Consider the following 71,676-nt stretch of genomic DNA (forward strand, 5'->3'; position numbering starts at 1 on the left):
ATGAGCGGAAATTGACACGTGTTGCTGGCTTCTGTAGGAAAACACGAAACAATGAGGAGTAACTTTTCGTAAGATATCACACGAGGACACGTCGCTGTGGGTCACGAACAGAAGTCCTGTGTTTGTTCGCCTCCTCCTCTCCCTCCACCATCAGCAGTCTCTCACTTTTCTATACTACTTTTGCACTGCGGTCAATGCAGCGTAAATAACATGTAACATGACATAACAAAAAAGCAAGAATGGCGTTGTTATTGCACGTTAAATGACTTACAAATTGTCGTGTCCTCTGCACTCCATTTGGTGAGACCGGACTGGAATGATGACCCAAAGGTCCAGTAGTCTGACTCTGGCTTTAGCTGTGTAGAAGTGGACTAACACATCTGTAGAGCCACTTGTATCCTCAGTGAAAAAAGAAAAGAGAGCGGAAAATAAGATGAGGCAAATTTCATGTTAACACTCAAAGTGTTGGAGACAAAGTCATTAGCGTTCATTCATGTGGAAGAGTTTTTTAAATGTCAATCAGTCAAGATATCACCAAATGAAAGACTAAATCCCTCCAGAGGCCTTTCCTTAATGCGTATTGTCAGAGAATCACTTGAGATCGAGTAGAAGTCGTCTCCTCCAGTAAAAACACGGCCGCTGTCCAAGCAGCCTGGCGTCAGTGCTGTTGATTTTGAATCCAGTCGACCTCTCAGATCCCGACGCCATAAAATGCAGAGTTATAGGTCGGTGGGCGAAAGATGGCATCAGAAACAATAATACGGAGTGCCGGGGGAAAACTGGCAACGCTGCAATAATCAAACACAAAGAATCCACTCGTGTGTTTGAGAGAAACCACATCACTGTTTAACATAACTGCAGACAGGAGGCTGAGCTCCAGTTCCAGTCAAAAGGTTAGAGAGACAGAAAAAGATGATGAAGAGATCAGAGGTATAATGAAGTCGTTTTAAACAGGAAATGAGGATTCTGATTTTCCATAAACTTCGTTACATCTCTGCAGACGAGATATCTTCTAATGTGACCGGCTGAGAGGCTTCTCACCACCAACAAACCCGTCGGTGTCATCGGGACAAGTCGTGCAACTGAACATCATTTTGTTAGTTCTGCCCTCCCGAACAACAAATCAGAGTTTTGTTGATCTAACGCTCCAAAATCGAAGAGATGATATCACCTCTAGAGTGAAAGTTTGATTTTGAACAAGTCACAGAAACTGAACTCAAAAGCTGAAATCACACTTTTCACATTTCTCTTTGTATTTCCCCTCCATCTGGAAAACTAAAGATGTACTAAATTAAGGTTTAAGAGCAATGATTTAGACCCTAAACTAAGTCACTTGATGCGTCTTGGGCAGATCTAAAATAAATAAAGTGTAACTGCATCCAGGAAGTGTTCCAGACAGACTGAAATCCTGTCGCCTCTAAAGGTGGTTTCTGACGATTATTTAGCAAGATGTCTAAAAAGGTGAGCATGCATTCGTCTCTCCAAGACTCTCACGTAATCTCAGCCCCGTTTCACTCCCAAAGAGTCAAACACTCGTCTTCTTAAAGTCCTCGTCATCTGAGACGCGTTGGAGTTATTGTAACTCCAACGTAAACCCATCTGTGGCATTATTAGACGCTCAGAGGACGGCTCCTCAGGTCAGTCGAACAAACACACGAAGGTTCACCGAGTAGACCGCTGATCCGGTCCCGTGTGATACCAAAAGTTTACTCTTTTTAAAGTTACGTGAGTACGTAAAGTAAACTTACGTCATCAAACTTCACCACTAACTGATGGACTGGAATAGACCACCCAGATTTGCATTTAACCAGAAAAAGGTTGAATGAGGTGGAAAAAAATTATTTCACCAAAAAAGGAAATCAGGTTAATTAACCAAACGCTGGCTGTGACCGATCATTCATCAGCTGAACATTTGAAGTCTCTGCACGCTCATAGAAAACCAACCTTTCATCAAGAAACCTGAAAACCTAAAAACCTTGGATTTGGAAAATGATCAGCAGCAGTTTAAAGATATATGTGTGTATTGGTTTAAACAAGCAAAACATGTTTGATTCTCTAAAACTGAAGGAGAGTTCAAACAGTCGATATGAGGAAGAGACGGTGACCTTCGTCTGCAGCAACCATAGAAACCTGTTTCCAGTTTCCGGCCTTTTAAGAACAAATTGAATTTCTGTCGACCACCATCTCTCTGCAGCAGATGAAAATCTGCTCATTTGCTCCCGAAAAGCGCTCCGTATGATACGGCATCTATCGAACGGGCAACTCGATGCCTCATTACAGCCTACAGGCCATTACAGCTGAGCCCAGACGCTTTCATAACACAGTCCATGTGTGCGTGAGGAGGCTCTGATGGAGACGCTGAGGTTTCCGTGCAGGAGGGGGGGGGGGGGGGCTTTCATCCAGGGAGGTGGTGGAAACGGATCTGCAGTCAGGATTGCAACACCGGGCCAGAGGAATCCAAATACACCACCACCCACTGTGGGAATGTGGCTTTTTACACACACACACACACACACACACACACACACACACACACACACACACACACACACACACACGGCTGTTTTCCTGTGAGTTTGCAGTTATTTGAATAGTTAAACAGCATACTTTGTTTTAGTTTTTATGAATCGTTCTTTTGGGGGGGGGGGGGGTGTTATTAGGTTATATAAATTGAATTGACTTGACATCATAGACTGTATTTGGTTTGTGGACTGACGTTTTGAAGCCTTGAGTTTGACGATTTCGGCGTCGCCATCTTGGATTACGACCGTCGCCATGTTGGTTTTTTTGCAGCCGATGAACGGAAGTGACCTTATTTGGAATGAGGAGGAGTGAAGTAGAGACGTCAATCACTGTGTAGCCCCGCCCCCAAAGCATGCCCTGCTTTATGGTCTGTGTGACTCTAAATGGACCATCATTTACTAAATGAACATCATGCTGTATTGAAGAAGACTTGAAACTAGAGATTGAGACCATAAACTCATGTTTACAATGTTTACTGAGGTAATAAATCAAGAGAGAAGTAGAGTCATTTTCTCATAGACTTCTATACAACCAGAGGAGTCGCCCCCTGGTGGCCATTAGAGAGAATGCAGACTTGAAGCATCGGCTTCACTCGGCAGAACCGGAGGTTGCCGCCTGGTTGACTCCTTTGGAAAGTGAACAAAGATGTAGCTGCTGTGGGATTTCTTGAGAAAGCAATCAAGCGCTGCAGGAATGAGTCCTAAAACCAAGAAATGAGTCAACAATGTTTTTGCACTTTCTGTTCCCTCGTCTTGAAGTCAATAGTTTTTGTTTTTTTTTGGTTGGATGTTAATAAGATCTGTGCTTATTAAGAGAACGTTTTTGTTCTATAAAATACGTCAGCAAATACCCGTCGGGAATGTGGGAAAGTGAGGTTATTTTTCACTTCTCCAATATTAGTGGGCTTTTGTTTTGGTCATTAATCAAAGTATTAATGAGTAAACCCGACGGTCTAATCGCTGTGATGTTTCATGACCGCAAACTAAATTATTCATTACATAAGGGAAAAATAAAATAATCACATTCAGGAATTGAAACTCTAATGCTCATTTATCATCATTAATGTGATGTTTGGATCATTAGTTTATGTTCACCTCTCTGCATCAATCACATTATGACGTTCATCAATGCAACAAAACAACAGCTCCATGTATGCTGTGATGTTGTTGTTTTCTCAAACCAAACTTATTTGCTTCCTCCTCATTAGTCGGATTTAACTCTTTTGATGGAAAACAGCCTCTAGTTATTTAGAGAACGTTAGCTGAAGGCTAATTTTCCTTGAATTTAAAAAAAACAACAAGAAGTGCGTTTTCCCAAACTAGAGACACAAAGCTCTGTTTAGAGTCACACAACTACTGAAGAGTGAAACTCGAGCATCGCGATCAAACACAGATCACTTCACCAGACAATGTTTCCTCAGTCACCCTCAACAAACTGCTCTCTCATGTTCCGCCCACGCAGAAATACAGTCCATCACGACCGACGGAGCGTCCCATTGGCTGCAGATTCCACCTTCGCCCGGCCTGACAATGAAACAAACACTATGTGTGTGTGTGTGTATGTGTGTGTGCTAGCGTTTTTTTTTTAAAGAATAAAATTAGGCGCTAATCAGGGAAAATTGCAGCTGATGAGTTGAGAGAGAGGATCTGAGGGATCACTGATTATCAAGGAGAGAGGAAAAATGAAGGAAACAAACACTCACACAGAAGTGTGTTAAAGCTGCATTCTCTCTAGTGTCCACCAGGGGGCGACTCCTCTGGTTGTATAGAAGTCTATGAGAAAATGACACTACTTCTCTCTTGATTTATTACCTCAGTAAACATTGTAAACATGAGTTTATGGTCTCAATCTCTAGTTTCAAGTCTTCTTCAATACAGCATGATGTTCATTTAGTAAATGATGGTCCATTTAGAGTCACACAGACCATAAAGCAGGGGATGCTTTAGGGGCGGGGCTTACTGTGATTGACAGGTCGTTGCCTCTACCAGAGTTCTATACGGCGTCTCTACGTCACTCCTCCTCAGTCCAAATATGGTCACTTCCGTTTATCGGTTGCAATAAACTGACAATAAAGCCGAACACTAAAAACTAGATAATAGAAAAATGACCTCAGTAATGCATCCGTCCAGGTGTTTATGTGTCTGCCTGTTGCAGACATGGCGGCCTGTTTTTGACCCTCGTTAAAAACACGAACGGCCTCATAAGACGACCTGACGAGAACAGTTTCGTCCCGTTAGTTCCTCTGAACTTTAACAGAAATGAGACTAAAAGAAAATAGAAAGACGAGAGTTTTCAAAAGTCAGAACTCAAAGAGAAAACTAAACGCTTCCATCTTTAGATCCACGAGAAGCTTCTCTGAGTGAAAACACAAAGCTCACAATGAATAAACACAGATGATCCAAGATGTTAATATTTTAATTATAAGTAAAAGCCAGAATCAGGTTTCCCCATAATAGTATAGTCTGACATGATCGTGTACAATTAGAAAACACAAGCTATGTTGTATTTCCTCCCACAGATCGCTGTGAAAGCTGTTTAGCTGGATGAGATATTTACTCAGAATGAAAACACAAAGAAAATCCGTGTGTATATTTAACAGAGGGACTCGAATTCCATAAGACTTTTGTCTTCTGGTTGTAAATATGTGTGGTGAACCACAGGAATCTGAGCCGGGGCCGGCTCACGGTGCTGGTCCACATGTCATTCAATCAGAGACTCTGCTGCGCCACATTAACAAAGACACTCGTTAAAACCTCCGCATGTCTATTCTGGCAGGAAGATAAATAAAGTAGAGACAAGTTGAGACCCTGATGGCTTTTTGAGTTATTTTTTTGTGGTTTCACATATTGAACTGGTTTTGGAAGGACTCGTCTGCACCGTTTAGGATTTACTGTTCAAACAGTTCAGCAAAAGGAGGAAGAAAACCTAACGTACAAAGAAATCAAGTAAAACATTTGCAGCATGTAACATAAGCACACATAATAAGAAAACCACAATAAAACCAAAACATCAGCTGACTGCTGGATTGCTTAATTCATAACAATCTATCCTAATTTATTGGTTGATTTATATTTTGTATCAATAATGCAAACAGATGAACGCAGCGGAGTCAAAAATGAAACATGCACCACCTGATACGTGGTGGAGTAGAAGTATAAAAGAGCATTAAATGGAAATACTACTACTACTACTACTACTACTACTACTACTACTACTACTACTACTACTACTCCAGATTGTACTTAAAAGGTGCAGTACTTGAGACACACACACACACACACACTTGTTGTTGACATCCGTGTGTTTCCGTCTTTCCTCTCTGATGCTGATTGAAGTGGATTAGTTGAGACTTTTTTCTTGCAGAGAGGATCAGACCTCAGAAGAGCTCAGGGGTTTAAAATCTCTCTCTCTCTCTTTACAGTGTCTCTCTCTCTCTCTCTCCCTTTCTTTACAGTGTGCCTCTCCGTCTCTCCCTCCCTCCCTCCCTCTGCTCTCTGATCGCTGTGTTGTGGTGGTTTCTCCTCCCTCTCCTCGGCGTATATAAGTGCGGATGGCTGGCTTGTGTCTCAGACGCCACACAGGGAACCAACGCGAGCGTGTCGGAGGACGTACGGCGCAGAGGGCCACCATGACCCCTGCGGTGACCCCGGAGACGAGACCTCCACCCCCCCACCGGACTGCTAATAATCGGGCGTGTGCCGCGTCTACAGGTGAGCAGCTCAAGTTGTCAGCTTTTGTTTTTGCTGCACGAAAAGAGGACAGCAAAGTGTATTTTTAAACCCGGAGGGAGGCGGGGAGCTCTGGGTGCTACAGCGTGGCTTGAGCGTCTGTTTTGGGTGATGCAGGAAGGGGAAGGGGGGGAGGAGGGGGGAGAGCGCCCTGCCATGCCAGGAATGTTGGCTCACCCTTACCAATGGTCTGGCAGTGGAGAAAGTTTCTCTGATGTAGAAATCAGCACATTTTTGACGTGGTGATTTTCTTCTTTTCTTTTACCCAGCATGCATTCATGTCGCTGCTCAAAAGCTGTAACGGGGACATTAAAGGTCTCAGTTAGGTGGAGTTTCAGTCATTTGGGAGACGCTCTGACTCATAAAAGACTTTCTGTAAATAGTAAAAAAACAAAACGCTGACAACACGGGAGGAATGCCCGCGACAGCAGCTGGAATAAAGTTCATCAGGCGGCTGTAAAAGCTCGTTGTTGTTGTTGAGGTTAAAGATCAGAAGCTGAAGCAGAGTCTTAATGAGCCGACAGGAGTTCAGGATTGAGCTCCGCATGAAACTAAGTCGAGTAAAGACGAGTTCATCGGAGGGATGATTTGGCTTCAGGTGTTTGAAGATCAATAAAACATCTTATGATATATATTGATATATAGATATGGAGATATGGTTGCATTGTATTGATGCCCAGAGGGGTAAACGTCACATGTTACAGATGTACAAGAAACAATAGTATAAAATATTACACACATTTCTTTTGTGAATGTTATTGCAGTATACGTTTATGTAAAAAAAAAAAAGAAAAAAAATATTAAATCCGCATTAAATAAGCAGTATTGCTCTAGCTCTAATTCACATTGTATGTCGTTATTACCAACTGTGGCCATGTGGCAAAATTAATATTAACTCTATCTTGAGATGTACTAATCTTAAATGTAAATCTTATAAAAAAAGAAATAAAATAAAAACAAGCTTGAAAATATTCACTTGAAAGCATCATGGATATATATATATATATATATATATATATATATATATATATATATATATATATATTGTTGTTGTTTTTGTTCATAGAATAATATATCTTTAGCTACGGAAGCCCTGAGAGGCCAAGTGAGAAATAATAATTCTGTTTTCTAAGTCTGATCTAAATAGTTTTCTCTTCTGTGTTTATGGATGAAAAACATTTGAAAAACGTTTTGCCAACATATCTGAGTTTCTTTTAAAGAAAATATCTGTGAAAAAAGGTTTTGGTGGACGATTAGTTTTTCTTTGTCAGGATCATTTTCAGTATTTGTTGTTGTAATAATCTTGTTGGCCACAAGAGGCTGCAGTGCATCACGACCTCATGATCTTAATCAGACTAAAGGTATTCATGTTTTCTTCCAGGTGAATGTTAAGATAGAGCTCCGTTATAGACGACAACAAAGGGATGTCTTGGAAAAAGCAAAGACCATCAGAATAAATAAAGATCCATTTTCACCTCCATTAGTTTTGCTTTCTTGCTTCCTCTGAGGTCCTCCATCTGTTTTCTCCATCAGACAAATCCTCCCCAAAACCCAAAGTCACCAATCTGGTATCTCGGCGCTCACCAGGCGCCGTGATAAACGCTTTGGCTCAGCGGAGTGGAAAGACTCCCCCCCGTCCTCCAGCTTTTGTTTTCAGGCTCTCGCGTGAGAAACATGAATCATGAATATTTGTTGAAATGCTCTCTCTTTGCTCTGGTTAGCGCGGTTCGACCAGCTTCTTGTCTGTGTGGGATTAGTGGAAAGTCCTGATGCAGAGTCGTGTGACGGAGGACTCGAGTCCAGTTTGGAGGGTTTTCAAGGTTCAGATTCAGTTGAAGCGTCACAGCGACTCCTCTGCTCTTGTGTCTGTTGTATAAGTGTTCCGCCATGTAACGGGCTTCTCTATTGTTTTATTGTGTCTCGCGGTGCTGAAAGAAACAATTTTAATATAAATCACAAACAGTTTATTTAGCAAATCTTGGCATCACTGTGTTCTCTGTTGCTTATTCTTACTGTTGAGTGAACACTCTCACCGATTGGGGCATGATTAACACGAACATTTGTAAATCATTTTGCGTAATCTTCTAGTCGCGATGAACGTTAAGTGACCGTATTTGAAATGCGGTGGAGTGACGTAGTGACGCCATATATGTCTCTGGTAGCGGCAGGGACCTGTCAATCACAGAACCTCCCATAGACTTCTATACAACCAGAGGAGTCGCCCCCTGATGGACATTAGAGAGAATGCAGCTTTAAGACACTTCCACATCGGCTTCACTCAGCAGAGCTGCCCCCTGGTGACAAAGTATAAAACGTGAGACCCTTTCAGAGTCTTATACTTCCATGACATGCACATTTCCTCTTAAATCGACAAACATATATATAGTTCATGACACAATTCAAACGTTATCAAAATAATATATTTTTTTTACGTTTGCAAACACTGACACTACTTTTAAAAGTAACCTTGGAAGAAGATGTAACAGGGTTGAACTTGGACTAACTTTGAATGTTTTGTTGTAAATTAAAATAGTTTTCAAGGAATACTCCAAAGAATCTTAATGTTTGACTGAAAAAAAAATGGGACGACAAGTTTCAACACCGCTGAGCGTTTGCAAATCATACCTTCAGTTTTCAGGTTGAGGACCCTCCTCCCTGGAGACCTGTCCGGTTCATGTCTATAGACATCGACTTGCAGAGACTAGAACAACATGCAGGTATCTTCGTGTGTTTAGAGAACCGGACAGCAGCGTGAAACGCCCAAATCCTCCATGGACTTTAAAGCGTCCATGCAGCCAGAATCAGCCTGAGTGAGTAGTAATGCAACTTGGTGTTGGAACATATCTACGGGACAGATGGTGCATGTCAGGGAACTTGTTATTTTTGGATCCCCCCCCCCCCCCCCTCCCCCTCCTCGGCCCTCCATCATGGGTGGTTCGGCTCGATTCCCAAAATCATCAAACCTCGAGGACATGCTTCTCCCTCTCCTGGCATCTCTGAAGGCACTCATCTTTCCATCCTCGTAGAAGATGGCTCCATCAAACTGTCGGCTCCTTTTCCTCCCCAGTTGAAAATGCTTTCTTTGGGCTTGAAAACTCACCGGCGCTCCAGGAGTTTCTGGTGAGACTTGAGCTCCTTAGAGGCTGCGAAGGTTTTGCAAAAGATAGAAAACTGGCTTCAGTCCTTTGATAAAAGATCCTGAAGTGATCTGTTATCAGATGCTCTGAGTTACAGAGAACTGCAAGGTGTTGTGCCGACATCGTATCTTCATCTTGACCTTTGCCCGGCGTCGTCATCTGGTTCGTAGACGCTGCCTAGAGAACCGTCTTCACTACAGATGCTGGCAACTGTGGCTCAAATTCACCACAGTTATCCAAGAGAGACACTGAATATGTTCATTTTGTTGAATGAATGCAGCCATTCCACAAGAACCACAGACGTCAACAAACTCTTATCTTAATCGATGCCAGACCGACCCGGCGGCTCCGAGTTCTTCTGGATAAATAATTTACTTTGACACAGAGCCAGACTTTAAAACACAAACTCCAAGGCGTTAGATCTGAGGCGGCTCCCTCCGTCTTTAAGCGTGATAAGAACCATCGACGGGAGCGTAGAGACGCCGTATCAGTTAACCATCAGCCAGCTGTCAGTGAACGCCAGCTAGCTTGGTTTGCAAGGTGCATCCGTAATTCACGTCAACTGTGATATTAATTGGAATGCAGGCTTTAATCAAACTTACTACTTAATGGATAATTTAGACAAACTCATTTAAAATAGTTTATTTTTATATTTTATTTGTCTCAAGTCAAACAATAGTATTCCACATTCTGTTTAAAGTCGGTATTTGTGCACGTAGTCAGATACAAATCTGTATTTTTTAATGTGTAGAATTGGCTGCGTAGGATTGTTACCGACTCGTGTGATCCAAAAGTAAAATCTGTCACGACGTCATCGTTTTATTTATGTTGACGAAACTGAGGAGTTATGTTCATTAAAGAAAGTTGATTTAATAAAAACAGATCATCTTGCTCCCTGAATGGAGCCGTGCATATGTGTGTGATGATCTTTATGTTTTTCATTCTAAAAAAGAAAAATCGGCAGAAAATGAATCAGCAGCTATTTTGACGATGGATTCATTGTCTCAGTCATTCTTTAGTTTTTGACTTTTGGGAAAATAAATGAAGTAATTAGTAGACGTCTCTTTGGTTAGCGGCAAATCATCACGGGACAAAATGACTAAAATAATGAATCAATAGTGAAAACAAATCATTAATTGCAGCCTTGTGCTACCGGTGTAGACACATGACGGATGAATTCACACTGAAATGCATCCGAGGTCTGTCACACCTTGATGTCACTCAACCAGGATCAGCTGATTGAGCTCAGAGATTTCAAGCTCGGATAGAAAACCATCAAAGAGAATAATCATTCCTGTCTTCAAACCACGTCCGCTCTCAAAGTGGTTTTCAAAGCGAGAGCCATCATCCAGCCGCGCATCTATACGTTCACTGGAAACGCTGCAGTCGGCTTTGAAAAACGATCCGCTTCCACTGAGTGAAGCAAGTCAAATTATTTCCATTCCTGCAGGAAAGAAACCTGGCAGAAACACAAAGAAAGGAAAAGACTTTGATTCCAAACCGACAAAACTCCGAAAGGAAAAAAAACAAAACTCACATAAACTTTATACTTTTCAAGAAACGGACATGAAACAAAGTCTTTCTGAAAACCACACGTAGGATTTCAATCATGCTGTCATGCTGAACTACAGATTGTAAACTATTGCTAGTAAAGATGCCTTTTCAACATTAGAAGTGTAAAACAATGTGAGGACAGTGTTACTAGCCAACTGAAAACAAAACAGACAAAATGTTCCATAATTTAACGTCAATGGGCCTCAAGAGAGAACCACCCGGAGCACTCTGCCCGAAATAAAGTAAGAGAAAGATAGGAATACCCAAAATAGTGTTGCAAAAGGGTAACTTAAATTCCTAAACAGCTGGTAGTTGACAGGGAGGTTTTTGTGAACACTGTAAACATGGAGCTTAAAGCTGAACAGGTAAACGACATCAGGAATCCAGCCGCCCTTGGTTTATCGTGCACTTTGATAACGGACGTGTTATATATGCTAATACGTTAGCTTATACGTAGTGACGTGAGAGAGGAAGTGAAACACTTTAACTAACTTATACATCATGCAAACGCTTTAAAACACACAGTATGAAAGGGAAAGTAGACTCTAAAGCTTCGGCATATATTTAGTTTAAGTCGGTTGTATGCTGATGATGATAGAAGTATGTGACGTGCTAATACATTAGCATACACTTTAGCCGTGTTTCCATCAACATATTTTTACGCACATTTCTAAGAATCGCATTAGAAAAGCTGTGTGCAAAAAGTTGTGCTTGTTTGAGGTGTTTTTTTGCCTTTGTTAATTAAAAATAATCTGCAGAATAATCAAAGAAAATTATTAATTCCTGCCCTCTAATTACAGTAAGCATCATGCTAATGTGTTAGCATTCACACTGTTTGTGAAGTCAAAGTGGATGTAGTTTTCTTTTGTTTTAGTTTCAAATAGTGTGAAATTATAGATATTATAATTAGTTTTTTTAAATGTTACAGTAAAAAAAGCACTAAATATTTAAAAAAGTTATGAATTTAGAAACCTTAACAAGTTATCAAAGTCCAAATAAGGTCCAAATAATGTCTCGCTGTTTGCTCTCCGACTGGATGTTCGTCGGTTCAACCAGCTCCATGAAGGAGACGCAGAGACTCACTGAGACATTTGGCACTGAAGCCCGTCATTATGGCCTGAGGCTTCAGCTCTGGTCGGAGGACGACGGGTTGTGGACAGGAAAGCAGCGGTGTGTTCAGCTGAAGGCCTCCTTCTAATCCCTGGGTGTCAACAGACTTCCTCTCTGTGACCTCTGACCCCTGGGTGCCATGGAAATGAGCCTCTGAGTAGGCTCACTAGAAATATTACGAATCATCCTCTGGGGAGCAAGAATACCAACAGCCGTAGTTGTTTAGGGCTGAAAATAAATATTTTTACAACCAATTTATCTGCCAAATACTTTCTTGTTAAATGGAATTGTTGTTTTGTCTTTAAAATGTGGGAAAACAAGTTATAAAGGCAACTAAAAAAGTCTTTAAATGTCCTGTTTTATCCGACAAACAGCCCAAAACCCAAAGATATTCAGTTTACAATCACATGAGACAAAGAAAAGCAGCAAATCATTACGAATGAGAAGCTGAATCTAAAACATCTGGTATTTTTTAAGCTAGCTAGCTGTGTTGACAGAGTAGAAATTACCAGGAAAATTAGGAAATACAGCTGTCAATGAATACAACACGAGACCATAATCAGACCTATCTTCATCAGATATATATCTTTAGGATACTAATGTTCCTGATGATTAGAATATGGATCAGTGCATTAATCATTAATCAGAGCAAAATCCTCAAAAAAAGATGATTAATTTAAAGCTGCTCAATACGAAATCTGAGCATTTTTATTGACTCCACAGGGCTCTCAATATGGCGACAGCTGAGATGACTGAGCCTCCAGCTAGAAGCTAACGGTGCTAACAGTGCCAACAATGGCAACAGTGCCAACGGTGTTTACCTGAGGGGGAACCAGAGGGATGGGCACTGATGGAATCCGGGTTTTCTGTGACTTTACGTTTTTTCATCCTTAATTTATACAAGTTAGAATACTGAGGAAATGTTCAAATTCCTCAAGTAGAAATAATCCACATGGCTTGTGCATAAAAAAAACCTCAATCCATTCATTCATTCATTCATATCTCTGAAAACTATCTCCAAGGAATTTTAAATAAAATGCCAACAGCTGGAAAACAAACGAGGATTTAACTTCTGCAGAATGTCAGCGTGGCGACCGCATCCCAGATGTTTTCATTAAACATGGAAAAATCTATTGGCTCCAAAAATATCATGTAAAAGCAAAAGGCGAAAGCTTTCTATTGTGCTTTCAACACTCACAGTAAAAAAGAGCTACAAGCTGTGGATGAGCAGTTCGGGGTAAATTCGACAGTTGAGCTTATCCCGCTGCGACTTCCATGAACGTATCGAGCGATAAAAAAACATTCAGACGGGCTGAAACACTTCACACTGTCATTAAAAGCTTTATTCTGTCAGTATCTCAGCGTTGTGAAATGCTGGAAATGAGTCTTATAGCCGGAGTCTGGACTCAGCAGAGATTTTTTTACAATGTCCATGTTTGGCGTATTCTCTAAAAAGAGCCGTACTGTTGAGTTAATGCCGACGAGTCTTAAAGCTGCATTCTCTCTAGTGTCCATCAGGGGGCGACTCCTCTGGTTGTATAGACGTCTATGAGAAAATGACTCTACTTCTCTCTTGATTTATTACCTCAGTAAACATTGTAAACATGAGTTTATGGTCTCAATCTCTAGTTTCAAGTCTTCTTCAATACAGCATGATGTTCATTTAGTACATGATGGTCCATTTAGAGTCACACAGACCATAAAGCAGGGGGCGCTTTAGGGCGGGGCTTACTGTGATTGACAGGTCTCTACCAGAGACGTATACGGCGTCTCTACGTCACTCCTCCTCAGTCCGATTATGGTCACTTCAAGATGGCGACGGACAAATCTTCAAACTCGAGGTTTCAAAACTGTACTCCACAAAACAATGGGTGACTATTTTTATCTCAGGCTCTTGGAAATGCTTGCTCAGCGCTCTCGCTGTTGAGCGCACAAAACAATGGATTTGAGGGCGCAATAAACACGGCATGTGAACGGCCCCTTAAGCCTTCCCAAAAGAAGTTTGAAAGATATTCATTGTTTCTGTTTCTTCTCTCTTCAGGATGATTGACAGCTGCTCCTCCTGAACCCCAGGATGCCTGTGGTGCCAGTGGGCGGGGCATCCTCCTCCCACCACGTCGTACCCGTCGCCCTCACCTGCTCCTGGCTGCTCCTGCTCTTCCACACCGCCTTCGGTCAGAAACCCGCCAAGCTGCCTCTGATTGGCCGGAAGCCCTTCATCGCCGCCTGGAACGCCCCTCTGGACATGTGCACCATCAAGTACAACGTCACCACCAACGCCAACCGCCTCTTCCACATCCACGGCAGCCCGCGCGCTGACTGGACGGGCCAGAACGTCACCATCTTCTACGCCAACCGGCTGGGCTACTACCCCCACTACACGCCGCAGGGCGCCGCCGTGCACGGCGGCCTGCCACAGAACAGCAGCCTGGACCTGCACCTGTTCAAGGCCTACCAGGACATCAACCACTTCATCCCCTCGGAGGACTTCCGCGGCCTGGCCGTGATCGACTGGGAGTTCTGGCGGCCTCAGTGGAGCCGTAACTGGCACAAGAAGGACATCTACCGGCGCAAGTCCAGGGAGCTGACCGCCAAGGCGTACGTCAACGTGACGGCGGCGCAGGTGGAAGAGCTGGCGCGGCGGCGGTTTGAGAAGAGCGCCAAGGCGTTCATGCAGAGGACTATCCAGCTGGGGACACGCCTTCGCCCCAACGGGCTCTGGGGTTTCTACCTCTACCCGGACTGCCACAACTACAACCTGCACGAGGAGAACTACACGGGCTTCTGCCCTCTGCTGGAGAGGCTGAGGAACGACGAGCTGATGTGGCTGTGGAACAGCAGCACGGCGCTCTTCCCCTCCGTGGCCATCAGGAAGAGTCACACCAACAGCATCGGCAACCTGCACTTCTCCCAGCACAGGATCCGAGAGTCGCTCCGCATCGCCTCGCTGACCTCCAGGGAGTACGACCTCCCCACCTACGTGTACCTGAGGCTGGGCTACCGAGACGAGGCCCTGGCCTTCCTCACCATGGTGAGAGCAGCCGTTAGCACAGCAGCACACTTGTTCTACTGTTCAGTACGAAGCACTTTATTGACAGACTCTGGTTGAATAATTATTAACTTCTATTAGTAAAGTATTTTGTTTTCCAGAGTTATGCGTTACAGTTTAGAACGATCTGACTTAAATATCTCTGTTAACCACTCAAACATACATCATCACAGAACTGAAAACATCCAGCGTTCGTAGCAAATACCCACGAAGAACAATGTGCCTGCATATAACATGTAATCATGAAAGAGGAAGTATAAAGAACACAAAAGCCCTAAAAGGTGCAGCTCGATTCTCTACAATATGAGAATCGAGCAGCTCCACATGCAAGGCAATCAAAATGCTTCCAATCCGGTTTACGGCACCTTTAAATCAACAGGAAGCTCATGTGTCGCCTCACATTGAGTTAATATCAGCTTTAACCTGCAGCCTTGCTCCTCTACATCCCTCCAATATACATTTACTGAGACTCTTTACTCTGTGACGAAAGTTTGTCTCAACAAACACTATAAAAGAAACATTGAGATTAAATTGCATGATTGCTTAAACTGATTTATTTATTCTTTTTTGACCTCAAAATGCTTGACTGTGGTATAACTTTACTGTTTAATTACAAACAACAAGTACCAAAAGTAAAAGTACTCATTATGCAGAATTGCCCATGTATTATAAGCCATGAAAACTTAACTTTTACAAAGAAGTTAATTAAAGACATTTCTAGAAAGACAAATCTCTGACATAAAGATGATTTAGTTGTTCACTGACTGAAGTTTACTTCTTCATCACTGCCATCTGGTGGAGCTCCACAGAGAAGCAGCTCAGAGTCACTAAATAGAATCCTGCGACGCTGCGGTTTCCTCGTTCTCCCTGAACTACACCACCAAAACCAGAGCGGTTGTATTTTGTGCTTACTGGTCTGCTGATTCATTGAGGACTTTCAGAAATAACCTTTAAAATATCTGTGTCATGCTGGTAAAATGTGTTTAAAAAGACTAAATCTGGTCGGAGAGTTTGTTTGTTTCTTTAATTTAGAAAAAAGCTTATATGAGAAATACCTCAGCTCTTCTTTATTAATAGTTACGTCTTTACAAGTTCATGAGATTCAAAGATATATGAAAAATATATATTCTTTTGTTTTGCTTTTTGGTTCATCCAGAGACTCTTTTATAACATTTCATCACTAAACACGACAGTATTTTCTGATTTGATACAAAGATTCTTTCTGTAGAAACCTTTGATTACAAAGAGTAATTGTCTTAATGCAAGTAATGAACTGGGTTATTTCCATAGTGATATCTTTAGTGTTAACCGTATCCACCTGTAGAGTGTAACCGTGTGCGACCTGACGTCTGTTCCTGTGTGTCTCCTGCAGAAAGACTTGATCCACACCATCGGGGAGAGCGCTGCTCTGGGAGCGGCGGGATTCGTCATCTGGGGCGACCTGAACCTGACCTCATCCAGGGTGGGTGTTCCTCAGTCCTCGACTCCCTCTCGCCCTCTATCAGCCGGCTCTGTTCATTATTACACAAAGATCATTTAAATACAGGTCAAATGTTCTGCTGTCAAACTCTTTGCTTCCTCATTTGTGCCGCTGGGACGGACCGACCGCGTATACTTGTGACAAACAAACAAGCTTCGTTTGTTTTGGACTCAAACCGCGACAGTAAACACAGTCAGACAATAGAGAGCTGACATCTTGTGGTCGCTGCGTGTTGTGAAACTGTAATGCTCATGTATTTTATGGAAAAAGAGTTCATCTAAACTGCGTTTGACTGTCTCAGAATCACAGGAAGCGTTCTTGCATGTATTTTTCAGCTGCTTTTCAAAAGTTTGCGATGTGATTTTGCAATCTGCAACTCTGGCTAAACTCTTAAAACCTGCTGTATGAGCTTAGTTTGGACAATTGTAGCGAGCTGCCAAACCTGATGATAACCGCTAATGCTAATGCTTTAATAATCAGTAAACTGTTTGTGACAGTGTCGTCTGGAAACCTCTGATCGCACTCAGAGGCGCTCGACCAAACGCTGAGAGGACACGAGACATTTGGATGTTGTCACACGAGCCGACAAAGCACATCACGACGTGACAGTTGCGTGTTTTGTTTCCACAGCATAACTGCACCAAGGTGAAAGCCTTCCTGAGCCACCGCCTGGGCCAGTACATCACCAACGTGACGCGAGCCGCCGAGGTCTGCAGCGACTTCCTGTGCCAGGGCAACGGCCGCTGCGTCCGCCGGGACCCCCTCGCCCGCCACTACCTGCACCTGAGCGCCGACAGCTACCACATCCGGCCCTCCGGCGACGAGGACTTCACCGTCGCCGGGTGGCACTCGCAGCACGAGCTGCAGCTGCTGGCCGAGAGGTTCCGCTGCCACTGCTACGAGGGCCACGAGGGCGAGCGCTGCGACAGCGTCAACAAAGTGAGGGAGGACGACGGGCCGTGGGGCGGGGGGGAAGACGAGGACGAGCAGGAGAGGCGGAGGACGGAGTGGGAGGACGAGCAGGGTGAACGGTGGGAGGGAGGGGAGAGCGAGGCGCCGCTGACCGGCTGCAGCCTTCACCTCGTGTTGCTGATGCTCCTGTTGAACTTGTCGTTGGTGAAGGCGGTCGTATGATGCACTCTGACAAAAACATTGTTAAACACAGCTGTGTACAGATGTTACTTTTCAACACACAGAATGAGGTTTTTCATTTAAGCTGAAGATCTTTGAGCCCAGGATGTTACTGTTTCAGCTGGTGCACCACCAGCACCACCAGCACCACCAGCACCACCCTCTATAAAAGACTCGCCAAACGTTGAGGTTTATCCGTAAATCTAAAAAGAATCCTGGTGTTTCGTTTACGACGCTCCGGGCTTCTTCTTTAGAGAAACTTCAGCTCATCGACACACATCAACACTCCGAGGTCGCTGCTGAGCGGATGAACAACTCTAAAAAGAACGGGGGGGGGGGGGGGGGGGGGGGGGGGGGGGGGGGGGGGGGGGCACTGTGAAATGAAAACAGCTGCTGTGTTGAAAAGTAACACAAAAAGACAAAACATGACACTTCACTTTTTGAGGAGTGTGATGGCACTTTACCCCGACACACACACACACACACACACACACACACACACACACACACACACACACACACACACACACACACACACACACACACACACACACACACACACACACACACACACACACACACACACACACACACACACACACACACACACACACACACACACACACACACACACAAACAAACACACACACACACACACACACACACACACACACGAGGTCTGGGATGTTCACAGTTCAACCAGCTGAACTGTATTTGACAGTCTGCGCTGCCTCTTCACCCAACAATGCATCTCTTCTTCCAGGAATGATAATTACTAAATGAATACGCTGTTTGTTGAACTGTGGACTGAGTCAACATCCAGCAAAGGATGTGAGAATATCGGATTGAAGGGATCATGTTTTGTTTTTTAGGAGCTAAAAGGTTTTGCGTGTTGGGATCGGTCTCGCTGCAGGATGATCCTCTATTTGTTTTGTGCAGACGGCAACAACAAAGCCTTTCCATTGGAAACCAATAAAGGTGCTGCTGTACCACAAAAGCTAAATGAAGGGAAAATAATCTCTATTTCACACTTGATCTGTGGTGCTTTTGAAGACATATTTCTGACGCCGTGTTGTAACAAAAAGCTGTTATTTCACTTGACATTATACATGAAGTGTGTTTTTGTGCATTATACTCTTGGACGTATGTTATGTCAGAAAACGAGTCGGTTTGGAGACGCCGTGCACACGTTGTAGGTGCTATCGACAAAATATGATATATCTGTATCATTTTCTATAAAGATATAAGTGTAGAGGATCAGGTTTGTTTCACTAGAGGTTGATGTTACTATATCTCAGTCCAGAGGAATCAACAGACTGATGCACAGTACTGTAGCTATGTGTGTAATACACTGAACAGGATGTGAAAGACGGCACATATCGTATCTGAATGTGACTCGGCGGTTCCACTGGTCCTCAACGCCCACTTCGCACCACAAGAAGAATCATCTGGTGCAAAGTTTTGAGAGAATATGAAAAAGAAAGCTGACTCATGCTGACTGAATGCAGGTTAACGGTCTTTGATAACGAGGTGATGCTAAAGTTCAGAACATTATTTACAGTCAATGCTCGTTTTCTTCCCCATTTCTGCAGCTTTCAATCTTCCTCATCAGCTTCAGATGCTTGAACTGAATCAGAATTTAAACAACATGCATTCCCCGTCCTATTTTGTTCACAGACCTTTGGACCGATTGTCTCCTCAAGAATTATGTTCCCAAATAACTAAACTGCATTCTCATCTACATTTTGAGGGAAACCTTTTTTTTCTCCTGGAATCCGGTCGCAGTTTAAGACTCGTAGTTAACATTGTAAATTTAAACAAAACTAAAAAACGCAACAAAACTTCATTGGGTTTAGTAAAACATCAGGGTTCGGCTTAAAAGAACAGTAAAAATGTCCCAAACATGGACTAGAAATACATAGAAATTTATTTGTGATACATCAAAAACAAATGTGATCTGGGGGAAACAACGCTGTTACGTGGTTTGATAAAGTCATTTTCAGGAGAACAAGCTGAGACCGGAGCGTACAGTAGAGACACAAAACTTCAAAATGTACTTTTCCATAATTCTTTCCTAAAGTAAAAAGAAATGCAGTCTACAGCAGTTGTGGAGGTTCTGCTTATTTTAAGTTCCATTGAGTTGAATGTTTGGTGTAAAACACTTGTTTGGTCGTACTAATTGTGTAATAGTTTTTCTTTTAACCATGACCACAGTCTTTCTCTGACCGTTTTTACTTCTAGTGACCTAAACTTTGCCGAACATGAACGTAGAAGTGGAAGTCGCCAGGAAGACATTTTGCATTTTAACTTTCTGCAAACCACAGACACGACGAATGTGCGAGTAACATAGTTTAAAATGAAATGTGAATCCAAACCAATAGCTCTTGAAACCTTTCACCGAAAACCACAAATGTCGACCTCATGGTGGCGCTACAGGAAAAGACGGGAACACCAGAGTCAGTAGGGTTCATCCTCTGGGAACAATAGACGACTGCACACAAATGTTGTATTCTACATTTTCACATATGGTCAGAGTAAGTTACATTACACGAGCGCCTGTTGGAAGTTGTGTGGTTTAATAACAAGACAGAGCACTAAGAGTAAAGGGTGGGTCACATAAAAACAGAGGACTTTCACACAGGAGACCGATGTTCATGTCCCATAAGAAACATCAACGTTTACTTTACATTTGTTCAGCAATGTAGTTACGCAACATAACCGTAGGTAACATTACGTAAGGCAGTTCACTATGGACGGTTATTCATTTACACTAGTTACATTGTTACATTGTTACATTGTTATTTGAACAGTAATCCTGATCCTTTTTCTAACTTTAACAAGTAGTTTTGTTGCCTAAACCGAACCAATTGTTTCACACTTTTAACTGCGTGTCATTGTGACTTTCTGAAAGCGTGATTCACGGCTGATTTGAAACATATTTTGGGTTCAGACACACGGACTTTCAACATATCCGCAGTTTGTATAGACACATAACGCCAGAAACTGTTCTGGCGGTTGTCTGTCGCCGTAAGATGATTGTTTTTTTTTCTGTAGCAGCTGCACACAAATATCTTGTTTTTGAAAAAGGCCTCTAGAGAGACTGACTGGAACTGGAGAACTGTTTATAACACAGACAGAGCATTATCAATCAAACCAAATCCAGAGCAGAGGTGGACCTGAAACCTGGTTTGGGGTCCGGTGATCCCAAAGTTGGGTTAAACATGTAGCATCTGTCGCACTGATCCTGGTTTAAACTGAATCAGTACGTTCATCTCAAAACCAGCCTTCAGGTGAAGTTCGGGTCTCATGACGCACTAACTGTTTCCTGCACTTTGTATTTTAATTTTTGTCTTCTGAAGATTGTAAACCAAATATGCAAACGGACTATGCAACACATGAAAAATGTTACCTGAATGTAAATGCACTGCAAATAAAGACTTTTCTCAAAGAGAGGATGTTGGCAGCCATGTTGGATAATTAGAAAACAACTTCCGCTTTGTGCAACGTGTTTATGCCACGGATCATGAGCATTTTAGCGTCGCAATGACTTTTAGTCTTCTTTGTAAAATATAATCTGAGGAGGAGCAGAAACATGAAATGTGTCTCAAATAAACCTTGAAGTGGTCTTTCTCAAATTCAAATCAATATTTGTGGAAATATATAACCAGCTGGTTTCTGCCCAAATACTGAGGACTGAAAGAGGAAGCGGTGAGAACGGAGAGGTTTCTCACAGACGATGACTCGTGAAAAAATACCACACATTCAAAACACATGAGAGTGTTTCATCTGAGGGAAACAAGTCCAACGCAGAAACCGGTGAACACTACGGTCACACATCATCACATCAAGTGTTTAAAAAGAGGGCAGAAATCTGTTTTCCAAATAATCTGACATTGATGTTGATCATTTTAAATGTGATATTTGGACAGGAAAGCGTCTGATTTACTAATGAATATCTGTTTGAATAATTAAAAGTGCTTTAAAGGGTTTTTTTGCCTTTGAAATTGTCCAGCTTTTCTAAATTCAGTCATTAAAACCAGCGAAGCATCAGATTAAGAGTGATCAGTGAGGAGTCAATAACACGGACGTCACTGTTTGATCCAAAACTAATGAATCTTATCCATAGATAGACTATTTAACCACATATTATGAAAATACAACCAACCCCTCAGTATGGCTTTACTATGATTAACCAGAAAAGAGGCTAAAAATGACAAATAGACATAAATATTAATTTAGCTTCTTTAACAGCTACATAAATATCAGACAAAATAAAGTAGAAATAAGGATAAAGGCATATACAAAAATAAAATAAGAATTAATTTAACTACTAACAAAACTTGAGCACCTGCATGCTGATTAGCAAAGAGGTGACGCCAAGAGTTCTGCTCCTCACTCTGAACTCTAACTCTAAACACGGCGATGTAGAAACAGAGAAGTTAAACAAAAGGCAAACTTTAGGTGACTGCGTGCAGCAGAGCTGCAGCTCGCTATGAGGACGTTTAATTTGACACAAGCAGCTGTTAATACTGTAATCAATCATGATCAGTTAGTAGACCTTCACGTCATAAACATCCAACCAAAAGTAAAAAATCTTACAATCTTTAAGATTCTGCCATTGTGAGAAAATTGCAAAAAATAAAAAAATTTAAGTGTTTTTGTGACTGAGGGCATCTTGTTTTAAACTAGACATTCTAAATCATTTATTACAAAATAATTCTTTCAGGCTCTGGTGCACTTAAATAAAATGTATTATATATATATATATATATATATATATATATCAATTATCTTAAATGCATAATAAAGAGTAATTTAACTTTAAAAACTAAAAGATTTGTTCAACTCATCACTTTAGAACAAAGTCATTTTGTCTCTTTGTTGACGTCTTCATACTTTGACTGCTTCTTACTGCTATATATGTCTCTGCTCTGTCAAATTGTGAATGTAGATAAAACCATGATCAAATAAAAACAACAATATAAATACACAAAAAGGCGTTAATATAACAGATATTGTCAGCTTGCTCATAAGCAAGGCACCGACCCCTGAACCCTGAACTCTCCCAACAACTGGCTGGATGTGGAGTCAGAAGACGGGTCATCGATCAGATAACGATCAGAGTGAAGAAACCGTTTCCTCCGACACATGAAGCAGCAAGAAAACAGAGAAGTTTAGACACCAGTCGTTCAGAAGAGAGCAGCAGGTAGGAACTCATGACATTTTATGAAATATAATAATAATGCAAGTATATAGTTGCATTATTATTATTATTTATTTATATATATATATATATATAAATAATATGAAATCCATCATCTGAACAATTTGTCTTTAGGAGCTTTTCTGCAAATTTTCTAGCGACAATAAATGTTTTCGTGTTAATCTTCAAAAAAACGTGTCGTGACAAAATGTTACGTTTTTGGGAAAATTAGAAATAAAAACCGTATGTTTGATTTATATTAAGTAAATCTTTAGTTATATATAGTTTTGTCTTTCTTCTTTGGATTATTTCCAAGTGTACACAGAATATTTTTATTCTATGTATTTCATTAAGTCTAATCTTTATCAATCGAGAAGTATCTTGCGATGCATTACGTGTTTTATAAACGAGACCTGTCGATAAATACTTTACATCCAGTACAATAACATACATTTCTGTCTACAGCCGTGTCATCTTTCTTTGTGCCTGGTCAGATGTTGAAAAAGGAAATAGAATGAACAAATGAACATGTTATTAATATGTCTTATAACTTTATTAACCCTACAAATCTAATCAAAACAAGAAATATCATCATATTAAAACTATTTAATCCAGAACAAATTGTATTTTATCGCTGATCCAGAAACCATCTGGATTAAGTAAACCAAATGAACACAGTATAAATGTTAAATGTATAACATTCACAAAACAATCAGTATGTGCCGAAAATAGTCTCCTTCAAAAATGTTGACGGAATCAAGAATTTAGGAGCAAATTCTCAGAATGTGAGTGCTGCTTCGACCGACATCTACCAACCAACCAACCAGAACACAGCAGGAAATGACTTTAGGCGCTGCGTTGGACGCACCAAGGCGGCAACCTCTGGTTGCGCAGAGTGAAGCCAATGCTGAATTGTCTTAAAGCTGCATTCTCTCTAGTGTCCACCAGGGGGCGGCGACTCTGGTTGTATAGAAGTCTATGAGAAAATGACTCTACTTCTCTCTTGATTTATTACCTCAGTAAACATTGTAAACATGAGTTCATGGTCTCAATCTCTAGTTTCAAGTCTTCTTCAATACAGCATGATGTTCATTTAGTACATGATGGTCCATTTAGAGTCACACAGACCATAAAGCAGGGGATGCTTTAGGGGCGGGGCTACTGTGATTGACAGGTCGCTGCCGCTACCAGATACGTATACGTCGTGTTTACGTCACTCCTCCGCAATCCAAATATGGTGACTTCAGTTTATTGGTTGCAATAAAAAACAACATGGCGACGGCCGTAATCAAAGATGGCCAAATCGTGAAACTCAAAGCTTCATATCGACAGTCCACAAACCAATGGGTGGTGTCACGATGACTACGTCCACTTCTTATATACAGTCCATAGACTTAAACATAGATATTATAGATACCACATTGGCATCTATAAATTGTAGCAAAATTCATCAAACAATCTGACATGTTTAGACACATGGATGAATTGGGACTGAACCTTATTTGTTATCTTTCTCTCGTCCAGAGCCACCGCGATGGCCTCGCCCTTGTTGTCCTGCTTCGCCCTCTGTATCATTGGATCTGTCGCCGCCGACCTCGCACTGCCGCCTACTGAGCCGCCACTGATCCACGACCACCCGTTTGTGGCCATATGGAACGCCCCCACCGATCGTTGTCGCCGGCTCCACATCCCGCTGGACACCGCGGCCTTCCAGGCGGTGACCACGCCCGGAGCGGTGCGCGGTCAGTTCCTCACCATCTTCTACGAGGACCGCCTCGGCCTCTACCCCAAAGTCGACACCGCCAAACGCAAGCTCTACAGAGGCGGAGTCCCCCAGAAGGGCAACATGACGGAGCATCTGGCCAAGGCGCAGAGTCAAATCGATCACTACATCTCCCAGGATTCTTCTCCTGGTCTGGCTGTCATCGACTGGGAGTCCTGGCGCCCCCTGTGGGACCAGAACTGGGGGTCGAAACATATTTATAAGAAGCTGTCCATCACTCACGCCATGCAGATGGCCCCGTTTTTGTCATCCAAGAAAATTTCCACACTGGCAAAGAGCCAGTTCCAGCATGCTGGGCGGCGCTTCATGGAGAAGACCATCAGCCTTGGCATCGGCAAGCGTCCGAGCCGGCGCTGGGGCTTCTACCTGTTTCCCGACTGCTACAACTATGGCTGGGAGAAGCCCGGCTACACAGGGAAGTGCTCCGCGAAGACCCAGGAGCAGAACAACCAGATGTTGTGGCTGTGGGAGCACAGCACCGCCCTCTTCCCCTCCATCTACCTCCGGCAGATCCTGAGGAACTCCCCCAAGGCAAAGCTCTACGTCCGCAACCGTGTCCAGGAGGCGCTGAGGGTGGCCGCGCTGCCTAAACGTCCATACACCATGCCGATCTACGTCTACTCCAGACCACTGTACCGGGACCAGACCCAGATGTTCCAGACCCAGGTGAAACTAGCTTAATGTTACTACAAGGAACCTTAATTTTGTGTCGATTTTGAGCACCAGAGTCCCTTAAGAAAATCATGCAGGTTCACCAGAAATTCCTTCAGCTCAGACTCCAGCGGGGCCTCCAGCAGAGACCGGTCCACCGTGGACAGACCCAGATCCTCCAGCAGAGACCGGTCCACGATGCACAAACCCAGAACTGGCTTCACTGCGGTGACTGAACTGCAGTCGGAAGCTCCGGAGGGAGGAGGAGAGCCAACACCGACACCACGCCGTTGGAGACCCAGGACGTACTGCTGGACCCGCTGGAGGGAAGTGAGGCACGGGAGAACCAGAACCAGGACTGAGAGGGGCAGACTGTCACACCCTGCTGCAGTAAATTTAGAGGTTTTCTAAAGAGACTCTGTCACAGGGACCACCAAAATCAACACAAAATAAAAGTTCCTCACAGTAACCTTGAGTCATTTGTGCACTAACCGTAGGTTGCAAAGATGTTCTCATTTCTGCAAGTTGAACTGCAAACGAACTTGGTCACTTTTTAGCCGTGGAAACAGCCACAGATGAGTGAAACACCAGACCATAAACTGTGTATGTAGATGGACATTCTGGCTAAATATTTGTTAGGAACATGTTAAATCTCCTGTGTGGTTCGTCCTCTTTCAGACGGACCTGGTGAGCACCGTAGGGGAGTCTGCAGCTCTGGGGGCTGCAGGGGTCGTAATGTGGGGAGGAACCAAAGACTACGACAACAAGGTAAACACACTCGGTGTGCTCCCAGTCAAATATGGCAAAATGCATGTATAGAAACGGTCTCTAATCACCCTTCCTCTTCATACTAGCGTCACTTTTAAAGTCTCTGTGTGAGTCTGTAAAGAAGAACACAGAGGACCAGGCTTTAATCAGCAAATAATCAACCTGCCTTTGTTTCCTGTTTGAGGAGGAACTGACAGCTGTGACGCTGCGGTGTTTGTTATCTCAACTAACAGATGTGAAAGAACTCACAAAGTGATTTTGTGCGTTGTCTAAGTTAATGGTCATTAATTGTGTGAAGTTCAAACAAATACATTTGCAGCTATAATGGTAGAAATGTCTGCTGGTCGATCGGTTTGTTGCTCCACCACTTTGGTGCGGACTGAAATAACTCAACTATTGGATGGATTGTCATGACTTTTAGGTTCCAGAATCACAATGCTTGTGGTGATGCTCTGGCACCACCAGCAGGTTGACATTTGTGGTTCAGAGTGAAATTTCTACTGGGTGGATATACATTTCTTTTTTTAATCTCAGAAACAGTTTCTACAGGGATACAAATTGAAATTGAAATATTTAGCAAAATGTATTTCATGAATTCACTCGATCAATATTTTCCGTTTCGGCTCACCCCGTGATACATTTCTCATTGCTTTAAATGAACTTGTAACTGACTCTCCCTTCAGGCTGCCTGTGAGTCTCTGTCTGGGTACCTGACGTCCACCTTTAACCCGTACATCGCCAACGTGACGGCGGCCGCCATGCTCTGCAGCGAGGTCTTGTGCCAGGGGAGGGGCCGCTGCCTCAGGAAGAGCTACGACTCCGGCCAATACCTGCACCTGAACCCCGCCCACTTCAGCATCCTGCGGGCCGACAGGAAGTACGTGGCGATCGGTCGGCCCTCCGCCGACGACCTGGCGGTCTGGGCCGAGAACTTCACCTGTCAGTGCTACGCGGGGCGGAGCTGTTCACCCAGACTGTTTAAGCCGACCAAAATCAAGCTCATCTGGGTTTAATCTGGCAACCGTTTTCAGAACTGCCCTTCCTGCCGATCCACAGACTTCACGATGCGGTCATCAAGGCTACTGTCTGTAATTTGATAAAAAATGATGCTCTCATCTACTTTACATCAGTAATGTCTGTGTTTATTTAAACGTAAAAATACATTTTACAAGTAACATAGTTAAATGCGTCTTTACCACGTCAGTTACATTACTGATTTATTTCAATTGAAAACCAAAAGTCACCTTAATAAAGGCTTTTCTGAAAAACTCTTCATTCTTTTGGTTTCATTGACAAACCGTTGAAAGACTGAGAAACAGCTAAATGAAATCAGATTAATGAGGAAGAATACAGAGAAAAGATTATATTTCTTAAATATTTATTATCTTAATATTTATTTTAGGCGGCGCAGTAATGGAGGCCAGTTATGTACAAAACTACACGGTTCAAATTAAGACTTTGGTTGTTAAAACACCCATGAGACTGAGTCAATACGGCCACAAGACTGAAAGAAGTTAAGAGCTAAAGCACCTACAAGGAAGAGAGAATTCCTGTAGTTATAACATCAACAAGTCCGAGACCGATTGGAGTCAAAACACCCACAAGAGTAGACTTGTCAGAGTCCAAAAGAGCCAAGTCTTTTGGACTCTGTTGAAGTCTGAATAACACACACACAAGACCAAGACAAGTCCGGGTCGCCCATTAGAGGAAAACGAGTCCGAGTCAAATAGCCACAAGACTGAATCATATGGATTCTCACTGCAAACATTTTGAGATATTATTGCAAGAAAAGATTCAGAAAAACTTCAGTTGTGGATGCTTTCCATTTAGATGTGTCAGTGAATCAGCATGCGCGATATCAACGCCCTGCCACGCCTGAGTAGAGTGCAGTCATTATGAAGCCATTATTTATGTCTGTATTTGACAAGAGAACATTATCTGTTGTCGAGATTCGTGTTCGTCTGTGTAGAGCTTTAGGGTAAGGTGGGGTCAAGGATCGGTCAACAAACGTTCTCAGTATTAGCCGGTACGATGATGATTAACCGCTGAATCTGTTAACGCATTAATTTATTAACATCAAACACAACAATGGAAGAGATGATGCAACCATGACTCGAGAGACCCTCCAGCTACAGCCATGTTGCATCTTTTTGTGGTTGTTTTGTGTCTTTGTGGTTGTTCTGTGTCTCGTTGTGGTTGTTTTGTGTCTCTTTGTGAATACTTTGTGGTTGTTCTGTGTCTCTTTGTGGTTGTTCTGTGTCTCTTTGTGGTTGTTCTGTGTCTCTTGGTGGTTATTCTGTGTCTCGTTGTGGTTGTTTTGTGTCTCTTTGTGAATACTTTGTGGTTTTTTTGTGTCTCTTTGAGGTTGTTCTGTGTCTCTTTGTGGTTGTTTTGTGTCTCTTTGTGAATACTTTGTGGTTGTTTTGTGTCTCTTTGAGGTTGTTTTGTGTCTCTTTGTGGTCAGTCTGTTTCTCTTTGAAGTCAGCTTGAATGTCTGTGTCTCTTTGCAGCTGTTTTGAGTATATCTTAGTTGTTTGAGTCTCTTTGTCATCTCTTCCTGGTTACTTTGTGTTTTTGAGAGACATTTTGTAGAGCTGAAGGCCAGGGCTCAGTAATCGATCTATGACTAAAAACCCACAAGGTCTGTTAGTTTAGGACACATCTCTTTTCATTTCTGCTCACACAACAGAAAAGCCACACTCCAACATCCAAAAGATTATACTGTACTATTTTTACGTTGTGTTTGAATGTGTGTTGCTCCCCATTTAAACAGTCTAAACAGAAAAGAATAATGACTCCTAATAATGACTTGTGTTTATCATAATTATTGATTTTGTGTAAATCTCCAACTGAAAATCAGTGGGTTTTAACTTTGAGCAGGAGTTTTGATCTGTGATGGATTCCATCGAGCTTCATCACCCTGATGAGGAAACTGGGTAGATTTCCTTCAGCTCAGTACATTTCCAGCCACAGCTGACCAAGTTAGGAAACTCTCACTGCATTCTTTGCGTGTCCCGTCAGAGGCCTCGGAGGTGAGCGGTCCACACATTGTCCTCATCCCGGAGCTTCCTCAGACATCTTCCTCCGGGGCGGGGAAGGAGGGAGCTCGTCCTGAGCCTGGAACACATCAGAACATCCTAATAAAAAAACAAGCAAGAGCACCCTCGGGCCTGTTCTGCGCTGACAAGTTTCCACAAGTGTTCTGCCTGTAATTGAAGCTCCTGCAACAGCTTATTTAAAGAGGAGCTATTTAGACTCCCAGAGGAGAGCGAGGTTAGCACCTATAACTAACAGGTGATAATTAAACGGCTCACCGAGTGCGCACTCTGGACGGAAAGAAGTTGGATCCCCAAACCAGGTCGGTTGCTTCGATAATGACATCTCATTTTAAAGTGTCTCATTTGGGTTCAAAGGTTTATTGGTGTTTTTCCGAACCCGAACATTACCGGGGTCGAGTTCACCAGCAGCTGTGTCGTTGTTGTTTTTTACCTGGAACACAAACAGAGGTTATAATTTAACTTTTTATGAGAATCATTAAACTGCCAGGCTGTACTCTCCTGCAACCTCGTGAAGATACTGAAGCTAACATTGGGCAGAGTGTGTAAAACTGTCAGTCAATGGTTTTAAGAGTGAAAACTGTGTTTTACAAGTCCAAGTCCATGCAGCAGGTCACTGACAATATAAACAACACATCTGTACAGACAGTTGAACAGATAAACTCGTGTAAAGGCTCATAAGTGTAGATGAGAGGCGGTTTCCTCAACGATAGGACTTTAGACTGCAGACGACTATAATTAGAAGTAAATCTACAGCGTCTGTAAAGTGTCTGCTTTCAGTTTGACGCTTCCTTATTATTATCAGACACATGTCAAACACGCATCATGGATACGTCAATGTCAGCACAGACGTTGGCTGATGATGAATATGGAATATTACGTTGATGTGAATATAGATTTTTTTGTTTTATATTTTTATTTAAAGATGTGATTCTGAAGGCCTGCCTCCGTCAAGTAAAAGGAAAAGTTGAACATTTTTAAAAATGTATTTATTCGCCTTCTTGTCAAGAGATTGATGAGAAGATGGAAACTCATGTTTTTTTGGTATCGGTCTTCTTATGCAACTCTAGGCAGGAAAGCAAATTTCCCCCACAAATGTGGAACTCTTCCTCTCAGGGGAACTCGAGGGTCTTCAGGTTGGTGCTGTTGACGTTTCACTCTGGTTTGAACTGAGAACAGAGATAATAACTGAAGCTGCTGAGATTTCATACTTCAACAATTACTGAGTTAGTACTTTGTCTTCAGGGTATTAAAAACCATAAATCAATCACAGCTGTGCGATGACAAACTTTCCAACTCCGTGTTTTAACTTGTACTGAAGGTTCCTTTCATCTGCTGGGCTGAAAACAAAAGATATACAGCATGTGGGCAACGAAGAGCGATCTACGCCAAACAATAGTCAACACGTAGAAAACGGAATTCATCAATAAATAAGTATGGTCATTAAATAATTTATATAAGATCAAATAAATGTAAACATATACATGTTCATACTTTTCCTTTAACCTGAAATATATTTTTTTAAAAATGTATTATTGTTTATTAATTATTTGGATTAGACGAGGGCACAAGTGGGATTTCATCCTGAGATGAGAGTTACTGCGGCACGAGACTCCATCGACAAAAACAGTCCTTTAACCTCTCAGAACAGGAAGTTGCTGGTCTATTGCCGCCTCGGTGGGCTTATTAGTTTGTGTCTTTGGTGTTTCAAAGGGCGAGTTGGGATTCACCAAAATTCACAGAATAACTAAACTAGAGACAGCGGTAGAGCAGCATCTCCTGTGTTCTGTGAGGTGAAATAAGTTATTGTGAATGGAGTCTGGCGTCTTTGAAGAGAGCAGAAGTAAAAGCCTCAGTTCCTCAGCAGAAAGGTCTGTCTGACTGCAAAAATATTCTAAATATAGCTTCAACTTACACACATATAGATTCTTTTAGGAGTCTTAAAATACGTCCTCAGCAGTACATTGCTTTGCTCCTGTGCTGGTTCTCTGTCTGTTTTTCCATAAAGTCATCTACTGTAGAACACTGACTATGGAGAAGAACCTCACACCAACACACTTTAAAAACACTTGAAATATCACTTTAAGATGATGAAATCTTTTTTGCCCAATATTGAACTTTTCCAAAGGATTTTGTTGAAGTTACCATTTCTGATTCACGCGTGTTAGAAAAATTCACGCAAGACCGATGGAAAATCATTAATCAGTTGGCCATTTATTCTTGCAAGAAGGAGACAGAGTTGATTCACATACAGTATACATGGATCAAGGCTGCTCAGAGGTCTGACTCTGAGCCTCGGATATTTATACCAAGTAAACAATACAGTGTCACAGGCAACATGTCACGAAAGCATAACACACACACAAAATGGCGTCCACGCCGTGTAGTCCAAGTAGATGTCTGCAACTTTACCTGAGCATTTGTTCTGGCACAAAGGTCACATTCTCATAGTCAGGAGGTTAAGTTCTCATAACATAGCTCTGTACCCATCTTAACGCTCCCACAGTCCTTATTATCATTTCAATCCAGGACATGCTGCTGAGTGTTCTTTCGCATAGACTAAACAACTGTGGTGAGGCAGTTCACACAACAAGGACACATAAGGAAACCAAGCTTTTTAAGCCTTATCATTAGGCATTTAGATTTTCCCCAACAACGTGTGACGCACAGTCATCCTCAGGAGAACACAATGAACAGATTATCATGTGAGCTATACTTTACAACGAATGGAATACATTACTTTGTTTGAAGGTCTCTTCCTCTTTTTGATTAAGTTAAATATTATTATTAAGTTATTGCGAAAGTCGAGATGCAGCGACTGAATAACGTCACTTCGGTGTGAAACTAACATAAAACGAAGCCTCGAACATACGATCTGGAGACAAAAAGCACAAATCAACAACACGTTCACCTGTGCAGGAACGCCACATCTCTCCCGGTGTGTCTTTCCCAGGTGAGCTGCATCAGTGACGAGTCACTCACACACACACGCACGCGCGCGCGCGCGCGCACACACACACACACCGGGGCAACAAAATAGATCGAGAGACAGAGAAGAAGAACGCGTTACTGACAGAACACGAAGAGGAAGACCGGGAACAACGCGCTGCCAAGAGGTACTTTTCTCCACATCGCCCCCCCCACACACACACACACAGATCTACCAAACTAAACACTACCTAAATAATTAAAGGTACTCAAAGACGCGTTGTTCTAATCAACATAATTGCAGCAAGATGGCTGATATCTGATCAGCTGACAAACACTGATGGATGATTTGAAAAATCGATCTCTTCATCAGGAAATAAACTTGGAGACACTTAAAAATTATTTATTTAAAAAGAAGAACCTTATTTTAAATGTATAGTAAAAATTGCCAATTTAAATCTAGCGCTTGAGAAGTTGGTTGATGGTGACCGTCTGTCTCTCTGTTCTTCATAAACTCATGTAAGATGTGAATAGCTTCAGACGATCACTCAGGGTCACTTTTTCTGGTGTAAATGGAGATCTGAGGTTTAAAGCAACAACTTCTACTTGCTTGATGTCAGAATGCGACTTTAAAAAGAAAAATTACAGATCCATGATGAGGCCCTGCTGCTTTCCTGTGAACTGTGACCTTTGTATTGTCCTGTTGTAGAGCAGGGACACCACTTCTTCTTGACCTTTATGGAAAACATCAATGAGAGATTTGAAGGGGAATTTGTACAAAACTAGATTAATTGAAGTGTTTTTGGAACTCATTCCGACCTCATTTTCTGTTTCCTTTCGCTCACAGGCGTTTCAAAATGAATCAACTCCAGCTGCTCGATGACAAACGTTTCTCCTCCATCTTGGTCACTGCGTTGGCCCTGCTGTGCTCCGGTCGGGCCCTACCGAGTACGGACCCTCCGCTCCGTGGCGGACACCCTTTCCTGTTCATGTGGAACGCCCCGACGGAGCTCTGCCAGAGTCGCTTCGGCATGCCGCTCGACCTCTCCCACTTCCACTTCGTCAGCAGCACGCTGAAGACGGCGACCAACCAGAGCATCTCCATATTCTACACCGACCGCTTCGGCATCTTCCCCTACGTGGACGAAGACACCGGCGAGATGTACGACGAGGGCGTGCCGCAGCTGGTTGACCTGCAGGAGCATCATGAGCTCGCCGAGGAGGACATCGAGTACTACATCACCGGCAACCGGCCGGGCCTCGCCGTGCTCGACTTTGAGGAGTGGAGGCCGCAGTGGGTTCGAAACTGGGGCAGCAAAGACATCTACAGACAGATTTCCATCGACGTGGCCCAGACGAAGAACCCGTCTCTGACCGAAAAGGAAGCGGAGGACCAGGCGAAGATCTCGTTTGAACGCGCTGCCAAGAGGTACTTCATCCGATCCATCCGCATCGGCAAGAAGCTGAGGCCCAACAGGCTCTGGGGCTACTACCTGTACCCCGACTGCTACAACTACGACTACAACCAGGACATGGCGGGCTACACCGGAGAGTGTCCTGCCATCGAGAAGGACAGGAACGACGAACTGCAGTGGCTCTGGGCGGAGTCCACGGCGCTCTTTCCGTCCATCTACCTGGAGCTGTTGCTCAGGGATTCCCAGCAGGCACGGCAGTTCGTCCGGCATCGGATCCACGAGGCCATGAGGGTGTCGGCGCTCCCCAACCACTCCTACTCCATCCCCGTCTACGCCTACATCCGCCCCGTCTACAAGGACAGTACGGATGACTACATGTCCGAGGTCAGACTCACCTTTTACATGTTCAATACTGACCTCTGATTGGCTGGCAGGTGTCCTGACTGGTGAAACTAGCTTTACCGCAAGTTAAACTGAGTACAAACACACTTTACAACATAGAGATTTTAAACCAAATTACCTTTGATCCATCTATCAGTGGATTTTTAACTACTTTAACCAATACAATGAAAAGTCACTTCATCAGGGGCTGACTGGCCAACGGGAAGTTCAGAAAGACCAAATCCCTGATCCATTGCAGACCGAACCGGTCGGTGGTCATTGAGGTTTTACTTTTCACTTCCTGATGTCCGTAGTCCGTGTAAGACTGCGATGAAGACGCTACATGTACACAGGCCCTTAGTGTGCTCTTAATACAGTGTGAGAAACAAAGTACAGCTTCACGAGAGAAACACTGAAGATTGTTATCCAGAATTCGGCCATTATTGTTAAAATTGTAGTTTTCTTAGGTCGGTTTCTTTTGATTTTGCGGTTTATCGGTCAACACAACCGTGTGGAAGCACCATCTCCTGCTTGTCTCTGATTGGATGCCCGTCTCTTATATATTTTTTGCAGTATGATCTCGTGAACACCATCGGAGAAGCGGCTGCTCTCGGCGCTGCCGGCGTCGTTTCCTGGGGAGACATGGACGTCCCCGAGACGGAGGTAGAAAGTGGCATCACTCCGGTGCTCATGTCTTTTCAACGTAACTTGACATCCGCTAACTGACTTCATATCTGAAATCCCCTGTAGGACTCCTGCTTTGACGCTCGACGCCACCTGGAGCAGGTCATGAACCCGTACATCTTGAACGTCTCCACGTCGACGCGACTCTGCAGCGAGGCGCTCTGCCAGGGCCGAGGTCGCTGCGTGAGGAAGCGCTGGGACGACGACGTCTACCTCCACCTCGACCCGCGGCGTTACCGCATCGAGCGTCAGCGCCTCCTCGGGGACCGGCACGGGAGCCGCCGCGGGGGCCCGCTCGCCGTGCGCGGCGGCCTCTCGCAGGACGACGTCAACGATTTCGACCGCAACTTCGACTGCATGTGCTACAGCGGGACGCCGTGTCGTTCATTAATGATGTTCAACGACATCCCCGGGGCCGTCATCACGGAGAAAAATGGAGGCGCTCACAGGCCACGCCCCCTCCCGCTGCTGACGATGGCGCTCAGTCTGAAGTATGTCGTGATGAGGACATAAGTTAATGGCACAAATCTGATACAACCCCAATGCTTTGAATATCTAGTTTGTTTTATATTTCTGTCAGTGGTGAAACTCAATGACTCTTAAATGCAAAACTTATATTCACAGAACTTTCTTTTGGAATATTCACATGAGAACAATTAAAATTATGAATGGGTCTTCACATTGGGTTTTGGCGCCGAAATATTCCATTGAACACATTTGCATGATTATTTAACATGACACGACAACTCAAGGATCGCTTACTAGCTTGTTCCTGAGCTTTCAACACCGTGAGATTTTGTATAGTGCGACCATTAAGATTGTCTTGTAATTCTTGTGCTTTATAAATAAACTGACTTGACTTAAACTCAAAGTTCTTTCCTGTAGAAGCGGCTGGGTTATGATCTGGCTTAATACAGGTCGGCCTTTACAAAATAAAGACAAACAAACGGCTATGATACGTAATGCAATACAATGAAACCATAAAACTTAAAATAAATACAGGAAAAAGCTCTGACCTTGTTCGTGTAAATTGGCATGCTAACCTAAGATGGTGAGAACTGTGAAAGGCAAAACATGGCGATGGCTGTTATGGTGACATAGACGTCAGCGGGGCTGTAAATTGTTAGCATTTGGCTCAAAGCCCAGTGAAGCATGAGCCTGAAGACACTTCAGTTCATATAAAGTGTCTGATATGAAACAACAAATGCATCCTCGTCAGTTCAGAAATAATGCTCGGTGACATAACCGAGCTCTTCAGCCGCTCTCTGACCGCCTTCAGCTCCGTGCTGCATCTCCACGGCCGGTTTATTTCCTGTGGACGGGGTTCAGAAACACGGAGGGAGTTCAGGATTTGGACTTTTTGTGTGGCTGCACTCACTTCTACCAAAAAGTGTTTCTGGACATTTTCTTCCCCTAAACGTGACACGGTTTGAATGATGGCTGCCAAACAGAGCGACATTTGGTTCTAATTTATTTGAAGCAGGGCAGTAACGTCCTGCTGACGTTTCCCACTGTTACAATGCAGTAAGTGCACTGAAGTAAGAAAGCCTGGCTTTGGGGGTGAAATGAGAGAAAAATACTATGCTAATAATCCTAATATAATAAAGTTGACTTTTAAATTGAGAAGCAACAATTTTAAAGCATAATTATTCTAATGATATGAAGGCATTTGGATTTTATTTTCAGCCGTTCTCTTGTTACTTAGCAGAAGAACAGATCAATTAAATTCTAATACATCACATATTTGTTCAATAGGGGGCGCACTGAGGGGTTTGTGTGTGTGTGTGTGTGTGTGTGTGTGTGTTTACCTCTCTTCCTGCTACAGTAAATAGACACCATCAGGACGGTGGACGTGCAGTACAGACAGACGACCACTAGAGGGCAGAGCAGCCCGACCACAGACAGAGGAGGAGGATCTGGAGAGGAAACCAGCAGCATTTACAGTATTGCAGTTTGCAGTTGCTCTAAATAGTGGAAACAGTGTTGAGCTGCAGGTTTTGGTCCTGTCGGGGGAGTCAGAGCTCCGTCCCTCCACACTGCACACTCACTGATTTTATGAAGATCTGTCGACTGAACCACAGATACTAAACACACAGAAGACAGGAAAACACTGAACCTAATACTAATGATGCACTAAGAGTTTACAAATATGAACCTAATCAATACACTTACATTATTTAAAAAACAGTGCCACCTTTAAGTCATTATTGTTCCCTGAGTCAGTTCTAGAGGACCCGTTTAAAATTGTGAAAATGTTTTTCTAATACTGGTTTTATTTACAGATGTCCACCTTGAAAATATGTCAGACCTTCTGAAAAGGAGATTATATATAAAGAACATTGTTATATTTATATTGTTGCTTAATAAATACAAATGAATTGTTGCCTGTGTCACTTTGTAAGTGGAAACTGATGATGTGTTACTAAGATTAAGTATTTAATTGCTACATATTGATCTGTGAGCATTACGACGTTTAAAACACGGTGACGTTGAAAAGACGGTTAAAAGTGGTTCAAAAGTGAACGTTTTTTCGCGACTATTTGAAGACGATTAAACGTTCACGTTTAGACCTGATCTCAACGGGATTTCCAATTCTGGCTTTCAACTGATGAATGTGATTGTGGTTTCTTAGTAAGCCTCTAACATGATGATATATGTTTATTAGCACAATGTAGACGAAACATGTTAGTGTTGCAAATCCCGTTGAAATCTGGTCTCAGCGTGAACGTTCAATCAACGTCTATAAATAGTCGGCGAAAAAAAATCTTTCACTGTTGAACAACTTCTGAACGTCTTTTCAACGGAACAATGCTCACTGGGCGTGGTCACGTTGGTGGATAACAAACATAAAACGAAGCCTCGAACTTACAATCTAACTTCATCTGGAGACAAAAAGCTACACATTCTTGCATGTTTCAAAACAACAAATCAACAACAAGTTCACTTGTGCAGGAACTCCACATCTCTCCCGGTGCGTCTTTCCCAGGTGAGCTGCATCAGTACGCGCACACACAGTACGCACACACACACACACACACACACACACACACACACACACACACACACACACACACACACACACACACACACACACACACACTAGGGCAACAGACAGATTTCCAAAAAAATGAAAAGGTACCAGGAATCAAGGACACATTGTTCTAATCAAAAAATAGATATAGATATAGATAGATATTACGATCAGCTGACAAACACTGATGGATGATTTGAAAAATCAATCTCTTCATCGGGAAATAAACTTGGACCCACTTACAATGTTTATTTAAAAAACAACCTTATTTCAATATAATGTCGTAAAAATTGCCAATTTAAATCTCGCGCTTGAGAAGTTGGTGGTTGGTGACCTTTTTGTATTTCAGTTTTAAATCAAACCATCTCTGAGAGCTCGAGAGAATCCTTGACTTTCTTCAGAGATTCTTAGAATAAATGGAAGTTTCTTTTTTTTTTTTTTAATCGTGAAACCTTCAGTCTCTGTTCTTCATAAACTCATGCATGATGTGAATAGCTTCAGACGATCACTCAGGGTCACTTTTTCTGGCGTAAATGGAGATCTGAGGTTGATGTGTGTTTTTTTTGTTTTTTTTAAATCAACAAATTCTACTTGCTGTGATGTCAGAATGCAACATTTAAAAAGTATTTTTTGTAAAAATACAGATCCATTATGAGGCCCTGCTGCTTTCCTTTGAGCTGTGACCTTTGTATTGCTCTGTGTCCTGTTGTTGAACCAGGTGAGTTGTAGAGCAGGGACACCACTTCTTCTTGACCTTTATGGAAAAAATCTATTTAGTTTTGGGCTGGGGGAAAATCATTTATGCACCGAAACAATACAAATACAGTTGTTCACCTTTGAGCAAAACTAGATTAATTGAAGTGTTTTTGGAACTCATTCCGACCTCATTTTCTGTTTCCTTTCGCTCACAGGCGTTTCAAAATGAATCAACTCCAGCTGCTCGATGACAAACGTTTCTCCTCCATCTTGGTCACTGCGTTGGCCCTGCTGTGCTCCGGTCGGGCCCTACCGAGTACGGACCCTCCGCTCCGTGGCGGACACCCTTTCCTGTCCATGTGGAACGCCCCGACGGAGCTCTGCCAGAGTCGCTTCGGCATGCCGCTCGACCTCTCCCACTTCCACTTCGTCAGCAGCACGCTGAAGACGGCGACCAACCAGAGCATCTCCATATTCTACACCGACCGCTTCGGCATCTTCCCCTACGTGGACGAAGACACCGGCGAGATGTACGAAGAAGGCGTGCCGCAGCTGGTTGACCTGCAGGAGCATCACGAGCTCGCCGAGGAGGACATCAAGTACTACATCACCGGCAACCGGCCGGGCCTCGCCGTGCTCGACTTTGAGGAGTGGAGGCCGCAGTGGGTTCGAAACTGGGGCAGCAAAGACATCTACAGACAGATTTCCATCGAGGTGGCCCAGACGACGAACCCGTCTCTGACCGAAAAGGAAGCGGAGGACCAGGCGAAGATCTCGTTTGAACGCGCTGCCAAGAGGTACTTCATCCGATCCATCCGCATCGGCAAGAAGCTGAGGCCCAACAGGCTCTGGGGCTACTACCTGTACCCCGACTGCTACAACTACGACTACAACCAGGACATGGCGGGCTACACCGGAGAGTGTCCTGCCGTCGAGAAGGACAGGAACGACGAACTGGAGTGGCTCTGGGCGGAGTCCACGGCGCTCTTTCCGTCCATCTACCTGGAGCTGTTGCTCAGGGATTCCCAGCAGGCACGGCAGTTCGTCCGGCATCGGATCCACGAGGCCATGAGGGTGTCGGCGCTCCCCAACCGCTCCTACTCCATCCCCGTCTACGCCTACATCCGCCCCGTCTACAAGGACAGTACGGATGACTACATGTCCGAGGTCAGACTCACCTTTTACATGTTCAATACTGACCTCTGATTGGCTGGCAGGTGTCCTGACTGGTGAAACTAGCTTTACCTGTCACGGGGTGTGGTGGAGGACTCAAAAGCAGATAAAGTCAGATGCAGTGAGAAACGGGTTTTTAATGGGATATGAATCGTTACCGGAACACAACAGGGAATCCAAGGATGTCCCAAGAGATGAGGGGGGAAATCCGGCAGGACGAGGCAAGGCCAGCAGACTGGGAAACCGGGGAACTCCGAGGTCGAGAGTCCACAGCCGGGTGGGTGGAGGGGGTCCGGAGGAGTGACGTCCGGATCCAAAAGCTCAGGGGAACCGGACTGGGGAAACAGACAACAGGACTCTAGAGACTGGAGCTCGGGGGGACGGAACTCTAGAGACTGGAGCTTGGGGTGATGGAATTCTAATGACTGGGAATCAGGGGGTCTGCACTCAGACTCTCGGAGACGGGGCTCCGGGGAACAGGATTCAGATGGTGGCCCAGCTGGGTCCGGAACTGGAAACGGCTCGGAGGCGGCGGCCGGAACTGCGGCGGCAGGAACTGGAGGTCGCTGCGGCTTGGCGGCGACAGCTGGAGTCAGCCGAACCGCTGACCGGACACGGGGAGCTGAAGTCATCTGTTGCCCCATCTGCCAGAACTGGAAATCCGGCAGGACGAGGCAAAGGCAGGCAGACTGGGAAACCGGGAACTGGACTAGCCAAACGGGCGGGTAGACATGGCAATGATCTGGCAAGGAGTGACTGAGAGGCAGGAGTTTATATAGTCTCTAGATAGAGGCAGGTGAGGGGAGTTGTGCTGATGAGGAGGGAGTGCTCGATTAGTGAACAGGGGCAGGTGAAGGGAGTGGCTGATGATGAGGGAGGGTGACAGGTGCACTGAATGAGCTAATAGGTGAGTGAGAAATAAAAGAGACAGGAGAGAAGGGGCAGAGCTGTGACATTACCGCAAGTTAAACTGAGTACAAACACACTTTACAACATAGAGATTTTAAACAAATTACCTTTGATCCATCTATCAGTGGATTTTTATCTACTTTAACCAATACAATGAAAAGTCACTTCATCAGGGTCTGACTGGCCATCGGGAAGTTCAGAAAGACCAAATCCCTGATCCATTGCAGACCGAACCGGTCGGTGGTCATTGAGGTTTTACTTTTTACTTCCTGATGTCCGTAGTCCGTGTAAGACTGCGATGAAGACGCTACATGTACACAGGCCCTTAGTGTGCTCTTAATACAGTGTGAGAAACAAAGTACAGCTTCACGAGAGAAACACTGAAGATTGTTATCCAGAATTCGGCCATTATTGTTAAAATTGTAGTTTTCTTAGGTCGGTTTCTTTTGATTTTGCGGTTTATCGGTCAACACAACCGTGTGGAAGCACCATCTCCTGCTTTTCTCTGATTGGATGTCCGTCTCTTATATATTTTTTGCAGTATGATCTCGTGAACACCATCGGAGAAGCGGCTGCTCTCGGCGCTGCCGGCGTCGTTTCCTGGGGAGACATGGACGTCCCTGAGACGAAGGTAGAAAGTGGCATCACTCCGGTGCTCATGTCTTTTCAACGTAACTTGACATCCGCTAACTGACTTTATATCTGAAATCCCCTGTAGGACTCCTGCTTTGACGCTCGACGCCACCTGGAGCAGGTCATGAACCCGTACATCTTGAACGTCTCCACATCAACGCGACACTGCAGCGAGGCGCTCTGCCAGGGCCGAGGTCGCTGTGTGAGGAAGCGCTGGGACGACGACGTCTACCTCCACCTCGACCCGCGGCGTTACCGCATCAAGCGTCAGCGCCTCCGTGGGGGCCGGCACGGGAGCCGCCGCGGGGGCCCGCTCACCGTGTGTGGCGGCCTCTCGCAGGATGACGTCAACGAATTTGACCGCAACTTCGACTGCATGTGCTACAGCGGGACGGCGTGTCGTTCATTAATGAAGTTCAACGACATCCTCGAGACCAATGGAGGCGCTCACAGGCCACGCCCCCTCCTGCTGCTGACGATGGTGCTCAGTCTGAAGTATGTCGTGGTGAGGACATAAGTTAATGGCACAAATCTGATACTTGTGACTCAGGACGAGAACAATCCCACTGTTTTTAATATCTAGTTTGTATCTAAAATGTGCTTCATTAAAACTGACATGACTTAACTCTTCTAGGTTTTACGGATTAAGTTTAATGTACAGCGTGTCGTACAATTCACTTTTCATAATGAATGTTACACACATGTTATATACCAGTTAAAGACAAAGGTCTGGGCAACAATATCATGTAAGCCAAGGTTACGAGGGGGGACGATTTCACTTTCGGCGTATCGGATTTTACTCTTCGCGAGAGATGGCGTGGTTTTGATTCTGACTGGCAAACGATTCTGTCAATCAATCCCACGTTGTCCCAGCTCAATTCTATAGACTCTGACGCGTCGAAGGACGAGAAAACTCCATGGATCACAGACACAAAACAGTGCTCAGAGAGGATTATGGCTCTTAAAATGAAGCCAAACTGCTGTATTTGGATAGATTGAACACTATTAGTGATAAAACAAGTGAAATATACAGTTATATAGTCTAGAAAACTACAAAGGAACAGCTGGTTCCAAAATGACAATTTGGGTGACCTCGCCTGACCTCTCAGTACTAAAACCTCTCTAACTTTGTTCTGCTTCACTTTATCAAAGTCAAACTTTGCACGGAGACAGTTTACATATTGTGCTATGATTTGGGAGAGGTTTTAGATTTGCCACTGTATCATTCCAAAGAAATAATAACAATACAAATGTTGTTTTTTTTCAAGCAAACCTGAAACTTTTCAATTTGAGCTGTATGCCATCTTAATTTACTCTTAACCAGTAAGATATACACTGATATTTACACATCTGAACAAATCTCACAAGTGTTACCTTTGTTATAACATCAAAATTATTCAAATAGACCTTGTAGTTCCAGAAATACACTCTTTTTAGTATGGGTTTGCAATTTTAAAGAGTTAAACTCAAAGTTCTTTCCTGTAGAGGCGGCTGGGTTAGGATCTGCCTTAATACAGGTAGGCCTTTACAAAATAAAGACATACAAATGGCTATGATAAGTAATGCAATTCAATGAAACCATACAATTTAAAAGAAAAAGAAAAGAAAGCTCTGACCGTTAATTTGACTCGTAGAAAAGAAAATGGCGACGCTGTTATGGTGACAAACACGTCAGTGGGGCTGTAAATTGTTGTCGCGGCTCCAAAGACAAATGACTAATTACAGCATTCTTTAATGCTACACTGGTAATAGCAATGTGATTTTCTCTGCTGTGACAAGAGTGTGGATGAAGCACTAAGTTAAATTTAACTAATTTATTTTGGCTCTATACACTTTTCTACTCCACTGCTCTTTTTAGTCATTACTTCAAAACCTGACCTCAGTGAGTCCACCACTTGCTGTAAGTCTGTCTCGTTTATATAGAAGTTAGCCCGCTAAAACTGTCTCAATGGCAACGGTACACTTAAAAATGGCCGCCGCTCTGACCGTCCAGCTACATTGATTTGAATGGTCCGTTCTACTCCTATTTTATTAATGCTGATGTTAGCATTTGGCTCAAAGCCCAGTGAAGGATTGACAGTGAATCATGAGCCTGAAGACACTTCACTTCATATAAAGTGTCTGATATGAAACAACAAATGTATCCTCGTCAGTTCAGAAATCATGCTCGGTGACGTAACCGAGCTCTTCAGCCGCTCTCTGACCGCCTTCAGCTCCGTGCTCCATCTCCACGGCCGGTTTATTTCCTGTGGACGGGGTTCAGAAACACGGAGGGAGTTCAGGATTTGGACTTTTTGTGTGGCTGCACTCACTTCTACTAAAAAGTGTTTCTGGACATTTTCTTCCCCTAAACGTGACACGGTTTGAATGATGGCTGCCAAACAGAGCGACATTTGGTTCTAACTTATTTGAAGCAGGGCAGTAATGTCCTGCTGACGTTTCCCACTGTTACAATGCAGTAAGTGCACTGAAGTAAGAAAGCCTGGCTTTGGGGGTGAAATGAGAGAAAAATACTATGCTAATAATCCTAATATAATAAAGTTGACTTTAAAATTGAGAAGCAACAATTTTAAAGCATAATTATTCTAATGATATGAAGGCATTTGGATTTTATTTTCAGCCGTTCTCTTGTTACTTAGCAGAAGAACAGATCAATTAAATTCTAATACATCACATATTTGTTCAATAGGGGGCGCACTGAGGGGTGTGTGTGTGTGTGTGTGTGTGTGTGTGTGTGTGTGTGTGTGTGTGTGTGTGTGTGTGTCTGTGTGTTTACCTCTCTTCCTGCTACAGTAAATAGACACCATCAGGACGGTGGATATGCAGTACAGACAGACGACCACTAGAGGGCAGAGCAGCCCGACCACAGACAGATGATGAGGATGAGGATGAGGAGGAAGAGGAGGATCTGGAGAGGAAACCAGCAGCATTTACAGTATTGCAGTGTTTTTTATTATGAAATTCATTCACTGTGCTGCAATCCCTCCACTACAGATCAATAAGGAAGTAGAAGATATCCACTCGATTTGACTCAATTTCATTCTGCATCAGCCTCAAATCAACCCAAATATATAAACTGTTTAATACATGTTTGTACAGTACGAGGACTGTGGATTTGGTCCCTCATCACTTACTTTGCAAGTTCATAATGGATGGATAATCAATGATCTTTTTTCTAAACCTAACTGAGTTGCTTCCTGTGAAGATGGAAGTTTATTTTGAAAAGACTATAAATGTAACAAGCGGAAACTCACACGTGTTGAAAGTTTGAAGTTGAAATCATCTAAATTCAACAACAAAGGCCTATAATGAAGAAACAAGATGTGTTTCTAAATTTCATTGGTTCATGTAGATTTGGGCTACTTCATATAAACTATTCACCACATTCAGATAAAAGACCAGGTGGGTTAGTACATCAATTAAACTGTGTGTGTGTATAGATATGTTACCACATCAAAAATATAGTGTTTAAAAAACTCTCAACTATGTTATAAATGTGGCTGTCACATTTAAACTGACAGTGAATGTTGGCGTCCTCACCTACAACACTCATCCAGGTCTTGGATGATGTTGAAAACAGACCAGTAGAACACCAGTAGAGACCTTCGTCAGACCGCTGCACATCGCTGATGGTTAACTCTCCTGTGAGTCCAAATCCAATGAAGCCCTCATTGCTGAAGAAATACACAGTTTCTGTGGAACTTTCTCTGGTTTTACAGCGCAGAGTGACATCACTTCCTGCAATCACAGGAGGTTTGGGAAACTCCAGAAACACAGAATGACCTGAAAGAGAAACACAGACCAGAGTCATATACAGACAGAGTTAGTTGAATTAGACCAGAGTCATATACAGACAGAGTTAGTTATATTAGACCAGAGTCATATACAGACAGAGTTATTCCATTAGAACAATACAAACACAGTGACAGTTAGTTTCCGTACCAGAAACACTGATGTTGACCTGGACGCTTCTCTGTGCAGCTCTGGTTTCACACCAGTAAACCCCGCTGTCTGATGGGATCAGATGTGGAATGATGCAGGAGGAACCATTGAAATCACCAAAGTCTTGTTGACCACCATCGCACGTCTGTGTCTGTCCTCCTGCTGTCCTCTTCACCATCCATCCATCTACCGTCCGTCTATCATCAACACAACTCAGTGAGACAGCGTCTCTTCTCAAGAACGGCTGACGGTTTGGAGTCACACTGAGAAAGACTGGAGGATAAAACAACAGAGTTAAGTGTGGACGTTTGTGTGAATGTGTGTGACTCAATGTCTTTATAAATATGTTATAAATATGTGTCGTCGTTGGCTCACCTGCAGAGACAGTCGGTTCAAACAGCAGCACAGCCAGGCCTGCAACGGAGAAGACGGGGTTACTAAAGGCCAGAGGTGAACGGACAGACACAGTAACTGAGATCAGGCCCAGACCTTTCAGCCTGTGGACGTCATCTACTGACCTACATTAGGAAACAGTGGAGAAATCCAAGTGAAATATGTTACGAGCGAAAAAGGGAACCACACGAAAACCACAAGGAAAAAAGGAGAAATACTTGAATGGCGTAGACTTCCTGCTGCTAGAAAAGTAAAGCACATTGAAAGAAGAACATGTTGCACATGAATACATATACGGGACTGAAAATCACACCGTTGTTTGATTCAGAACAATTAATCACATTTAGAGTTTCATGAATCAGTATTTTTTCATTTATTATTTCTGTTCATTTTTATTGTGTAGTCAATGACACTGACTAGTTCGTGTTTACACTAGACTTTTAAATGACTCGTTAATGTTTACTGTTATCATTTAACCCATGAGACACTTCACGGACTCTTTACTATTCACAGCTACCGTTCAATGACTAGTTACTGTTATCTTAACCCATGACACTGAATAGTTAGCTGGCTAAACTGTTTACTGTCATCATTCAACCCACAACACAGACTGGTTACTGTTTAATGTCATCATGTGACCTAGAACACTGAATGGTTACAGATCAATGACGAGTTTCATGACTAGTTACTGTTTAATTAACCATTAAAACCGATCTGTAACTCACCGAGGACCAGAGAGACGGACGAAGCCTTCATGTTGTCTGGATGATGAGTCCGTCTTTGTGCCGCTGAACATTTATAACTCACAACATATTACATCACACAACTTCTGGTTTCTTGAACCCGAGGAAGATCATCAGTGAGGATTCACTTTGTTAAGCGTAGGCGGAAAATGTCATCACCAACATCTGTGAGACATAAAGAAACTCACCAGGATGTTAGTGCTTTAGTTTTAGGAACGAAGCTGCAAGGATCAAAGTGCACTGATATATAATAAGTAATATACATACATACACGTATACATCTATATATATACATATACATATATACACAAATATATACATACATATCTATATAAACATCTACATATGCTCATACATAAACATACATATGCACATATAAATATATATTAAATATTCAGATTCTGATATACATGCACATACATGTATATAAATATACGTATGTATATATATATAAATATATACATAAAAAACTACATTTAATTGTTTTTAAGGCTTTAAGGTTCATCACTTTGCAGCCGGTAAAAGTGGATCTAATTTAATTACTTTATATACTGCTGGCTAGCTAAAACTATTATATTGCATCATAATTTATGAATTGAAGTATAAAGTAGCAAAAATGGGAAATGCTCAAATCAAAAATCGAAAATCAAAAATTGTTCATGTGTTAAGGACGGTACTTCAGTGAATGCACTTTTTTACTGGCTATAATATAATCGAAACAGTCGAAACAGTGTTGAGCTGCAGGTTTTGGTCCTGTAGGGGGAGTCAGAGCTCCGTCCCTCCACTAAACACACAGAAGAGAGGAAAACACTGAACCTAATACTAACGATGCACTAAGAGTTTAAAAATATGAAACTAATCAATACACTTAAATTATTTAAAAAACAGTGCCACCTTTAAGTCATTATTTTTCCCTGAGTCAGTTCTAGAGAAGTAAATTCTCCTTTTCAGACTGACCGACACCAACCAAGAGTCGGCTAACGAGAAGTAAACTTCCTGTTTGATGGAGTTTTGAGTCCAGAACTGTGTTTTCAAAGTGGCTCCAAACAGCAAATACGGAGGCTGTTTTATATTTCTTGTGAAAAAAAAAGATCTGTCCAGAATGCAAGAATGCCAGAATTTGTAGAGCAGCCGGTAATTTATTACATCATGAGTTTAAATACAGAAAAACGTAAATGTGAACCTACACAATAAATGAAGTGTTCATGTGGGCTGCTGTGTAACTCTCAGTGTGCCACCGGTGATCGTACTGACTGCGTTTGTGTCTTCACACTCGGCTGTCTGGCCTCGAGGCGGCAGGATTTTCAGTTCTGCTGTCAGAAACATTTTTCTTCCAACAGCGTCGGGCCGCGGTCGTCTGCTGCTGTTTCTGATTTCACAAACAACAACGATCTCAGAGACACACGGAGCTCCGCACCAACGCAGCAGATATTATTATTATATTACTCTAATTTCATCATCGCTCAGTTTCCAAAGAAACGGCAGAATGTGTCGTCTCCACAAAGCAGGGACTGATGACAAAACTGTGGTGAAAGTATTTGGAGATGTTCATTTCTCACCTGAAAACTGAATCGATTGTGACGCTTTATTTCACGGGTCGATATCTAATACTTTATTGTTGAGAGTTAGAGAAGAAGATTGATACAAGTCTCCTGTCTGTACGGTAACTTGAAGCTGGTTAGCTTAGCTTAGCATAAAGACTGGAAACGGGGGGAAATAGCTAGCCTGGCTGTGTCCGGAGATAAAAAAAAAAAAAAAACAAGAAATCTTCCCACCAGCACTGAGGAACATTTCACTGTAGTAAATACAGTGTTCATTGTAAAATAAGACATATTCTGTGGTGGAATGTGCAGAGCTCAGCGCTGAAACACGCTCATTGTTCAGTCGTATGAATGACTGGACATCAGAGCACAGTGAGATTTTATGTCGCAACACATTTCATGTCCTCTCATCCATATTCAGGACTCGTCAGCATCAGCTGGTCCTCCAGAAGGATCCAGTATCTGACGAACAGCCGGCCTGTTGTGTGCTGTATGAATATTTCATGTCTGGGATGCTGAGGCCTGCAGGTCTGGCAACGGTTTGTGTTTGAAAACGTCTCAACAACAGTCAAGTTAGCTCGTGTTGACGGCCCCTTAAACATGTAGTCGTGCTAGAAGAGATTTAGTGGTTATTGACTCTGGTCAGCGGGTTTAAGGTGTACTGAACTAAAGTAGCCAAAGATACTTATCAGTGCACACGAGAGGTGGAAGAGGCATGTTACTTGAGTAAAAGTAGCAATACTACATTGGGTAAAAAATACTTCAGCTGAAGTACAAAAAATATAAAAATAAAAAATATACAAAAGTACTAAAAGTTATGTAGAATGGCCCATTTCAGAAAATAATTATTAAATATATATATTAGAATAAAATAATGTAATTATTGTTGTGTTCATCATTAATGTTCTAGCTGGTAAATGTTGGGCTCATTTTAATTACTTCCTAAACTTCTGGATAGTTTAATCAAATACTAATGCATCTTAATAGTTTAATCAATTTGAATTAAGCGTAGCCCACTTTTAATCAATGTAATAGATTTATATTTGGTATTAATAATAATCATCTACATAACAGAGTAAATAAAATAGTGTATGTCCCCAAAATGTACTTCTAGTATGAAGTAGGATTAAATAGAAATACTCAAGTAAAGTAAGTGCTGTTCTCAAAATTGTACTTGAAAGGTACTAAATTAAAAATTACGAGCATATTGTTTCCACACAGCTCTCAACATGGTGGCTAAGGCGGCAGCTAGGAGCTAACAGAGCTAATGTGAAAGCAGTGCAGAGGGGCGTCACTAAAAGCACACGCAACCGGCCGACTATGTCAATAAAGCACAAAAACAGTTGGTGCGGCTCAGTGGTTGTAATTTCTGTCCCTGTCCTAAGACATTTCTTACATTTTATCAATGCAACACAAGAAGTTTCTAAAAACTTAAGAGTGTACTTAACTGGATGGATGGGTTTACCAAGAGCTGGTGCAACCCGAGGGTGGCATGGTGGTGTTGTCTCACAATAAGAAGGCTCTGGGTTGAAACCTGCCAGCTGAGGTTTGCGTGCTTCATCCTGAATACCAGAGATTAAGTTCAACAGGTTAATTGGTTAAAACATGTTTATCTGTCTCTTTGTGTCAGCTCTGGGATTAACTGGCCGGCTGTCCACGGTGTACTCCACCTCTTGCCCAGTGTCAGCTGGCATTGGGATCAGGCGGCAACCTCCTGTTCTGAAAAGTGAAGCCAATACAGAAGTGTGTTAAAGCTGAATTCTCTCTAGTGTCCACCAGGGGGCGACTCCTCTGGTTGTATAGAAGTCTATGAGAAAATGACTCTACTTCTCTCTTGATTTATTACCTCAGTAAACATTGTAAACATGAGTTTATGGTCTCAATCTCTAGTTTCAAGTCTTCTTCAATACAGCATGATGTTCATTTAGTAAATGATGGTCCATTTAGAGTCAAACAGACCATAAAGCAGGGGATGCTTTAGGGGCGGGGCTACACAGTGATTGACAGGTCTCTACCGGAGACGTATACGTCACTCCTCCTCAGCCCAAATGTGGTCACTTTGGATCACTGGTTGCAAAAAAACAAGATTGCAAAGACCAAGATGTCAAACTCGAGGCTTCAGCAGTCCACAAACCAATGAGGTGACGTTACGACGACTACGTCCACTTCTTATATACGGTCTATGGTTGGGATCCAGCGCCTCACGACTCTCTGAGGATAACAGGTCATAGATAATGAATGGAGCGATCCAATGCAAGAGAGGAGGAACCTCATTGCGTGTTAAGGTCAGCGTGTTACCAACAACACTATAGATATTATAGAAAACCAGCCATTAGCGTTCCAGATACTCGGTTTAGCCAAAGTGTTGTTTAAGGGGGGGAGTTTGATCACACCAGAACAGCTGAGTGCTCACTAAACCTCTTCCTGGTGGAGCCGTCGCCCTCCCTACACTGGCGGCCTGGTCCAGCCCGGCCCAGCTTGGCTCAGCCTGGTCCCCCTCCCTGTATAATCTGCTCCATCAGATGGAAGCTGTGGCCCGGTGGTGGTGGTGGTGGGGGGGGAAGAAGAGCTTTATTGTCCCCGATTCTTCTCCTTTGTTGGGGATTTCAGCAACATTTCTAGGTCACCGGCTGTGACTGAACGCCCCACTGCCCAAACTGATTCCTCACTGAGGGGAATTCATCCCCCTCCCCATTTTTCGCCCTGCACTTTCAGTAGGAAACACGATTAGAAACATGCTCCCAGCAACAAACAGCCGGGCGGCGATCTGCCAAACGATTCCAGCTTCTGTTGTCTGTCAGAGCAGATACATTATGGATGCTGACACAAACAGTTTTGACACAAAGACTCTTTCATGGTGATAATTGGGCGGACGGGCTCTCAGATCCTATTCCAAATTCACATTTCTACTCATAATTATCCTTAACCTTTGACCCTGATCTCCATCAGAGGGGTTAAGCACAAATGAATGTTCTGGCCTGATGCTGCAATCAGAGGCTGATGATAATGTTTGTTTTAGAGAAGAACATTTACGTTGCAGTCATTTAGCAGCTGAACTGTAAGAGTGTCAAACTCTTCACTATTTTCACACTACTGTATATATTTTAAAATTAACTTAATTATCTAATAATTTACCAATAAATTATAGAAAAAAGTATCATTGTACAAAAGCCAAGGGGTTTCGATATACAAAATAAACCTCCCAATTAATAACTCATGTTAATGTGAATTATGAATGCACTTTGCTCACTAAGCTGGCGCTAGTGTTAGCTGGTGATGCAGCCAGGCGGCAACCTCCTGTTCTGCCGAGTGAAGCCAATGCAGAAGTGTCTTAAAACTTGCATTCTCTCTACTGACCAGAAGGGGGCGACTCCTCTGGTTGCAAAAAGAATTCCGATTGTATAGAAGTCCATGAGAAAATGACCCTACTTCTCACTTGATTTATTACCGTTCGGTTGTAATAAAAGACACTAAGGAGTCAGCTGTTCATTCCAATAAGGAAGCGGCAAATAGCCAAACTCAAGGCTTCAAAACATCAGTCCACAAACAATGTGTGACGTCACGATGACTACGTCCACTTCTTACCTAGAGTCTGTGGATGCAGCGTTACCTGCTGAAGGTGCCGCGCCCTGCTGGGCCTCGCACATATTTAGATTGGAGGTCAGGAATACCGACTCGGAATTATTGACTTCCGACTTGCGGCATTAGTCTTGTTACTCTCATATCTCTACTTCCTGCTTTCGGTCACAGTCGATGCTTTGCAGTTTTTATCACATTAACTTTGAAGTGACTAAATCGATATAAAAAGTGGGTCATAGTAGGTTCAAAGCTGTAAGTGTTGCATGGGTCATCACCCTATTGTGTTTCCTGTTTGTGTTTCACATGTGTTTGTCGTCACGATTTTCAGGCTGTTTCTGCCGACAAGTCAATATTTCTGCAGCTTTGTAACCAAAAAGGAGGAGCCAACAGCTTCATCTCAGTTTGAACAAAGTCCTAAAACAACAAGTCTCCTGTTGTGTGTCAGGAACTTCAGAAACAGCCTGAAGTTTCTCTTCTTTGTCTATTTTCTGGATGTGAGACTCAGCAGCAGACTGTGTGGGGAGGCGACGCTTCAGTCTGCAGAGTTTCAGTTCGTCATGTGAGGGAAACAGATCGGATATGAGGAGTTTGTTGGAGGGAGCTGCAGCAGATGTCTGGAGGGAATCTTTAGAGTAAATCAGATCACTACGGCTCTGTGACAGGCGCCTCAGTCGGCCCCCATTAAGAACTCTTCACTCGGGGGCATAAAAAAAAGGCTGCCACAGAGTTGGAGCTGGTTAGCAGCAGAAACTCTGTCACACTGCAGAGGAGAAAGAAGTAAAAGTGGGTCTGCAGTCAAGAGTTTTCTCTTTTTTCGTTAGAGAACAAGCTGGAAATAAGGACGGTGATGTTGGTGCATCAGTCCCATACTTCGGTCTATATCTTGACTGTTTCAGGTCAGATTTGCAGAAAATGTGCTGCAGATGATGCATGCATATTATTTCATGCCTTTTATCTGCTGCAGTGTTTTTATAGTCTATCTTTATTAAACTAAAGACATGCACATGTATTTGTACTTCGCATATCTTGAGAACTGTTCATCTGATCTACTTCACACTTGTTGGGTGTGTTGCTGAGGAAACAAAGATGTGCAACGTCGATGTTGGTGGGATTTGGACAAAAGACATGTCCGCTGTCAATTTATTCCCTCAGTAAACATTCTAAACATGAGTTTATGGTCTCAATCTCTAGTTTCAAGTCTTCTTCAATACAGCATGATGTTGTCATGTGTATTATGGTCCATTTAGAGTCATATAGACCATAAAGCAGATTATGCTTTAGGGCTGGCTTGCTGTGATTGACAGGTTTCTACCAGAGGCGTCTCTACATCACTCCTCCGCAGTCCAAATATGGTCATTTCTTTTCATTGGTTGTGAGAAAAACAACATGACAATATATCCAAAATGGCGACGACGAAATCGATGAACTCGAGGCTTCATCACATCAGTTCCCAAACCAATGGGTGACGTCACCATGACTGTGTCCACTTCTTATATACAGTCTATGGTTTATTGTCATGCACCAATCATCAAGCCAAATTTTTTTTATGTGTGTCAGGATTTCTTGCAGGACGGCTGTTTTGTCTTGCTGTAGCTGTGTTCCGAATCAGTAAAGGGTCTCTCTGAGAGTGAATATGTCTTTTAAAGGAATGTTCTAGTAGGAGACTATGGTGGTTTTGCGCCTAGTTGGACAGCTGCTGCCAAATAATCTGGTGTATTGTATTAAATCTCTTAAAGAGAGCAGTAACACCCGAATATAAACATGGCTTCTTGGCGGCAAGCTTTCTGTGGAAATGATGCTCGTTACTTTATATTTCATGACTGTTTTCTGATTTAGACTTCCCTACAGGACATTAAAAAAAATCATCTGACTCTGCACCATCCAGGACAAGTGCTTTGGTTGCCGTGGGAGCCTGGCTGCCATCCACCAATCAGGGGGCAGCGGTCCCAGCCCGCCCAGGACGTCCGTCTTATCCCAGAAAACCGTCCTGGGAGCAGTTAGGAGAAGGTCAGTGAGCCTCAGTGTACCCGTCGCCCCATTGTTTCTGAATGAATGGGGCGGTCTAATTACTGGAGCTGCGACTGGGGCCGCCAGCCTCCTTTACAAAAGACTCCGACATGCAAGTTTGGTGCCAGAGAACAAATCAAAGCCAAACGGGTGATTAGAGAAGAATGTGGTTTATGTACGAGAAGTACCCTCCAGATAACTCTGAGAAGAATACAATGAAACAAGAATGTCATGTCATTACCCACGGCTATAACTACAAATTAAAGTTTATGTGATTTTTATCTGAAATGAGAGGGGGGAAAGTAGAGGCTTTCTTTTTTTTAAAGAAAACAGGAACATTGTCCAAACTCTGGAATCTGAATGGTGAAACTGAAGTACAGTAGGAATCTTGTTTTTCTGATTAAAGTAAAATATCGGCGTTCATATGAATCCATCCAGACCACGAGACGAAACCAAAGCCACTCCCCCCAAATTATCATTGTGAACGTAAACAACCAACATGGCTATTGTTAGTTACCAACCCTACCTTTAAAATAAATTTAAAAAGGTCTTTATCCTCGAACAGGCCTCTGAGGAAGTGAGGACCAGCTAAATGTCCCCACTTTGCTAAAATGTCCCCACTGTGGATAAAAGGTTCATAGTCCTCACTACGTAGCAAGGACAAAACACACACACACAAACACACACACACACACACACACATCAACCTACTGCTCCTATATTTGATGATTAGATTCCAGTGGTGTCTGCAGTGGGAATTTCCCTTCACTTGACCGCTTTAATTAAACATTGTCAACATTAGTTTTCAGATGTTTTAGCCTCGTATTGCTAAAGCTAGTGTTTGCTATAATATTGCTGAATTGTCATCCAAACTGTCAGCAAAATGTTTTTTTTCTAACCCCATTTAGGAAGCTCTGTTTCTGTACTTCTAAAACCCTGAACACGATGTGTTCTTTAGGGGGGCCAGACTGCACTGGCTCAGACCAGAAACCATCAGAGACGACTTCTTTCACAATAAATGAGCCACCATGTGCTGTCTGTGGTACTGTAGCACTGTTCACTGTGGCGGCCAGCTGAGAGGCAGACTCCCTCCCCGAGGACAATGGCGCGGCTGTGTCCTCCCCGGGCCGGCGTCGACGATGGCGAAACGATGGCGAGAGGAAAACCAGCTATTTCTGCCGAGTGTGACGCAGCAAAAAAAACAACAACAAATGTTTTGATGTTTTACATACAGATTTGCATAATAAATGATTTTCTTGCATTGACATGTTCCTGCTGTCCGTCTTTGCCTGAGGAGGGTTCAGCTGTTTGCTGGACGAGGACTTGTTGTGTCGAGTCTGAACCGGACAAACAATGGAGACTGTGTCCTGTGGACAGACGGAGAGACTGACTCTGCCTCTTTTTGTTTCTGGACTAACATGTTTCCCTCTATGAATAAATAAAATAATTGCTACATTGCCAAATTAAATACACATTTACTTTACCAGCATCAGCCAAAAAAAACTACAGCAATACGACCGCACCCGATATCACTACAGCAACATGACGTTAACCGTGTTTTTAATATTTCTTTTAACTGTTTAACGGATCTGCTCTGTTTGTAGCAGGAAAACACAATGTTGAACTTTAAAATGTCAACAACAAAGTTATTGTAAGAACTATAATGGTGTTATTCAGTACTCATATCGGTACTCCGTGTCGGCAGGTACTCAAATGTGAGTACTTGTATTTTGTCTGAGAAAACGTGAAACAGGTGCATCCCTAATTTTCCACTAGTGAGGCTGTATGAAAAGCTAAATCGTTAGCATGTTCTGTCCAAAACTTTAATATTGTGGCTGTAAGAAAATGCAGAACGTTAAAGTTTTAGTCCTCGGGATCAATTTTTTGTTGCTCAAATTGGCACGAAACTGTCAAATGAGTTTACTGTTCATTTGTGAGAAAAATCCACAAATTGCAGACTTCCGCTGTAACAAACTGATTTGGTTCCGAACGCTCCGCCAACAGAGCGGCATCTTCTCTACAGATTCCATTTTGTTCTTTCGAAAATATATCGACATCATACCAGCAACATTACTACAGTTATGTAAATATCTGCAGAACATGTCACAGATATAAAAAGCAAACATTTATTTTTATACTCATCACTTCCTGTATACAATTCAAAATAAAAGCCCTCTTGCTTCTTTCTGTGGACACGAGGCTTTTATTCTGAAATATTTGCAGGACAGCGTTTTGGAAAATGCAGCAACTCGAGTATCGACTTGTAATTGTGGATTGTTATCCTTATTTACAAATGAGCACACGCTTCTGAACTTTTTTTCCATCTGAAATGAATATAAATGATATATATGATGTAATAAAATGAAACATTCCGGCCGTTATGAAAGACAAACTCTATGTAGAAAGAAGGACTGGTAGCAGCATCAACTTAGCTACCTCTAACTGTAGCTCGGCAGCCTGTTGAAGACTCTGGTTTAGTTTCTCTTTCTCTGTGATGCGACACATTGAACTGTTCAACCAACCGTCTAAATGCACACCACGAAAAACATCTACTTTAAAATATTGTTTAATTAAAGTGACACTTTCTTGTGGCTAAAAAAAAAGAAAAGAAGGTCGTCAGCAAACACAAACACAGCACCAACGGACATTTTTCAATATATTACTGTTCGTTCCACTGACTCACGTCGCTCACAGTTTCATGTCCGTTATCTCAGGACAAATCATGGCTTAACTTTATTTTAGGGGTCTGTAATTTCCTTAGAATTTCCTCAAAATAAAAAATGTAATTTGGCAAATGGAGACAGTGATCGATTACTACATGCATGTTGAGCAATATATAGATATTATATCGATATTGTGACATGTGACTAGATATTGTCTTGGATTTTGGATACGTAATATGACACAAGTGTTGTAATTTCCTGGTTTTAAAGTGACTGTTCTAGCTGTTCTATTATTTACCTCTTATACTTGTCAAGCCTAAAAGATGTAATTGCTATATCGAGGTATTTGTTATTCTCAAGTTAACTGAACATGCAAAAAAATTTAAATAAATTTCTCTTCAGGAAAGCATTTCAATTTACAGATATGGAGAATAACATTTTTGATTAAAAGTTATTATTAATGTGTATTTTGTATTTAAATGGAGCAGCTTTTTACGGGACAGTTTACAACTGCTTTCTAAATTAAACTAAACTGTAACTGCTTTTCTCCAAAGGAATTGTTGTGAAATTACAGACACATGAAATAAAGCGTTTTAATTATCTCAAGATGTCAAACCACTTTCTTGTGATCTCAAGAGTCTCCAGGGTCCACGTCTGCTCTCAGCTTCAGTAAAATACAGTCACAGTAAACAAAAAGTAAGACTGAGTGCGTTAACTGAAAATAACTAAACACATAAAAGCTATTAGCTAAAACTGTCTGTGTGTTCTTTCATATATAAACTCTGTAAACAGTGAAAGGACGAACTGTGTCGTCAGTAAACATGAACATGTCCAACAGTTTTTTAAAAAACCTCAGGAATCTACAGCCTGATGTGTCAACACGTCCACCAATCAAACTCCTTCAGAAGAACGACCACAAGAAGCTCCGCCCCCCCCCCCCCCAACGCTGCTGATCTTTAACCTTTTGACCTCAACAGTGTGTCCCCCCGGTGGCGTACGAGGTGGACGCCTCCCTGCGGATTGTGCTGAACGGCTCCAGCTCCAGCTCGGTGGTGGCGTGCTCGTTGTCGGCGTCGCCCGCGGCGGCGGCGTCGTCGTCGCCCGCACGGCGTGATGGGCCGCACTCGGCGCAGCAGCAGCAGCAGCAGTCCAGGAGGGCTCTGGTGAACGGCTGGCACAGGCAGAACAGCAGCACCGGCGTCACCGCCGACTTGCAGAAGAGCAGCATCTGGCTGACCAGCTGCAGGATGTCCAGGGTTCTCGGGGGAATGCCGGCCGCCATGTACGCGCTGATGATGTTGCAGATGTTCTCCGGAATGATGCAGAAGCCGTAGAGGATGGCCAGCGCCACCACGGCGCAGTTCATCTGGCTCTCCAGCTGGATCTGCTTCTTGCCGCCGCGGACGCAGGCCCGCTCGGCGTGCCGGATCTTGCGCGCGGTGACCAGCGAGCAGAAGATGGTGAACAGCGTCGGCAGGCAGAAGTAGCAGCCGAAGTACCACCAGAGGCGCGCGCCGTCGTAGGTGAGTCCCAGCACGTACAGCGTGTCCGGGAGGTCGGTGGAGATGCGGATCACGCAGCGCTCGCACGGCGTCGCGTCTGGTGGGTCGCCGTCCTCGGTGACCAGCTGGCGGATGAGCAGCTCGGGCAGCGCCAGCAGCAGAGCGCCCACCCAGATGACGGCGAGCTTGGCCGCGGTGGACGCCCAGTTCTCGATCATCTCGTAGTACAGCTGCACGTTGGTGGCGGCGCGGAAACGGTCGATGCACAAAGCGCAAAGCGTGAACGTCGTGACCCCGAGAGACGCCACCTGGGGAGAGAAAGAGGAGCGTCAGAAAAACAGTCAACAGCAACAACAAATCAGTTTACTGGACGATAAAGTCAGAATATTCTAATAAATAATCCAACAATGTATTTGAGATTTAAGTCATAATCTTGAGTAAAATATGAACAGATACATTTTGAATTTTGCAATAAAAAAAATTATATTTAATAATGTTTATATTTTATCACAATAATGAGATTAAATAATAATCATGAGAAATGATTAACAAAATGTCAGGCGTTATGATTATATCTGGTGGATCAGAGAACATGAGAATCTAAGAGCTGCTTCAGGTCTGGTTATTGATGGAAATGTGTTGATTACTGAAAGTATATTATGTATTTTTAATGTGTATTTTTAATGTTTCCTGTTTTCAAATGTGAACTTTGAAAAAAAAACAAAGTTAATGAAACATCTACAATTTGGGGGGTTAATCCTTTAAACGCATGAGGCGTTCATGTGTATTCCTTTTTGCATTATTTAACTAACTCTTTTAGAAACATCTTCATTACAACTTGGATGTTGAACAGAATGATGATAGTGTGTGTGTGTGTGTGTGTGTGTGTGTGTGTGTGTGTGTGTGTGTGTGTGTGTGTGTGTGTGTGTGTTGGGGTTCAGACCATCACAGCAGTTTTCAGATTTAATCCTCCTGCTGTTTCTGTGTGATTACGCTCCATTAAACATTCAGAGGAGACAATAAAACTGATCTCTGATCAATTCATCTGTTGGAATTAATGAATAAACTAATAAACTACTGATAACAGATTTGAGATCTGTCTGGTTTCATGTTGAAATGTATGTTGTTTTTTAAATTAATTTGGAATTAAATACAATTATTCCACCGTAAAATGAAAAAATACATACAATTATTTGAAAAGTTATAAAAGAATTGGGCTTTTAGATTATTTTAGTTAGAATTTTTTTTAAAAGAGAAAAATGAAGATGACAGCCGGTGACGTCCGTAAACATCAATAATGTCATGTAGGTCACCATCTGGAACAAAGAGCTGCAGCCGCTAAGAAGATTAAACTCCATAAATACGACCTTTTGTTTCCAGACGTCACATTAAACACGTCGACTCGCTCACATTTCAGACGATCAGCTGATTTAAAAACGTGTGAACATCTACGACACCGACAGAAGACTCACTACACTCACACACTACATGGACCAAAGCATGGGGACAGCTGGTCATTGCAAAAATAAATATATGAGTATAATGGCTGAGAAGATGGAATCAGCGTGACTTGTTTCCGTTCTACAAAAGTACACAACATCCGCTTGGTGGCGCTCTCCGGTCAGCTCGCTCAGTTTTCCATTGACATCGTTTTATGGGAATTTTCAAGTATCACATTAGAACAAATGTTTTGAAGAAGACTTGAAACTAGAGATTGAGACCATGAACTCATGTTTACAATGTTTACTGAGGTAATAAATCAAGAGAGAAGTAGAGTCATTTTCTCATAGACTTCTATACAACCAGAGGAGTCGCCCCCTGGTGGACATTAGAGAGAATGCAGCTTTAACACATGAAGCCTTGGCTTCACTCTACAGAGCCAGAAATTGCCGCCTGGCGTTGCTGATAGCAGCAACTTCTGACCAAACTACACTTTAGCTGAGTTTATTCGCTCCAAACCAGTTGATGGAAATGCGCCAAATTCACATGTTCCTTGTTTTTTGGGGACATAACATATTCTATCACTGTTCCTTTCACAAAACAGGATTTAAATCGTTGAGACTTCGATCCAGTCGATAATGTAGATTATGTCTGTAAACCCGTCGCACGATTGGATGAGATAATCTGTTCAAACCAGCCTTGAATTGGGAATAACTCCGCGATTGTCGGGAAGAAGAACCCCCGAACAAAAGTACAATAAAGGACGTGGATTAATAAATGTTTTATATATATTATGAAATTAAACACGGTCTAAATGTATCCAGATCTAATCTCAGTCCTCCTGTTTCTTCCACTGATGAGGGGGGGGGGGGGGGGGGGGGGGGGGTCATATTTGTCTAATCTTCATTAATCCCCTCTGATTGGACAGCAGGATGTCACATGATCAGCAGGTGTCGTCAGATTAAAGACCCTTCACATTAAACCTGGATTTAAACCCTGACTGCAGTCCGGAGCCACAGTCCTCTGAGCTCTCATGAACTAGACCTGAACTGTAAATATCATCTTCTATCATCAGCTCATAAATAGATCAGTTTGTCAGATTTAAAATGATTTTTAAAATCTAGTTCTGACGTTTAAAACAGTTTCAGTTGTTGAGTTGTGTAAAAGCTATTTCATCTGGTTTGCATACTTCCCAGTATTTATTGTCATAACCATTCAGTTACGAGAGGCTGATCATTCTCGAGTGCTGGTTTTGATGTGAGTTATATCATTTGATTTGATTCCTTTTCCCAAAAAAATTTTTTTTTTAAATAAAGCTGAAGAGAAGTATAAACCTCTCAGTGTTCAACACAGATTACTGTCAAACTTTCTCCAGAAGTTCTTAAGATTAAAAACAGAGCAACAGAATAAATGCATTTTACAAACAACAATATAATATATCTCTATTTAACCCGTTTGTAATCACCAACATTGTGATTATTCACTACATCACATATTTTGTCTCAGTAACTGTGACTGATTGCAACTACATTTATTTAGTTAGTAAGCTGTTAATATGGAGGCAAATGTTCATGCACCTTAACTTCCCTCCTCTATGTGAAGAACAAACTACGTCCTGTTGGCACTGATGACTAAAAGGTATATATATATATATATATATATATATATAAAAGGTATATATATATATATATATATATATATATATATATATATATATATATATATATATATATATATATATGTATTTGCGTGAAGCTGCAACTTACATTTCACTGTGCAACCCTGTGTTTTAAAATGACAAACAAATGAACGTTAAATGAAGTTTGGGTCAGTCTGAGTTAGAAGAAATGTGAGTTTCTTCAAGGACAAAATGTCATACTGTTACTTTCCTTCCATCACAGCTCAACAGGGAGGATTCTGACTCTAGAAACACTTCAGATGAACTAATTATCTGGTGCTGAGGGCTTATTACTCACCTTTAATGTATTTCAGCTGAGTTCTGAAGCTGCACAGTGTTTTATCTGCTTATATTATTGGTGTTTTGTGCACATGTGGTATAAAACGTGTTATTTTGTGTTTCACAGTGAATGTGCTTATTGTCTTCATCAAAACCTCCGATCACAAACACCTGCTGCCTCTAAACGAACCCCTCTCACCTCCAGGTAGGGGATGATCCTGCACGAGAACTCCCCGAGCAGCCAGTCCTTGGTGAGCTCGCGGAACACCACGAGCGGAAGGCAGAAGAAGATGATGACGAAGTCCCAGAGCGCGAGGTTGGCCAGCAGCGAGTTGGAGATGCTCCTCATGTAGTAGTTGTGACACACGATGCACATCACCGACACGTTCCCGATGATTCCCACGCCGAAGATGACGGCGGCGACGATCACGACCGCGTACGCCCCGACCGACTCCGCGGTGACCGGGTAGAACGGGTTCTTCAGCTGCTTCCGTCTGGTCCGCGGGTTCACGGGCGCGAGCGGCGTGGCGTCGGGAAAGTCCGGCAGCGAGTACTCGTCCTCATAGTCGCTGGCGTTGTTGAGTCCGAAGGGGGGTCCGGCCTCTTGTTCCTGCGCCATGGCGGCTCCGTGTTGCGGCGGCTCGCTCCGCTTCCTCCTGCGCTTCTGCCGCCGGCTGTGTCCGCTCCTCCCGAGGCTACACGTGCGTCCACGCGGGATTTGTTGGAGCGCTTCTCCCGGACGGCCTCCACCGCTCCCGGCCTTGTTTACATCCGCGCGTAAAGCTTCGTCTCCGGATACCCGTCGGATGCGCTGCGCTCCGTTTGGCGCATCGCTTTTACGCAAGGGACGTCGGGGTATCTGCATCCCCAACAGGTCAGAGGATGACGGGTTTACAGAATGCAGCCACGAGGACTGCGCGCTCGCACCGCGCGTCCCTCCATTTTCCTCCCCGATGCCTGTGCGCCATCTCCGGCTCTGCGCATTCCTGTCAGCGGCGGTGGACTCATGATGGGGACTGAAAGTCGTCTTTGTTTTGTGCCAGTGGAGCTGACTCGCCGCGGCCTCGATGCACAGCCACAAACACAGCAACCTCAAGGATGGACGCAGCATCGTGTGGTTTCTGTCTAACCCGCGAGATCAAACTCGTGCGTTTTCCAAAATGATCGCTCCATCTTCTGATAATCGGTCCAAAAAATGAAACGAGAATCTTAACTTAAATCTGCAACAACACAAACATTAATCAGTTTTCCTTCATCTTTGCGCGCAACCAGCTTCCACAAGGTCTTTTGTCGTGTGTAAGAGGGGCCCCTGTCGGGTTTGGTGGCGTCCCGGAGCGGCTCCAGTCTGGATGCATCACCAGAGACCGGAGCGAAACAAAAACCCTTAAACTGGGCTGGAAAAAAAGTGAACTGACCGATCAGATCCTCCGCAGCTGACGGTGAAGGAGAGGGGGAGAGAGTGGAGCAGGTCCAACCTCCGCCCCATTAAGTTAAATTTCTGCGCGCACAGCAGCTCCGGTGGGCTCGGAGGCCGGGGAAGAGAGAGGTGAAATGCTCCGTGTGGAGACGCCAAGCTCCGTCTGAGAGAGAGAAGAGGATCCGAGAGAGGAGGGAGGAGGAAGGCGGAAAGGAGGAGGAACGGAGGGAGGAGGAGGAAGGGAGGAGGAGGAAGGAGTCATCTGTCAAACCTGCTCTGATCCGATAATAATCTGTTCGAATAACACACTGAACTGTAATCTGTGTGGGATTAACAGGAATCATAACTGTTATTATCTTTTCGATGTAACAAACTTTTCTTCATTTAAAAAGAATAGGAATGTTGGTCATTTTGATGAGATGACTCGAATATAACATAACATTTATTAATAGAATAAAAATAAAATAAAGCTTCGTCCACTGAGCAAAACACATTTTTAAACTACTTACTTGGCAATTAAGAAAAAAAAGTTACTGAGGTTTAAAGAACTGCAGTTTTGTAGTTAGTATTTATTAACCCAACAATAGTCATGTAATAAAACAACAATTACAAATTTAAATATTGAAGACATTAAGTAAACTACTGCTACTACGCCCATAATAATAATAATAATAGTAATCATTATTATTATTTTTATCTCATTTATAGATAATCTTACTTCATGAATACACACATTTATACAGTAGTATCCCTGCAACGTGTATTATTGTACAAAGAGTTTGAATCAATCATCAGAAACTTGCCAGCATAGTAACAAAATGTTCGAAGGGAAGTTCAATGAATTCGATGTCAGAGCAAAACTACTTACGGGTTTTGTGCGCCCTCTAGTGTACGTTCTGAGTATTACACCAACACTCTCCTGTCAGATGATCTGAACATTTAAACTACGAGAGAACATTTAATAGTTTGTTTGACTGAAGAGATTCAAACTTTTATCTGCTGAACATCAGAGTCAGATTTAGTGTTTGAATCTCTTATAACTGCTGACCAGTAACTAAGTACATCTATATTTAAGTACTGTACTTAAGTAGAAATTCAAAGTAGTATTTCCATTTGTGCATTTTCATACTTTTCTACTACTACTGCATATGTGTTGAATGTTTGTGATAAACTGAAGGATGAAGTGTTCCTTTATGTGTTGAGAAAATCCTTCTACTTCTTCAGCTAAATCAACTCTTTAAAAAGCCTCTTGGATCAGCTGGAAAATGCATCATCACAAAGCTGAAAACAGGCTGTTTGTTCTTTTTAGAGATACGAGGTTCTCACAGGACAGACGCCACAAACATATGATGATCTTATAGAATATGATGCATTGATGTAGATTAAACTAACCAACAGGAAATAAAGGAGTTAAAAACATGCAACATACACATTAATGCAGCAGGAATATTAATCCAGAAACATCAGATATAAAAGTAAGTTTTAAATGCTTGACTTTTACTTGTAGTGAAGTATTTTCACAGTGTGGTATTAGTACTTTTACTTCAGTTAAGTATCTGAATACTTCCTCCACCCCTCCCTCACTGAGAGGAGGAGCAACACTGAAAGAGGAGCTTCAAAGTCACATTTCCTGAAGTGAAAGTAAAGTTAGTCTGAGCGACAGCAGAGCTGCAGTCGAGACAAGTCTCTCTGTTTCTCTCTGAAGAAACATTCAACTGAATCCAGCAGCGTCTCTGACTAACTCTGGTGAGTAAACTGTTCTACAGACTAAATGCAGTCAAAATGTAGTTCAAGAGAGAAACCAATACTGTAGCCAAGAAACATCAGTAGCATCAGATAAACTAGGCCTGCTAAAAGCTAACTAGTGGAGCTTAAATGTACACTATCTGATTTTATCTCTTGACTTTAATTACCTGTAAAGAAAGAAATGTGACGTGTTACAACAAGCTGTTACACAATCTGGTAAATATCCAATGTGACTGTTTCTGTAGTTCCTGCTGTCTGTCTTTGTGACTCAGTTCAGCTGATAATATCTGATGGAACATAAAACCTCAGAACTACTCGGACAGGAAGTTCCACTGGACAAATGTTTAGCTGAGGTCCACGTGGTGACCGTGGGGGTTGTGGAGAGAAATGATATATATAGTGTAATAATATGTCTCATTTATAAAGTGCGTAGGATCCATACTTAAAGTGTACGTGCGCGCAAAAGCAGGAAATGGCACACGGCCAAAATAAAACTCAAATCAGACTTGTAAAACCTGATCAGGCTCATCTTTCAGCCTCTACACGCCCACATTAAACCGCAAACTGTGAATACAAGCATTGTAGTAGTTGTGACTCATCAGCACTAATAATACTGCTGCTTTGAGAGTTTATGATGAAGAGGATTTAGACGTGCAAAGTAACATGTGATATGAAGTGACATTAAATGTGTGAGAGGCGTCATCATATCACAATTAATTCCTACAATCTGACTTCAATTCACCACCTTGGGTCAGAGGCTCAGGTGAGGACCCCCCCCCCCCCCCCCCAAGCAGTAGTTTCCATCTTTTCTTCTGTAAATGTAATGTGTCTGGTTCTCTCATCATCATCATCTTCATCATCATCATCATCTCTCTGCACCTCCTCTTCATCCTCTCTGTCCTCGCTGACTCTCTGACGCTAAAGGTCTCCCTCAGACACTTCAATACAACAAGTGATGAAAACAAATACTAGCTTTGTGTTGAGTTGAATATTACATTTGATTTAAAAATGTTTAACCGACTTTGACAAATATTTGACTGTAATAACAATATAAGCAGCAGAGTAGCAGTATTATTATTATTATTATTATTATAATATTTAATGTGCGATGTGACAGTAATGGAGGGATCACTTTGTGTTTTGGGGGTTTTTAATTATTTTTCTTATTTAAATGATATAAACATGAACCGTGTTGGGATGTTTTCACTGCAATGCTGAAGACATCAGATCGGTTTATCATTGTTTTATTTATGTATTTAGTTTATTCTATTATTAGAATAACTAACAAGCAGCTAAGAGTCAAATGCTACAGTCATAAAAGAGACAGACATGAATGCATGATGTTAGTGACTCTAGTGATGTCATCTCTTCCAACCTTCCTGTTGTCATGACATCATCCCAGACAGGTGCTCAGACCAGGTGTGAACATTTAGAAAATATGCAACTCAACCATTTACTACTTACTGTGTACTTCTACTTCAGACGGATGAGTTGTAGTACGACGTTTACCTGGAAATGTTACTGTTACATTGAAGATTCAGATTTGACTAAAAAAATATAACAATTAAACTATGATGCATTAATATTCATTAAACTATCCAACATCTGATTAGAATTTAAACCTCCACCTTGAACTGACGTTAAGTTCATTTAAGTACTTTGTGCTGATGAAGACTCTCTTTCACTCTTCACTTCATTTGAATGCAGGACTTTTACTGTGATAATAGATTTACTGTTATTAAATGAATAACAGTTTTATTTTTGTCCTCAGAGTGTAGATATGTCTGCTGCCAGCTGTCTGCTGACTGAAGATCAGTTTCTGTGCTCCATCTGTCAGGATGTGTTCACTGATCCAGTCGCCATACCATGTGGACACAACTTCTGTAAAACCTGCATCACTCAACACTGGAACGTTAATGTCCAGTCTCAGTGTCCAAACTGTAAAGAGGTTTTTAACACCAGACCTGAGCTGCGGGTCAATACTTTGATCTCTGAGATGGCTGCTCAGTTCAGACAGTCAGCTCAACAGAAAGCCAGCAGCAGCAGCTCAGAGCAACAAGCTGCCAAACCAGGAGAAGTTCCCTGTGACGTCTGCACTGGAACCAAACTGAAGGCCCTGAAGTCCTGCCTGGTGTGTCTGGATTCCTACTGTGAGACTCACCTGGAGCCTCATCTGACAACGTCAGGTCTGAAAACTCATCAGCTGATCGACCCTGTGGAGAACCTGGAAGACAGGATGTGTACGAAGCACGATAAACTGCTGGAGCGTTTCTGTAAGACCGACCAGATGTGTGTCTGCATGTTCTGCACTATTTCAGACCACAAGAACCATGATGTTGTTCCTCTGAAAGAAGGATATGAAGGAAAGAAGGCCGAGCTGGAGGCTGAAATTCAGCAGATGATCCAGAAGAGACGAGTGAAGATTCAGGAGATCAAACACTCAGTGAAGATCAGTGAGAAAGATGCAGACAGAGAGATAGCAGATGGTGTTCAGGTCTTCACCGCTCTGAAGGAGTCTGTTGAGAGAAGCCAGGCCGAGCTCATCGACACGATCAAAGAGAAGCAGAGAAAGACAGAGAAACAGGCTGAAGGCTTCATCAAAGAGCTGGAACAGGAAATCTCTGAGCTGAAGAAGAGAAGAACTGAGGTGGAGCAGCTCTCACGCTCTGAAGACCACCTCCACCTCCTCCAGAACTTCAGGACCCTGAACACTGCTCCACCCACCAAGAACTGGACAGAAGTCAGAGTCAGTCCACCACATAGGGGGACTGTGGTGAGAGCTGTGAATCAGCTGGAGGAGACGCTCAGTGAACAGATGAAGAAGCTGCTCACTGAGGTCGAGCTGAAGAGGGTCCAGCAGTCTGCAGTGGATGTGACACTTGATCCTGATACAGCACAGCCCTGGCTCATCCTGTCTGATGATGGAAAACAAGTTAAACATGGTGATGTAAAGAAGAATCTACCAGACAATCCAGAGAGATTTAATACTCATACTATTGTCTTAGCAAAGCAGAGTTTCTCTTCAGGAAGATTTTACTACGAGGTTCAGGTTAAAGAGAAGACTGAGTGGGATTTAGGAGTGGCCAGAGAGTCGATCAACAGGAAGGGACACATCACAGCGACTCCTCAGAATGGTTACTGGACGATATGTTTGAATAATCAGAATGAGTACAAAGCTCTTGATGACCCTCAAGTCCGTCTCTCCCTGAAGTCTCAGCCTCAGAAGGTGGGGGTGTTTGTGGATTATGAGGAGGGTCTGGTCTCCTTTTATGACGTTGATGCTGCAGCTCTGATCTACTCCTTTACTGGCTGCTGCTTCACTGAGAAACTCTACCCATTCTTTAGTACATGTCTTAATGATGGTGGTAAAAACTCTGCTCCTCTGATCATCTCTCCTGTCAATCACACTGAGTAGAACAAACACTTGATTTTCTACAGAGAGACTCTTTCATTTAATGTAACACATCTATATGATTTGATTGGTACAGTGTAAACATTGTTTTTCTGTAAATATTTCTTTGATTTGTATCACTGCTACTCACAACTAAAACACACCAATTTTACTGCACTGATCGATATTAACTAATATAGTTTCATGTATTTTAATAACTGCATTACCTGTCATCAAGTCTGTTAAATCATTAAAAACTGTACAGAGAAATATGAATCATTTGGACGTTACTTAAATGTTCCAAAATCATATTTAATATTTTGTGATTATAAGAAGTGTTGCATACTGACAAATTACTGAAGAACAGTTTATGAATAAGACAAAAGTAATTTGATTTTCTCTTTCTTTTTAAATAAAAAGGATAAATAAAGTCACAATGTGTCTGATTAAGTTATTTTGTTTTTGTTTGAAAAAACAGCTGATGGTGTTTCTAATGACACCAAATCATGTGATTAAAAACACCATCAGCTGTTCTCAGACTGACTTGAGCTGACGAGCTCCAACACCCCATCACATGTGAGATAGTTGGTTCTGTAAAATAATGTGATATTTAAGGTTTGAGTTGAGTTAGAGCAGCTGATGTGAACACTGAACCAGTGCTACTAGTTAGTAGAGAATAAATATCTGAGGACGCCGTCTAGTGGAGTTCATCACAAACTGCAGTCTGTGTTCATATGAGGAAATGCTCTCAATAAATAACTACAGTCTGATGCTGAAGCAGATTACATGAATGAGCAGAAATTAATCTGAGTCTAACAGATAAAAGTACTCTGTCTAATGTCACTGATGAGCTTTTTCTTTTGTTTTCTAGTTTTTTGAGCTCAGTCTAAAATCAGTGACTTTCAGTTAAAAGTTATTTAAAAAGTATTGTACTTTAACTACTTTTAAAAAGCGAGACTCAGAGAAGCCCATTGATCTGCTGCTGTGGTCCAATCAGAAGGATTCTTCTTCTCAGTTAAAAACGTATTTTCCTCCTTATAATAAAATTTCACAATGAGGCAATAAAACCTCACTCAGAGCTTAATGAGAGGAGGAGCAACACTGAAAGAGGAGCTTCAACGTCACATTTCCTCCAATAAAAGTAAAGTTAGTCTGAGCGACAGCAGAGCTGCGGTCGAGACAAGTCTCTCTGTTTCTCTCTGAAGAAACATTCAACTGAATCCAGCAGAGTCTCTGACTAACTCTGGTGAGTAAACTGTTCTACAGACTAAATGTACTGATTCATCAAAATGCAGTTAAAACTAAAATCTGACATTTTAACACCTGTTTTATTATATAAATCACATTAAGTGTTCCTTTATGTATTGATGTTGAATGTTTGTGATAAACTGAAGGATGAAGTGTTCCTTTATGTGTTGATGTTGAATGTTTGTGATAAACTGAAGGATGAAGTGTTCCTTTATGTGTTGATGTTGAATGTTTGTGATAAACTGAAGGATGAAGTGTTCCCTTATGTGATGATGTTGAATGTTTGTGATAAACTGAAGGATGAAGTGTTCCTTTATGTGTTGATGTTGAATGTTTGTGATAAACTGAAGGATGAAGTGTTCCCTTATGTGATGATGTTGAATGTTTGTGATAAACTGGAGGATGAAGTGTTCCTTTATGTGTTGATGTTGAATGTTTGTGATAAACTGAAGGATGAAGTGTTCCTTTATGTGTTGATGTTGAATGTTTGTGATAAACTGAAGGATGAAGTGTTCCCTTATGTGATGATGTTGAATGTTTGTGATAAACTGAAGGATGAAGTGTTCCTTTATGTGTTGATGTTGAATGTTTGTGATAAACTGAAGGATGAAGTGTTCCCTTATGTGATGATGTTGAATGTTTGTGATAAACTGAAGGATGAAGTGTTCCTTTATGTGTTGATGTTGAATGTTTGTGATAAACTGAAGGATGAAGTGTTTCTTTATGTGTCGATGTTGAATGTTTGTGATAAACTGAAGGATGAAGTGTTCCTTTATGTGTATATGATGAATGTTTGTGATGAACTGAAGGATGAAGTGTTCCTTTATGTGTTGATGTTGAATGTTTGTGATAAACTGAAGGATGAAGTGTTCCTTTATGTGTTGATGTTGAATGTTTGTGATAAACTGAAGGATGAAGTGTTCCTTTATGTGTTGATGTTGAATGTTTGTGATAAAATGAAGGATGAAGTGTTCCCTTATGTGTTGATGTTGAATGTTTGTGATAAACTGAAGGATGAAGTGTTCCTTTATGTGATGATGTTGAATGTTTGTGATAAACTGAAGGATGAAGTGTTCCTTTATGTGATGATGTTGAATGTTTGTGATAAACTGAAGGATGAAGTGTTCCCTTATGTGTTGATGTTGAATGTTTGTGATAAACTGAAGGATGAAGTGTTCCTTTATGTGATGATGTTGAATGTTTGTGATAAACTGAAGGATGAAGTGTTCCTTTATGTGATGATGTTGAATGTTTGTGATAAACTGAAGGATGAAGTGTTCCTTTATGTGTTGATGTTGAATGTTTGTGATAAACTGAAGGATGAAGTGTTCCTTTATGTGTTGATGTTGAATGTTTGTGATGAACTGAAGGATGAAGTGTTCCTTTATGTGTTGATGATGAATGTTTGTGATAAACTGAAGGATGAAGTGTTCCTTTATTTGTTGATGTTGAATGTTTGTGATAAACTGAAGGATGAAGTGTTCCTTTGTGTTGATGTTGAATGTTTGTGATAAACTGAAGGATGAAGTGTTCCTTTATGTGATGATGTTGAATGTTTGTGATAAACTGAAGGATGAAGTGTTCCTTTATGTGTTGATGTTGAATGTTTGTGATAAACTGAAGGATGAAGTGTTCCTTTATGTGTTGATGTTTAATGTTTGTGATAAACTGAAGGATGAAGTGTTCCTTTATGTGTTGAGAAAATCCTTCTACTTCTTCAGCTAAATAAACTCTTTAAAAAGCCTCTTGGATCAGCTGGAAAATGCATCATCACAAAGCTGAAAACAGGCTGTTTGTTCTTTTTAGAGATACGAGGTTCTCACAGGACAGAGACGCTACAAACATATGATGATCTTATAGAATATGATGCATTGACGTAGATTAAACTAACAAACAGGATATAAAGAAGTTAAAATAGAACCTACACATTAATGCAGCAGGAATAATAATCCAGAAACACAAGATATGATAAAACATTTTACTGTACGATCAGTACTTTTACTTGAAGTACATCTTAGTGATACTACTTGGGCCTTGGTTTTGAATGCAGGGCGTTTACTTTAGTATTTCAGTGTTATCAGTGTGGTATTAGTACTTTTACTGCAGTAAAGGATCTGAATACTTCCTCCACCTGTTAGGTCAGCATGCTTCGCTCTGCAGGGACGTCTGCGTCCAACATCTGTCCTCTAGAGAAACAGGGAGGCAAAGTAACCGTGACAACAGACAGAGAAGAATGAAGACAAGAAAATGCACCAGAAGTCTAAAAATATTCTCCATGGACAACAAACAGGACACTTCCTGCTTTAAAGGACGTATTTAAAGAAATAAGAATATATAAATAAATGTATAAAGGATGGCTACTTACCATTTGATTTGGCTCCATTTATACATTCTTTAAGGATGAAAACAAGTCTTTTATAAAGTGCATCATGTTGCCGGATGACCAGCAGATGGCGACGTAACATCACAGATGAGAGTGAAGAGTTTGTAGTAAAAAGGAAATTACTTTATTGAAACATGTCAGTCAGCAGTTTAAGACATTTTTTATCTACATTTATTTAATTTTACACAATAAATACAAATAAAATCCACAAAATCTAAAAAAGGGCCCAAAACGTAAATGTTTAGAAACAGTTCTTTTCTTTCTTGCAGGACTCAACGTGTGACCGTGGCCCCGATGGAGGTCGTGGAGGTCGTGGAGGTCGTGGAGGCGGGTTTGGTGACGGTGCTCTGGAGGATCTGGTAGCAGGTTTGATTCTGTCCCGCTTCATCCTCCGCTCGGTACGCCGTCAGACACAAATCCATCCACGGACGCCCACCTGACAGAAACACATGATCGACAAGATTACATTAAACAATATAAAATAATAAAAATAACAATATATGTATATATAATTAAATGACATTATATATTAAGAAGAAGGAGGAGAAGAAGGAGATGAAAAAGAAGAAGATGAAGAAAGAATGAGGAAGGAGAAGAATTGGAATGAGATGAAGAAGAAGAGGGAGGATGAAGGATTGTTTTTGTCACTGAAAGGATCTTATTAGAACATTTTCCTCCTTTCAGTGGGCGTCCGAGTGATT

General features: G+C 42.4%; 7 protein-coding genes across 9 annotated transcripts in view; 5 read left to right on the top strand and 2 right to left on the bottom strand.

Moving 5' to 3' along the window:
- The first annotated feature begins 6,112 nt into the window (after positions 1 to 6,112).
- Positions 6,113 to 27,347, top strand: hyal4 (hyaluronidase 4). Its single transcript, XM_079163453.1, has 8 exons — positions 6,113 to 6,233; positions 14,094 to 15,083; positions 16,474 to 16,563; positions 17,212 to 17,693; positions 22,805 to 22,918; positions 24,440 to 25,364; positions 26,028 to 26,117; positions 26,801 to 27,347. Exons 2-8 carry the CDS (start codon positions 14,127 to 14,129, stop codon positions 27,128 to 27,130), a joined length of 2,988 nt encoding a protein of 995 aa, XP_079019579.1. The 5' UTR covers positions 6,113 to 6,233; positions 14,094 to 14,126; the 3' UTR covers positions 27,131 to 27,347.
- A 2,039-nt stretch (positions 27,348 to 29,386) lies between these two features.
- LOC306698489 (hyaluronidase-5-like) lies at positions 29,387 to 35,437 on the top strand. Its single transcript, XM_079162802.1, has 4 exons — positions 29,387 to 29,475; positions 32,949 to 33,900; positions 34,471 to 34,560; positions 34,648 to 35,437. Exons 2-4 carry the CDS (start codon positions 32,959 to 32,961, stop codon positions 35,092 to 35,094), a joined length of 1,479 nt encoding a protein of 492 aa, XP_079018928.1. The 5' UTR covers positions 29,387 to 29,475; positions 32,949 to 32,958; the 3' UTR covers positions 35,095 to 35,437.
- Positions 35,438 to 38,533: 3,096 nt separating this feature from the next.
- On the top strand, positions 38,534 to 41,540 carry LOC306698953 (hyaluronidase PH-20-like; the record flags this gene model as incomplete). Its single annotated transcript, XM_079163454.1, has 3 exons — positions 38,534 to 39,475; positions 40,932 to 41,021; positions 41,109 to 41,540. The coding sequence occupies 3 exons, from the start codon at positions 38,534 to 38,536 to the stop codon at positions 41,538 to 41,540; spliced, it is 1,464 nt and encodes a 487-aa protein (XP_079019580.1).
- Positions 41,541 to 56,861: 15,321 nt separating this feature from the next.
- On the bottom strand, positions 56,862 to 61,901 carry gpr37a (G protein-coupled receptor 37a; the record flags this gene model as incomplete). Its single annotated transcript, XM_079162780.1, has 2 exons — positions 56,862 to 57,701; positions 60,990 to 61,901. 2 exons carry the CDS (start codon positions 61,899 to 61,901, stop codon positions 56,862 to 56,864), a joined length of 1,752 nt encoding a protein of 583 aa, XP_079018906.1.
- Positions 61,902 to 63,852: 1,951 nt separating this feature from the next.
- On the top strand, positions 63,853 to 67,757 carry LOC306698483 (E3 ubiquitin-protein ligase TRIM21-like). 2 transcript variants are annotated; one of them, XM_079162795.1, is made up of 2 exons: positions 63,853 to 63,953; positions 65,725 to 67,757. In XM_079162795.1, the coding sequence occupies exon 2, from the start codon at positions 65,734 to 65,736 to the stop codon at positions 67,366 to 67,368; it is 1,635 nt and encodes a 544-aa protein (XP_079018921.1). In that variant the 5' UTR covers positions 63,853 to 63,953; positions 65,725 to 65,733; the 3' UTR covers positions 67,369 to 67,757. The 2 variants fall into 2 exon arrangements, with proteins under 2 accessions (XP_079018921.1, XP_079018922.1); XM_079162796.1 differs by lacking the exon at positions 63,853 to 63,953 and adding an exon at positions 65,159 to 65,372.
- A 741-nt stretch (positions 67,758 to 68,498) lies between these two features.
- LOC306698478 (E3 ubiquitin-protein ligase TRIM21-like) overlaps positions 68,499 to 71,676 on the top strand; it is a 281,779-nt gene continuing 278,601 nt past the window's right edge. The window contains exon 1 of the mRNA XM_079162788.1: positions 68,499 to 68,590. The gene's annotated coding sequence lies outside the window, so the exon portion shown is untranslated. The remainder of the gene's footprint in view (positions 68,591 to 71,676) is intronic.
- The window catches only part of pot1 (protection of telomeres 1 homolog), a 45,625-nt gene continuing 45,066 nt past the window's right edge, over positions 71,118 to 71,676 (bottom strand). For both annotated transcript variants that reach the window (XM_079162772.1, XM_079162771.1), the window contains exon 20: positions 71,118 to 71,411. In XM_079162772.1, coding sequence (XP_079018898.1) covers positions 71,248 to 71,411 — 164 coding nt within the window. In that variant the 3' untranslated portion in view covers positions 71,118 to 71,247. The remainder of the gene's footprint in view (positions 71,412 to 71,676) is intronic.

The sequence above is a fragment of the Pholis gunnellus genome (genome assembly GCF_910591455.1).
Source record: "Pholis gunnellus genome assembly, chromosome: 7".
Taxonomy (NCBI): Eukaryota; Metazoa; Chordata; class Actinopteri; order Perciformes; family Pholidae; genus Pholis; species Pholis gunnellus.

Excerpts from the sequence above, each read along its gene's own strand:
- hyal4 (XM_079163453.1), top strand. The coding sequence starts at position 14,127 with ATGCCTGTGGTGCCAGTGGGCGGGGCATCCTCCTCCCACCACGTCGTA. Across the intron at positions 15,084-16,473 it reads CCCTGGCCTTCCTCACCATG|AAAGACTTGATCCACACCAT; the intron begins GTGAGAGCAGCC and ends TGTCTCCTGCAG. Across the intron at positions 22,919-24,439 it reads CGTTCAGAAGAGAGCAGCAG|AGCCACCGCGATGGCCTCGC; the intron begins GTAGGAACTCAT and ends TCTCTCGTCCAG.
- LOC306698489 (XM_079162802.1), top strand. The coding sequence starts at position 32,959 with ATGAATCAACTCCAGCTGCTCGATGACAAACGTTTCTCCTCCATCTTG. Across the intron at positions 33,901-34,470 it reads CGGATGACTACATGTCCGAG|TATGATCTCGTGAACACCAT; the intron begins GTCAGACTCACC and ends TATTTTTTGCAG. Across the intron at positions 34,561-34,647 it reads TGGACGTCCCCGAGACGGAG|GACTCCTGCTTTGACGCTCG; the intron begins GTAGAAAGTGGC and ends AATCCCCTGTAG.
- LOC306698483 (XM_079162795.1), top strand. The coding sequence starts at position 65,734 with ATGTCTGCTGCCAGCTGTCTGCTGACTGAAGATCAGTTTCTGTGCTCC.